A 72,089-nucleotide genomic window follows, 5' to 3' on the forward strand; every position below is an offset into this window, starting at 1 on the left:
TTCGAATGGCAAACACGTGCTGCATGTAACAACCGAGAGTCCGAGATGAACCAGCCCAGGGCTGAAAATCTCGTAAATAAAGATAATAATAATAATAATAATAATAATAATAATAATAAACAACCGAGAGTAAACGGGGAAAGATGTCCCTACCCTGATTTCGTTAGCTAAAACCGCAACTAAATCAAGTTTTATCATGATATGGTCTTCTACAAAAATGTTCCTTAGGGTCTCAACTACCACTCTTTCAATTCTGAGCCAAATCGAACTCGCCAAACCGGCGTGCCGTATCAGAGACTGGAGGTCATCCAATTTCCCATATATTTGAACGGAACATCCCATACAAACCTTCAACTCATTTGCGCCAGCTCAGTTTTACACCTCTTGAGCTGCATCTTTCACAGATTGTTCTTCTCCTCCAAAGGCACGATTCTGGAGGGTGCCCCGTGAATTTTGAAAACTTTTTTTTTTCCGCTCATACAAATGTGAGCCGGTCTCCTCCGCATGTACCCCTTTAAATCTCCACGTCACTCGCAATTCTTAAACATCTCTGCAATCTTCAAATCTTTTTAGGTAATGAACAGAATCCATTTAGGTAAAAATTTTATTTAGGCAGTCCTGAGTCTCTGAGGACTCCTGAATCGTTTTCTAAATAGAGGTTTTGGTGAATTATCAATGCCGTTTTTGCCTGTTACTGGTGATCACCTTTCCGAGAATGATTCCTGAATTTAATACACGCTTGTTCTAATTCTACAATAAAATCGATAAAATTGAACGAAACATTATTTACTGATTTCGCGCTTCCAGTTCTCTCTCACAATCCGCGTCGTTGTTTGTGGCGTCGATTGAGGGCCACCGGTTTTCCGCCGCCGGGAAACCAACGGCAAACAACAGCCCGGGGTCGCTGCAGGGCTGTGACATTGTAAATTGAAAACGACATTCGAAAACCTCGCTCACACCGCACCGTACCGCACCTTACCTCGCATCGCATCGTTCTGTTGTGTAATGGGTTGTGATCTTTGTGACTGTCGTTTTTCTTCCAACCAGCCAGCAGCTCCAGCGGAACGTGCTGCTGCGGCAGTGGTTTGAGATCGTTGGAAAAAGAATGCTGATTGTGGTTGTAATTTCGCAAGTTTCGATGTTAACGAGGCAATGGGTATAGGGCACGTCGTCGCTCCGCGGAACGGTTCACCAGGACGACAGATCCAGATGGCGATAAAATATTCATGGAAACAGTGTAACGCTTTTATGTTTGCATGACGAACAGATGTGAAGAATGAGCTTTATTTGAAATGTATCACATTTTAGCTCTTCGCGAATCAGACCAAGGATTAGCATATTGTGGCCTCCAAGCACCTTTGAAGGTTTACTTATTGAAACTGAAGCCATAGCTGTCTCGTCTGCATCGAGTTTCACAGCTCTGCTATGAACAGTTGCTTATTTAACTTTGTCGGATGGTAAACCGTTCTCTGATGCTCGCTGTCTGGTTCACTCAAAACGCAAAACTTCTCCTAATACCAGTTGAAACTTTATGCTTATATCCACTTTACGTGAAACATAAACTTCCTCCAGTTCATTGCTTACTTTGCGGCGTCCCAAGTCTCACCAACAATCCTGAATGTGCCAACATAGGAGTAGTATAATTCTACAAATGCATCCGTTTCAGCAGAGTAACTCCAGCATTGCTATGCAGAGCAACCTACTGCTCCTCATCGTGCCACGCCGGGAAGCTGCTCTCTTCCGGAACGAATCACTAAGGGTATGGATTTTCATCGCCCATAAATCAAACTAGTGCCTGACGCACACTTCTTTTCACATAGCCACAAAGTGTGGAGGAACAACCCCCATGAACAAAAACCTCACGGGCTGAGATGTGGAAGGAAAGGAATACCAGTGCACAGTGCATAAAAATGCTACACAATACCTTACGAAAACATAACAGGAATCGAGTTTCTCGCAAAAGCTGTAGATAGTTTCTAAGGTTATTGTTTATAGTTCTTGATGAATTAAATATCGTGTGAGCGATGCTGCTCGAGGTGGAACGGTTTTGAATTCAAATTCATCTACATACTTGCAGAAGCCAAACAATATGTTCAGGCTCAAACAAGTGGTGAGGAATTTGCGATGCTCTGGCATGGCGCACTCATTGCTGGTATAGGTGATTTAGTTTTTTTAATATACATTTTACTTCGTTAAATTTGTGAAGTACATATAATGCATAGGGTCTGGGATTATTTGGGCAGGGACACCTATTTTGGGTACTTCCTGCTATTACTCAACCACTTTTTAACTCATTGACTTGTTTTTTTTTTGACACAATGATGAGTACCGTCATCAGGGGTAACATTGATCAGCATTTTCGATCTTACTTGAATAATACTCTTGTTACAGCAAACGTTACATGTTTTATTTTTATAAAACAAGTACTGATAATCTTAGTATGTGTTAAGCTACTCGAAAAAGTGTTGTAAACTTTAAAACATGTTCAAATAGGTTTTCTAATCTAATTTTTGAAATTGTTGATTTGGGGTAACATTGATCATGTCAGTGATCAATGTTCGTTTGTGTTTAAAATACCCTTACTTACTGAATTCTGGGTCGCTGATGTCGAATATGTTGTCCAAATTCTTACAAGTTAAGTATTTTTTGAAATATTTTAAGATTAAAATCCTCCAAATCGCGAATAACGCCTAAAGGTAGGCAATTTCTCAAGGAATTGATAGTCTACTTTTAATAATTCAAATATTTCATTGAAAAAAAAAGCATTTACATATAAGATTTGTTCATGAAATCCAACTCTAGCATATCATATTGAAGTAATACAATGATTTCGAAACTCATATTGTATCTACACGGCGTGCATATGGTGAAGGTTTATCACAAAAAAATAGGCATCGCCAAATCCGCCGTTTTTCGAAAATATGGACTTCTAGCTTTCATTTAACGTGTTCCCCAGAAAAATCCACCGAGGGATCCCGAACAACTTTTTCAGAATACTGTTTTTCCCCATACAAAATGCACGGTTCCAAATTAATCCCTATTTCTACTTAACAAACATACCCAATTTTTTTATGAAAAAGTTCCCCCGATGGAATATTTCGATGTTGGGCTTGAATGAAAGCTGGTAGCGTCAACTTTCACGTAGCGTAAAAATTAGCGATGCCCATTTTTTTGTAATAAATTTGTTCTACCAGACACACCGTGATCTAGTATTCACGCCAAGCATGAATGTTCGACAATGTATACGCAATGTATACGAACCACAATTATGGGAAAATCGGTTCCGGGTCATTTGGCCGAACGCCATTTGGCCGAATGCCGTTTGGCCGAACGCCATTTGGCCGAAAGGGTCATTTGGCTGAATGCCATTTGGCCGAATGCCGTTTGGCCGAAAATTAATGATGAACTTAAGTGACCATGTCTTTTTTCCTTGCATCAGTATAACTCCAAAGAACAGCCTATAATTCAAAGAAGGAAAAATCTTTGCTAAAATATTGACAGGTTCAACGCCTGAATGTCAAAACTAGAAAGAATAGTCTATGATTAAAAGAAGGAAATATTTCTGATGATCATATTGGTAGTTGGAATGTCAAAAACTTCCTCTGAATTCTTTTTAACATAATTCGGCCAAACGGCATTCGGCCAAACGTCCATTCGGCCAGATGGCATTCGGCCAAATGGCGTTCGGCCAAACGGCATTCGGCCAAACGGCGTTCGGCCAAATGGCCGGACACCGGGAAAATCAATTTAATTCAATGTTTATGAAACTCAATTTTTATGAATTTCATGCCATTTAATAGCTAACTGATAGCAGATTACGATACACCATTCGAAAGCAGAAATTGATTCAATGTAAAATGCTTGTTTGAACATTTTATGAGGTCAGTCTAGCCCTGATCAATGATACCCCGTTTTACGGTACAGTATTTAGCCATGATGAGAATAACAAATCAATTGATTTAAAATTGACTGAGTAATTGCAAAAGGTGCCCAAAATTGGTCCCCCTGCCCAAATGGTGCCAGACTCTACACAGAACTAGTCTACAATTACAAATTCTGCACTACCTATTCAATTCACAACCTAGTTCCTGCCTCTCCTGCCAATGTTTGAATTCACTTGGTTGAAAATTTAGTCTGCAAAATTCCATTAAAGTTTATGCGAATTCTCACGGAGATCTTTGTGGAGTAAAATGTTTCTCATGAAATCGACGTCCTTACTATTCAAAAGTGTTAGTTAATCCCTGAACTTCAAAATAAAATGGCTTCAGCTTTATCGCGGACTGTTTTCTAATCGTAAAAACAAGTAATTAGGCAAGGTACACAAATTACGTAACGCTAAAATGGGTCATTTCAGACCACCTTCCCCTTTATGTAAAGCTTTTTGTATGAAAACCCAATTTTTGTTGCATGAATCGTAACACTACGCTGGACTAATCCCCTCATTGGCTAGTTGTGCCAGTTTACCCTGCTGGGCTAGGGTTAATACATTACAAGTTTCAGTTCTTGTCCTTTGTTTGGCGCAAAAAGTTGTTGCTTTTGAATCAGTTCGTAATCTTTCATTTTCGGTTTCTGTAACGGTTTTTGGGTTTCAAGAACAGTAGGTTGTTGGCCTATGGTCCCCTCTCCACCGTTGCGGGGCTGCCACTATAGGTATAGCTTCCGGTGGAGGAGTATTTCATACTCAGCAACTGGATGCCAGTACAGACGCTGTTTGAGCTGTACCTTCTTGGTGAATAGACGCTCGAGACGTACCTTCTCAATTTAGCTGAAGTCAGAAGGTCAACAGTGCCCAGGCTGCTCTACCAGCAAAGCACACAGCTCTTAGCTGGCGGTCTTTGTCATCGCTTGACCCGTGGAAGCATGAGGTAGGAACTTGTGAGGACCAGAGCTACATATGTTGGACGCTCTCCGTTACGACTCACCATTTTGCAGTCCATGCTCGCCCTCAGCCATGGTATAAAAAGAGGTTCCAGTCCACAAAGAATTAAAGGATGGCCGAATAGCTAGGATATTTAAAAGGCGTCATGCGGGGTTTCAGAAGGCTTTCTACAGAGTTTCAGGCAAGGATGTTTTCGATCACCTGACAATCGTTTGACTCATTTGTCCATAACTCAGTTCAGAAGCCTAATATTGATGTGTTGTGTTTGGTTAAGTTGTAGATTAGTGTTTTTCCTATAGTTATCACTAAGGACGCCATATTCTAACTCTAATATTTACGGCGTAAAAGTGTTAGTACCACCTACTCTTACTAAACGATCGGATTTTTCGATCGTTCAGTATGAGTAGGTAGTACTAGCGCTCTAGCGCCGTATATATGAGAGTTAGAATACAGGTACTCTTCGATATAACGTACAAAAAACTTTTCTCTTTGTACGTTATATCGAAGTGTACGCTCTATCGAAGCAGACAAAAATTTTATATTTTTTATGCTAGTTTTGATGTATTCGACGTGAAATTAAACTCAAATAATGATTTCGGTGAAATTTACAAAAACAATAATGAAAAACATGGGTTTTCACGAAAAACTCATTTCGTTTATTGTGCTTCGATATAACGTACATTTTGCTTCGATACAACGTACACAAAAAAAATCCCCTAATTGTGCTAATTTTTAGTAACAAGGCTAATGCTGCAACACAGCATTGATTTGAGTAATTTCGTAGATTATCTGGTGGTTATTACTGGAAAAAATGCAATTTTTCAATGGTGTACGTTATCGAAGCAAAATGTACGTTATATCGAATTCGCTTTATCGAGGGTACGTTATATCGAAGAATACCTGTATTAAGGAAACCATATTCTAACTCTCATGATAATTATAGGGAAAATACTAATCTATAACTTTGCCGAACACAACATTTCCATGCTAGGCTTCTGAACTGAATTATGGACAAATGAGTCAAATGATCGCCAGGTGATCGAAAACATCCCTGGTTTCAGGAAGAGGATGGTGGGGTTCAGAGGCGTTTCAAGGGATTTAATGTCGTTTCAGGGGGTTTTATGGGGCTTCAAAGCTGTCAGATGAGTTTCACGGGGTTTCTGTGGAGAATCAGAGGCGTTTCAATGCGTATCAGGGCGTTTGATGAGGTTTTGGAGGTGTACCATGGAGCTTCAGGTTTGTACATGGATATCAAAGCATTTACACATTAATAAACTAATGTTCATGGGTTCGATCCCAGCCCCGGTACTTTCGTCAGTTGCTCTTTGCCCTGAGAGCAGCTGACACTGACCCTCTTCTGAGCCCATGGCTCAAACGAATCCGGATATTTGGACATTGGCGAATCGGCAACTCATAATCCCCCATTCGGACTGGAAATAGGAACAACCAACAGCCACACATCCTCGTGCTCAACATTCTACCATGATAGGCTAGACAGTGAAAGTAGCGCAACGGCAACCAGTTCGGTATACTACAATTAGAATAGAATAAACCTCTACAGAGCGCATCCTTCAGTTTTATTTTTAAATCTACCCAACAAATCTCAACGATGTTCACACTTAATCAACAAATATTTTCTTCTCGTATCGACTTTTCGAACCCTCTAAACAGAATACCCTTTTCAATTGAGTGTAATCTTGTAAAGAACTAGAATAGGTTAAAATTTACGAAAATAAAAAGATTTAAAAAATAATGTGATCAGTTGTGTATTTTTCAGTTAGAAAGCAAAATGCTTCAAACATTCTGAAATTTAAGACTTACAATGGTACAGAGCAAGAAATGAGCATTTAGTATGTAGCTGATGCAATAATACTGTATCCGCACTACGGGGTGTTATAGCTATTTCCCAGTGCGACGTGATTATCTTCGGATGACTTTAATTATATGTACATATTGAAGCATGGAGGGCTCTCCATGCATTAGACATTTTCCCATTCATTTGACTACCGAAGCCGACCGAACTACATTGAAATACCATTTTCGTCCAAATTAATTCCTCTTTCTAATTATGGTTACCTCTATGTTTGTTCTATTCCATTTCCCCTCGCTTCTGGACCCTACACTGATGAAAACACCGATGCCGGCGGTGGTGATGGCGATCATCATGATGGCGATGATGGTGACATATTCCCAACTCGAAACCCGGCCGCCGCACCCGTGGACTGGACAAGCAGCAAAGCCAACCGAAGTTCGGAAGCCGTCCGGATGCTGGAGCGATGCATCAAGCTGGAACCACTATTCACCGCGGCTTATCTGGAATTGGTGAAATTATACAGCGGTTTGAAGGCTGGCCAGCTGTTGCGGCGAGTGGTCCAGCTGAACCCGTACGACGTGGACCTGCGCCGGCAGTACGGCGACTGGCTGATGGAGCAGAGTAAGTTATTCAAATTGTCTAAACGGTGGCTTCCTGCAATATATCCGATGCGGGGACGCTAAAACATACATACCAACCTAAAACACTGATGGCACTGAATGATTGAGCGATGGATGGGTCTGGGTGCTCGCATGTTTCCGGGAAGCAGTTTGTTGACGGGTAGTCCTAGGTTCCTATGTTTCGTACACTTATCAAGTTTCAATCAGTTTTAGCAACATTGATGCTGCCAATTTCCGCACTGTAATTTCGCTCCGCTAGAAAAATCTCTATTTTCCGGCCGCAGTATTATCTGAAACATACATCTGCTACCATGGGTAAGCTCTCTACGTATACTATCATTTTCCAATCTGTAGATATTGATTTGTTTGCTAAAGCTGTAGCCGAGATTGGATGTATCGTCAAAACATTCGCCCTCTTTCCGCTCTACACTGTGACCGTGTTCACACTAGCGTGCGCAGTGTAGGGGTAGGCGGGGCAATATGGACACCCTAAGGTTTTTGCTAACTTTACATGGCAAGATGTCAAAAAAGTTTAGTTTTTGATACATGTATCCTTTTAAAGTCTATTTAGCATCTATTGCATAAGAATGCTCACGAAGAAAAATGATTTATTCACTTCAAAAAATGTTTTGAAAAATGTTAGTTTTTCATGACCGTCTTCAAGCATACGGGGCAGAATGGACACCCCCATGGGGCAATATGGACACCATGAGACTTTTACGAATTTCGTACATTATTTACACCTATAAAGTCATTTCATTACAAAACAACTATTATGGATGAATAATACGCCGAAGAAGTTCATTTTTGTTCAGTTAATTTAAATTCAGGCTGTTTTGGATTAAGCTTTGTTTTTGTCGGCATGTACAGCTGTGCCTAGAACAACTATTTTCCACTTCTGTCGTTTTTTGACCAATTTGTTTCACCCTATGTCTACTATAGTGAACATTTAACCGAAAATATACTGAAATCGAAGAATTTGGTTGGCTTGTGATTTAGGTTTTATTTTTCCCTTGCCGCTTCTTTCAAAAAGGTGAGTGTCCATTTTGCCCCAGCAGCAGAAGATTTTTCCAAACTTGATTTTTGATATAATAAAGAAGAAAATATAAACATGTTAATCATGTAAATACAGCAAAACTACTTGCATGTGTTCTAGAAATATCAGGTTTTAATCGACCTGCAATAAATTAATCACTAAATCTTATTTTAGATGGTGTGAAAATTATAATTTCCATGCACAAAAAACGGAGGACGCAACTTTTTCGTGTAAAATCAAGTATAATTTTAATTTCGAATGTTTATTTCCTGAAACTACGTTTTAGACAAATGGACTATATTCTCCATTCATTAAAAGTTCAAAAAAGTTCGCATATTTCAAAATACTGAGGGTGTCCATTCTGCCCCGGGTGTCCATAATGCCCCGCCTACCCCTAATACTTATAGCGGTTCACTGAACCATCTAACACGTTGAATATTTTTTTGAGTTTTATAACAAACTCAAAATGATCTTGATAACATGAATGGCACTGTACACAAAGGCTGCTAAAACTGTTGCAAATTTTCATCATAAATCGGTACAATCTTCTATTACTATGATAAGGTCTTTGTGGAAGACTAGATTTGGTTAATTTGAAACGCTAAATGGAAAAATGCGTTCTATAATGCATGTATGTTTACCATCTCTGCTACGCTCCTGGTTGACCGGAGCGAGCGACGAAAGTGGACGTCCAATCGACATCATCCACTTTGTCCGAAGTGTACACACGTTTCGTATTGGTACTACTTGCATCCTTTCTGGATCCATTTAAGCCATCTCGAGTGCTCCTCAACGTCCAGCTGCTTCCTGTGTGGATGGGCGTCGTGCGAATGTGCATGAATGTATGTATATCGAACATATGTATCCTCTTGTCTAGGCAAAGGGAGCACAGATTGAGAGCTCTCCCACCATGTGCAAATATTTAGTTCCGGAAATTTCCCAAACTAATGGTGGTTTTCTCTGTCCTTTCCACGCCTCGTCCTGATCACCATCCCTTTCCACCCGATCGATCAAATGTACTTTCAGATTTGCTGCTGGAGGCCATTGTCCAGTACCAGGAAGGTCTTAAAATAATGGAAACACATCAATTATCGGTAATCGGAGCCTGTCGGGCGCTTCGCCGGCTCGGCCAACACTCACGACTCCATCAGCTGATACTGAGGTAAGATAATTGACTTGGAGGCACACTTTGACAACAGCACGATGCATTTCCGCATGCACTGCCCATAGATAGGTGGAAGGCAATCCTTCATGTGTGGCACGTTCGACGCCCAGTCTGGGTCAGCCTTGGGTGTACTATTTGGCTTTCGAATGGATCAACTGGGCAGACTGGGCCTTATCAGGATATAATTACCTGTCATTATTGGTGCCTTCACAACTCATTTCCTATCGCTTCGAACGATCGTCGAGTGCTGAAGCTAGAGGTTTTCTATGGAGCTGCATTCAAAGCTGCCTAGTAATAGGAACACGCCTCAGTTAGCCGTATTGTGCCTAACGAAAACAATATCGGTTACTGAAATGGGATCCAATAATCACGTTCCTATCAATTCTGTTCGGCTCCATGAGGCATACAATTTACCACTAAAAGTGGTTGATTGATGCAGTGTTATCGGTTTCTGATACAACGATTCAGCCAGAACCTCGTTAGATTTCACACAATTGAACTCATTCATATTGTTAGCATTTCGAAACTGTATAGATTATTTACCAATTAGCTTCATTTTTGCACAATAGTAGGTACTTACTTTGTTAAAACTGAGCGCCTATTATCCAGAAGGAGCAGCTCAGTCTGTTGCTTATGTTAGGGGCGGCTGATCGAATCTAAGCTCAAATGTGCATGATGGTCCTCCGAAATGTGGTTGGTAACTCACAAGCCGTAAAACATTTGGCATCGGACAATAAGTAACAGCCCAAGTAACCAATGCTATTGAAGCTGTACGTATTGCATATTTAAAGCGCATATATTGGCATACATTGCCGTACAGTAACCGTTAAAGTTAAATTAAAGCGGCAAGTGGCGCCATTATTGCTGACTTACAATTATACTGGTATAATCGTAATTCAACATGTGCGTTGGTATATGCGATAGGTACAGCTTCAACAGCGTGTTTTTTTACTGCGACCAGTTTTTTGATCTATTGTGGACAGCGTGGTTACTTGGGAGAACAATACCAACGAAGACCAATGGCAACAACCCCAACGACGAAATAGGGCTTCATTGGGAGCACCCGCATACTCGCCTATCTACTGAAGGACCGCGGTTTTGGCCTCGTAGCATTGCAGGAAGTGTGTTGGACAGGATTTATGGCGCGAACTTTTAGAGATATAATTATATCATCTAACAGAGCTGCAGTAACACACATGAGCTACTCAGTTGACTGCTAGAGCTTGTACGATACGGACGTAATTTTCTCGTTTGCTATATACATTTCGCGAAAACATAGGTGCTAAAAGAGAGAACACGTTGGTGATTGATTTTAATGTTCTACCCAAGCACATACACAAATGCCATACACAAATTTATGTGCGAAGAACTGAAACTGGACATTGATCATGTAACAAACATTCAGTTTCACAATGTGAAAAACTGTGTCTATGTTGAGATGATCGACATGGACACAGCCAGACGGTATCAAAATGCTCACAATTTGCAGCATATTGTGAAATGTGAGGAAAGTGTTTACGAAGTGCCGGTGTATGTGGATGATGGCGCAATCAATGTCCGACTGCATGATTTGCCGCCAAAAACACCATCATCGGTGATAGATGAGCACCTGCGACAATTTGGCACAATCATTTCCATTAGTAGATAAAGATGGAAGCACAACTTCCCTGGGCTCTACAACGGAGTTCGGGTGGTGAGAATGCAAATCACTCAGCCAATCCCTTCGTATGTTACCATTGACGGTGACATTACACTGATCACGTTTCCAAATCAGCCTAAGACAAAAAAAGGCTCATCCACAAAGCTGCAACAACGTAGCACCACGAACCTCAGCGAACACAGCAGCATTATTTGCCGCGGCGGACTTCCCCCGCTGCATACTCCGCAGAAAACTAATCCAATCCCAGCCTCGAACAACGTGGATCATCTGAAACAATCGGAGCGAAATAAGAAGAAAAGCAACCTACAGACAGAACGCGACGACGATGACGATAGGAGCTCGAACAATAGCGAAACCGAAATAACGGACGGTGAGTCTGCCGAAACTCAAGTACATAGCTAACAAGCGACGGCTGTCAGCGGACAGAAAGGAAAACTGGAGCAACATTTGAAAAGGGCATACAAGCATTGGTAAACAATGACTTCAGACGCCGCTCCTGAGCCCCCATCAGCTTATTCACACAAACTCGGACCGTTATCCGATAGAGCAAACATCGATCTTTCGGATAACGGTGTTTATTCGCGTGGGAGGGCTGCTGTTTGGCCCTACAGAGCGTTTTAGAAAAAAGACACAAGACCTCTTGGGCCCTTTTCAAATGTTGCTCCAGAAAACACCCCAAAACGAAAAATGAATAACCAGTGTAGCCAGAGTGACGGATCTGAAGAAAGCTTGGATGAGATCGAAGAAATATTGAAGAAAATTCCGATTATCAATTCCCCGGTATTGACTAGAAGTAAGACGAACAAAAAGAAGTGAAAAATGTTTGCATTGTATATATTAAGTTAAAAAGCAGAGACGAACTAGCCAAGGGCTGAAAGTCTCTTTAATAAAGATATATATACACATGAGCTACGAACGAAATCTTCACGCATAGCACTCTCCCCGCCGCAAGCACTGATGATGGAAAGGATGCATTCTATGCGCAGTTCCATCCAGCTCCAGTACAACCGCAGTCCAAATCACGACGTCAAGCTCATCATTAGAGACCTCAACGCTTAGGCAGGCCTGGAGGAGAAATTTGACCGGTGGATGATTGGAAATTTAAGTGCACACCAGCTGATGAACGATAACGGTCTACGACTAAGGGAGCATCCATAAATGACGTAGCATTTTAGGGGCAGGGGGAGTATGGGATTGTGTGACTAGCCATATATTAGGTATGGGAAACAATGTTACAAGAGAAGAGGGGAGAGTAAAAACTCGGCCAGATTAAGCTACGTCATCTCTACGGACGATCTCTAATTGACTTCGCTGCCTCTAAGAACTTGACCAGACGTAGCAGCACCATTTTCCAACACAGCCCACCATATAAACCAGAAGATCACCACAGCAAATGGAATCGCAAATCGATCACGTTCCGATTGATGTCCGGTTCCGATTGATCAACAATGTGTGGTGACCGCCACATCACATCCTACGGGGCTTTTTTATAAACGACGTAGATCAACTTCCGACCATCTCAGACGTTCCCCTCCACCTCCCCTGACTTTGTCCAATCAGAACAATCTGAAAATTTGTAAAACGTCGCTAAGAAAAAGTGGAGTGATAGGAATTGGATCTGCTGTGCAGTAGTATGGGACAAATATCAAATTATCGCTCCAGTCGACTTTTTCGATTCCATTTAGGCCCCATATGAACTGTGCAAAATTTCTGCGCAATCGGTGAAACTATAATTTAGCGCAAACGGTTCCAAGTTTTCATAGGATTTGCTATGGGAAAAGTTACACTTCTAGATAAAAAATCCCAGAGGTCGCCCCTTGTTTCCTTAATTCAAGTCGATCAACGCTTCTAGTAGAAAAATCATTTATGAAACTTTCCCTCAAAGACCGCAAAATGATTGGATGCTTGTGGAAAAAGTTATTGATTTATTACCGATTAGTGATCCAACGAACGGCTTTTTGTTTTGTTTTATTAGCAGCACTGTAGCTGCTGCCATGGCTGCTGCTGTTTCTGGGGGTGGTGGTGATGCCACCCGCCACCCCATGCAACAACGGCAGCAGCAGTGCTGCTGATAAAGCAAAACAAAAAGCCGTTCGTTGGATCACTAATCGGTAATAAATCAATAACTTTTTCCACAAGCATCCAATCGTTTTCCAGTCTTCGAAGGGAAGTTTCATGAATGATTTTTCTACGAGAGGCGTTGGTCGATTTAAATTAAGGAGACAAAGGGTTACCTCTGGGATTTTTTGTTTGAAAGTGTTACTTTTCCCATAGTAAATCCTATGAAAACTTTGAACCGCTTGCGCTAAATTATAGTTTCACCGATTGCGCTGAAATGTTGTATAATTCATATGGGACCTAAATGGGATCTAAAACGTCGACTGGAGCGAGGATTTATTTTTTTTTTTCATACAAGCGTGTCCCATACTACTGTGCAGTTCTTAAGAAACATGGAAGTTCTACCAGAAGCTCAACACAACCCGCAATGACTTCTTTGTAACCGGTAGGTTGTCTAGGGGCTACCGCTTCTCATTCGCATACAGAAGGTCCTGGGTTCAATTCCCGGACCATTCCTCCTGGCTTTGGGACAGAAGGTCAAAGGAAAAAGGTCGAATGGACAAAAGGTCGATTGGACAAAAGATCGAATGAGACAAACGGTCGAATGAGACAAAAGGTCGAATGAACAACATTTTTGGTAGACTAAGGTACCAGCTGATGTGTCTCACTTATAAGAAAAAAGATTTGACTTTATTGTTGTTTATTAAGAGAAACATCATAGTGCAGTTATAAAAATCATATGCATTTCAGCCATTAACATTTCCATAGGAAATTTTTCCTTCTTTTTTATAGGCTGTTCTTTCAAGCTGTGCTAAGGTAGTATTTAAAGGAAATTTAGTTTGATTTTTTGTTCAGGAATAATTCCTTCTTAAATTTATAGGCTGTTCTTTAAGTTTTGTTACTAGTAATTCAATCAGGAATTTTGCCTTCTTTTATTTAATAGCTGTTCTTCCTAACTATACTGCAGAATTATACATTAATTGTGCTTAGTGTCCATCCCCTTGTGGATTGATATGTGATTCCTATGTATTACTCCTATAAATAAACAATTTCGTTTTGTTTGCTCATATAGATTTGTTATTCTCTAATTCATTCAGTTTGGCTTAATGAAATCCATTGCAGCGATTGTAGTTTCAAATGACAATATTTCAATCTATGATTTATCCTTCTTTTACCTTTCAAGTAATTGTTTTCGACTTCCATCAATAGCATTATGTTCTATCATACATACATGGGCATTTATTTCAAATTGCAATGCGGTAATAAATTGCAGCATATAAGTTTATACAAGTTTTCGTAGACACTTTCCTATGTTTCGAAAATGTTTTTTTAAGTTGCTGAATAATTTTGGAATCTCTGGTTGTATTATTTTCATCGGATTTTTTATTGTAGTTTTCTGATCGCTTTTTCATGTCTTCAATTTATCTTTTGTCCGTTTAACCCTTTGTCCTTTTCGACCTTTTGTCATAGATTCGCAGCAGTAGTGAGTACAGAGCCTAGACCTACCACCAAACCAGTTTAGCTTACACGCCACATGAGATTGTCATACCCACACGCAGGGCCGGATCTAAGGAGGGAAGGGCCCCGGGCCCCCACATTTTAGGGGCTCCCACAAAAACCATTTTTGCTTGCTTAACATTAAGTTTATTTTTCATTTTGCTCAAGTAATGTTTTTTTTTTATTCTTTATTAAAGTGATTTTCCTCCGTAGGAGGGTTCATCATCTGCTCAAGTAATGTTCAAAAACAAAGAAAACTTTTTTGACACATTCCACGCACTTTTACACCGCGGTTTCCGAACTTCATTGAACAATATTTCCAGGCTTTTGCTGTCGATTCTGATACTTTTTGCATCAAAATGAAGGTAATTACTTATATTCTTCGAATAGTATTAGAAACTTTAAATACTGCTTCTAGAAAGTAGGAAATTTCTTGTCGTTCGGTCAAAATTCGTCATTTTTTTGCGATGGAGTGCCGTTACGCTGTATTTCTTGATTTCTTTCGAAGTACTTAGGTCCAATTCGCAATTAAAAAGTATAAAGAGAATCTGCTATTCAAATCTGATCGTTTGATATGCTGGTTAGCATGTATTGAACAACAAAACAATTTGAGGAAGCAAAAGTTTGATTCTCACGCAAAACGTAACGCGTGGAATGTGTCTTTTGCTCATTGCATTCGAACTTCCGAGGGGCTTCCACATCAGCTCCGGCCCCGGGCCCCCAGAATCGTTAATCCGGGCCTGCCCACACGCCACACTATATTTATAATAAATTATTTGAAAAGTAAACTTTCTTAGTTTTTCATACGTTTTCCGCGAAGCTCCTCCGGTTAAGTAGTGTGCCGGCCCTGATACCCAGCTCAAGGAATCATGCTACTGAGCTTATCCGGTAGTTATTTTAAGAGCTACTGTGGCTACGGACCAGCCCTGTGTTACGTCGTGTCGAGAGCCGAAATATGCTAGACGAAAGCTGTTTGACACACGAACATGAGGTAAATCCCGAGCAGAAGGGCAAAGCTTACAAATACCATACGAAGAGCAACATGTGCTCTAATACCTAAAATTGTTATTGCTGCGTTATTCTACGAAATGTTATGAGAACATCATAATAACAGTTGGAGGTATTTGAGCAGAGTTTGGTATTGATGTAGTATTTGTTGGTATAACAGTGAAAATAACCGAATAACAAGATTTGCTATTAGATCATGAAGTCATCGAACAAATGAAACATTTAATTACAAGATATGTTATTAGCTTGTTATTCAATAACTTTGGAATAACAAAAACAGCGCTTGAAATTTTAGGTATGCATTCATTATTGAAATAACAATACTTGTTATTTTCTAGGTGTTATTTATACAAAATTTAGGTATTCGTTTTTGTTATTTTGCCTCTTATTACCACCTAATGAAGGGCATATCAAGGTATGGTAGTATTTAAGATAAATACTTTGATATGTTATTCACTTGTTATTTTCGTTTGCTCGGGATGAAAGGTGGAAGTAGAACGTGGAACACGAGAAATCAAGGCAATAATGGAGGATACGATCACAGCAGCAGTAGAGAACAGAGCTGGTCCAACTCTCAAGCTAAGGGAAATTACGATTGCTATTCACCGGCTGAAGCCCAACAAAGCAGCTGATAAGGATGGTGTCATAGGAAACCAAACAGCTACCGAAGAGTGGAAGTAAAGCGACTATTTGGAATGTTCAGAGCAATCATCGTTCTGAGTTTCACCTACCAAGTGCTATCTTAGATACCAGACAGCCGCTTGATAACGGACAAGATCTTCACTGTATGGCAAATCCTCTAGAAAGCTATCAGGTCCTAACGCATCATCTTCAAATTCAAGACGGCATACGATAGTACTGACGACAAAAAATCTTGGACGAAAACGGCTTTCTCGGGAAATTGACCAGCCTGTTCTCGTTGCTTTGAACGATGCACAAAACTGCATAAAAGTTTTGGCTAACCTAGATTAGTCGAATCTCGACAGGGACTGTGGCAAGTAGACGAACACTCATGCCTTATCTTTAACATTGCTCTGGAATATATAATGCCACGAGCACAACAGCCGGGATACGATTTGCGACAAAATCGGTCAATTTGTGTCCTCCCTATATTTGAAATGGTGACAGAGCTGACCCAGTTAACATTTTGTGCTGTATAATTTTCTTTATGTATCACCATATAAGAGCCAATTCACTCGTATAAGATGCACTAATCTGCTCTATACGTACCAAAGTGGAGGCCATATATATACTTCTACCGACTGTTCGCGATTCCTTTTGATCAGTATTAAGATGCATCAAATCATCGAAAAATACGATGAAGAACAAGTTTATATCATATCTAATGCGATGTCCCTAATTATCGACAAAAAATAAAATACCGACACCTGGTCTCAAACTCACAACCTTAAGATCCAGCGTCAGATACTATACCACTGTACCAACTAACCTGTCTTGAATTACCAATGAGTTTTAACCAATATACAGTGTCGGACAAAATAATAAGACCACCGGCCATTTTTCATACAAAATGGCTAAGTTTGACGATGTGATGCTCGGTTTCTAGTGATCCGATTTGGCTGAAATTTTGACAGTCGCCATGGAGTAACGTGAATTTGGATACGTATTAAATTGATTGAGTTCTGTTCACTACATCAAAAGTTACAGATATACGAAACGACAAAATAATAGGACCAATTTCAGATTGCCATGACCAAAGAATATATAAGAGTATCTGATGCTTGATTATTAATATACTTGTACTAAAATTGAGGATGCCATTTAAACTTGGTGACATTTTTATTGAATTGACCACAAATAACCATCATGAAAATCTGTTGTTTTTGTTTTGTCGCACCGTATATCTGTAACTTTGGAAGTGGTGAACAGAATTCATTCAATTCAATACAAATTAAAATTCCCGTAAATCCATGTCAGCTGTCAAAATTTCAACCAAATCGGTTTACTAGAAAGCGAGCGCCATATCGTCAAACTTGACCATTTTGTATGAAATAGGACCGCTGGTCTTATTGTTTTGTCCGACACTGTAAAACCAAGCCTCCACGTACCAGTGACATGCTATGTGATATTTCCATGAATGCGAGTTAAAACTGAATAGCAATTTCCCTAAGTCAAAACGATTCCGTTCAACATTTTTATGATCTGATAGTAGCATATTATGATCTGTCAGTTGTAACGAACTCGAATCACGGTATTTACGACTAGAAGTGTTGTTTACAATTTGGCAGTGCGTGTACGTCGCCGTCGTCGTCGCGGAAAAAAAATCGCTGATTTATGGTCTCGCGAATTTACCAGTTGCGGCCGGGTAAAACCCTGAGGGACAAAGATTAGTGCTTCGTTTGGTATAACCATCAGCTACGGAAGACCCACAGGACATGTGCGGATTACGAGTGAAAGCAAAGGCTGCTGCTAGCCAAGAAGAGTTTTATTCTGATCGGGAGAAAACATCAACGCCCAGTGGGCGTCGCCCACCCGCTTCTGTTACCAGCTGATTTGCAGCGTAAAAGTTCGGAGCTAGAGTTGAAATTCCGAAATAAGACGGTTAGTACGAATGCGGAGCCGTGGCCAAACGGCTTGTCGTGCTTGAGTGTATCGTGGATTGTTTACGTATTTCTCCGAGTCGACGGTGGGAAACTGGCCAGTTTAGCGAGTGAACGGGTCGATCGGGGCTACGAATCACATGAATTTAGAGGACCCTTGGTGTTTTTTTCCGGATTTCAGCGGGTACAACCAATTACTTGTAAGTACTGCCATGGATTTCTAATCATCAATGCAATAATTCGGTGCGGTGGCGGGCAACACACTTCGCAATTTGGGTGTCGGTGAAAAATTTTCACTAAGTCGCTGCGACATCGTTCGACAGTTTTTGATCTTACATATGATCTGTAAGCTCAAACCACTTCCAGCGATTTTGAATCATGTTATTTGCGGCATGTTGTGATTCCAATTCGAAATGTTTTAAATGAATCGCAATGGTGATTTATATACAAATTGGTTCAACGTTTTTGCAGCAAGATTTAGCTCATTTTGCGATTCTGATTTTTGATGCAAGTAAATCCGATATCACATGCACATCCTTATGCGATACGTGGTTAACTGGGGAACACCCGCTTGAAACGCGATCCAGCAAAGGTCTGAATATGTTATTAAGCAGAACCGAACACCACAGGATTCGTCTAGCATAGATTTACCTTCAAGAAGGTAGAGGAATTCGGTCCTCCTCGGTTCCGTGCTAACGGCTGACAAAAACGAAGACACAGTATCAGCCAGGGCATGTGGTCAGAAGTTTGTAAGAAATCCGGAAAGTACGATAAAACGTGGAGCATAGCGGACAAGTTATGCCAATCAGGTTTAGAGTGGTTGGGCGAGTATAGGACGTTCCCGCGGTTGAGGAGAAGCAGCAGTGAACCGAAATGTGTTGCATCTAAGATGAATTTTCGTGTTAGGATCACTTCGATTTTTAAAGTAACCAAATTGAACTCGACAGAAATAAAACTTCAATGTGACTGAGAAACTAATAGTTATTTATGTAACGAGTTGCAAAAAGTTGATTTTTTCAGTACGAGTCGTACATTTATCAAACGAGGCTTGCCGAGTCAGATAAATACGAAGAGTGCTGAAAAAATCGAGTTTTGCAACGAGTTCCATACTAGTAGTTTACGCAACAAGGTGCAGAATGACGATTTTTACAGCACGTGTCGTACATTTATCCAACGAGGCTTGCCGGCTTGACTTTTTCATTATACAACTCATTTGAGTTGCATAATGTTCATAATGCAACTCAAATGAATTGCATAATGAACTTTATGCAACTATTTTTAATTATGCAACTCATTTCAGTTGCATAATAAGCCAGTGCGGAAAAGTTGGCAATTATGATACTCAAATGAGTTGTATGAAATTGAAATTATGATACTGAATTGCATAAAACATTTTAATCCATTCCTTAGCTTGAATGCAGAGCTACTGTGCTCAAACATCCATGTGCCACTATGGCTGCAGCCCGGAAGCAAATTCTTCCGAGAAATGCATTTCCATTGCCAGGATTGTGAACCATGAAGTTATTCCACTACGTGCTACCGGAACCTTGATCGAAACGTTACACATTCTATGTACTTCACCGTTCTGGAGTTTTTCTCTACATACACTATATCATCGACTGCTATGGAGAAAACTGAAAACATCATGCATAGACGAATGGTCAGACAGGCACACATTCTTTACTACAGTGACTAGCTGAAATAGCTTAACCAGCTTTCTTCGAGTAACTACAATCAGGGATGGAAAATGTCGTAAAAACGCCATTTTGTTATTTGCTGCCGTGATAAAAAACTTTACCGTGATCAGAAAAAAAGTGGAAACTTTTATTTTGATCAGCTTGTTTTCAGCCGCCAGTTTCTTTCAGGCGTCATCGATCCAACATGTCTACTTTTATTTCATAGGAAATTTGGTCAAAATCCCTGAACTCTTCCAGAAATTTCTCCAGGGATTCCTTCAGGAATTCCTCCAGGGATTCTTCCAAGTATAAATCTCAGAAGGAGCAGAAACCTCTGAAGGAAATTCGGTCAAAATTCCCGAACCCTTCCAGAAATTGCTCTAGGTATTCCTCCAGTTATTCTTCCTGAGATTCCTATAGTAATTCCTCCAGGAATTTCTGTAGTAATTACTCTAGGGATACCTCCAGTAATTCCTCCAAAAATTTCGTCAGGGATTCCTCCAGGGATTCATCCAGAAATTCTTCCAGGGATTCCTCCAGGAATTCCTCCAGGGATTCATCCAGGAATTCCTCCAGGGATTCCTCCAGGAATTCCTCCAAGGAGACCCCCAGGTATTCCTCCAGGGTTTCTTCCAGAAATTCCTCCAGGGATTCTTCCAGGAATTCCTCCAGGGATTCCTCCAGGAATTCCTACAAGAATTCCTCCAGGGATTCCTCCAGGAATTCCTCCAGGGATTCCTTCAGAAATTCCTCCAGGGATTCCTCCAGGAATTCCTCCAGGCATTCCTCCAGGCATTCCTCCAGGAATTCTTCCAGGGATTTCTCCAGGAATTCCTCCAGGGATTTCTCCAGGAATTCCTCCAGGGATTCCTCCAGGAATTTCTCCAGGGATTCCTCCAGGAATTCCTCCAGGGATTCCTCCAGGAATTCCTCCAGGGATTCCTCCAGGAATTCCTCCAGGGATTCCTCCAGGAATTCCTCCAGGGATTCCTCCAGGAATTCCTCCAGGGATTCCTCCAGGAATTCCTCCAGGGATTCCTCCAGGAATTCCTCCAGGGATTCCTCCAGGAATTCCTCCAGGGATTCCTCCAGGAATTCCTCCAGGGATTCCTCCAGGAATTCCTCCAGGGATTCCTCCAGGAATTCCTCCAGGGATTCCTCCAGGAATTCCTCCAGGGATTCCTCCAGGAATTCCTCCAGGGATTCCTCCAGGAATTCCTCCAGGGATTCCTCCAGGAATTCTTCCAGGGATTCCTCCAGGAATTCTTCCAGGGATTCCTCCAGGAATTCCTCCAGGGATTCCTCCAGGAATTCCTCCAGGGATTCCTCCAGGAATTCCTCCAGGAATTCCTCCAGGAATTCCTCCAGGAATTCCTCCAGGAATTCCTCCAGGAATTCCTCCAGGAATTCCTCCAGGAATTCCTCCAGGGATTCCTCCAGGAATTCCTCCAGGGATTCCTCCAGGAATTCCTCCAGGGATTCCTCCAGGAATTCCTCCAGGGATTCCTCCAGGAATTCCTCCAGGGATTCCTCCAGGAATTCCTCCAGGGATTCCTCCAGGAATTCCTCCAGGGATTCCTCCAGGAATTCCTCCAGGGATTCCTCCAGGAATTCCTCCAGGGATTCCTCCAGGAATTCCTCCAGGGATTCCTCCAGGAATTCCTCCAGGGATTCCTCCAGGAATTAATCCAGGGATTCCTCCAGGAATTCCTCCAGGGATTCCTTCAGGAATTCCTCCAGGGATTCCTTCAGGAATTCCTCCAGGGATTCCTCCAGGAATTCCTCCAGGGATTCCTCCAGGAATTCCTCCAGGGATTCCTCCAGGAATTCCTCCAGGGATTCCTCCAGGAATTCCTCCAGGGATTCCTCCAGGAATTCCTCCAGGGATTCCTCCAGGAATTCCTCCAGGGATTCCTCCAGGAATTCCTCCAGGGATTCCTCCAGGAATTCCTCCAGGGATTCCTCCAGGAATTCCTCCAGGGATTCCTCCAGGAATTCCTCCAGGGATTCCTCCAGGAATTCCTCCAGGGATTCCTCCACGAATTCCTCCAGGGATTCCTCCAGGAATTCCTCCAGGGATTCCTCCTGGAATTCCTCTAGGGATTCCTCCAGGAATTCCTCCAGGGATTCCTCCAGGAATTCCTCCATGGATTCCTCCAGGAGTTCCTCCAGGAACTCCTCCAGGAATTCCTCCAGGGATTCCTCCAGGAATTCCTCCAGGGATTCCTCCAGGAATTCCTCCACGGATTCCTCCAGGAATTCCTCCAGGGATTCCTCCAGGAATTCCTCCAGGGATTCCTCCAGGAATTCCTCCAGGGATTCCTCCAGGAATTCCTCCAGGAATTCCTCCAGGGATTCCTCCAGGAATTCCTCCAGGGATTCCTCCAGGAATTTCTCCAGGGATTCCTCCAGGAATTCCTCCAGGGATTCCTCCAGGAATTCCTCCAGGGATTCCTCCAGGAATTCCTCCAGGGATTCCTCCAGGAATTCCTCCAGGGATTCCTCCAGGAATTCCTCCAAGGATTTCTCCAGGAATTCCTCCAAGGATTCCTCCAGGAATTCCTCCAGGGATTCCTCCAGGAATTCCTCCAGGAATTCCTCCAGGGATTCCTCCGGGGATTCCTCCAGGAATTCCTCCGGGGATTCCTCCAGAAATTCCTCCGGGGATTCCTCCAGGAATTCCTCCAGGGATTCCTCCAGGAATTCCTCCAGGGATTCCTCCAGGAATTCCTCCAGGGATTCCTCCAGGAATTCCTCCAGGGATTCCTCCAGGAATTCCTCCAGGGATTCCTCCAGGAATTCCTCCAGGGATTCCTCCAGGAATTCCTCCAGGGATTCCTCCAGGAATTCCTCCAGGGATTCCTCCAGGAATTCCTCCAGGGATTCCTCCAGGAATTCCTCCAGGGATTCCTCCAGGAATTCCTCCAGGGATTCCTCCAGGAATTCCTCCAGGGATTCCTCCAGGAATTCCTCCAGGGATTCCTCCAGGAATTCCTCCAGGGATTCCTCCAGGAATTCCTCCAGGGATTCCTCCAGGAATTCCTCCAGGGATTCCTCCAGGAATTCCTCCAGGGATTCCTCCAGGAATTCCTCCAGGGATTCCTCCAGGGATTCCTCCAGGGATTCCTCCAGGAATTCCTCCAGGGATTCCTCCAGGAATTCCTCCAGGGATTCCTCCAGGAATTCCTCCAGGGATTCCTCCAGGAATTCCTCCAGGGATTCCTCCAGGAATTCCTCCAGGGATTCCTCCAGGAATTCCTCCAGGGATTCCTCCAGGAATTCCTCCAGGGATTCCTCCAGGAATTCCTCCAGGGATTCCTCCAGGAATTCCTCCAGGGATTCCTCCAGGAATTCCTCCAGGGATTCCTCCAGGAATTCCTCCAGGGATTCCTCCAGGGATTCCTCCAGGAATTCCTCCAGGGATTCCTCCAGGGATTCCTCCAGGGATTCCTCCAGGAATTCCTCCAGGGATTCCTCCAGGGATTCCTCCAGGGATTCCTCCAGGAATTCCTCCAGGGATTCCTCCAGGGATTCCTCCAGGGATTCCTCCAGGGATTCCTCCAGGGATTCCTCCAGGGATTCCTCCAGGGATTCCTCCAGGGATTCCTCCAGGGATTCCTCCAGGGATTCCTCCAGGAATTCCTCCAGGGATTCCTCCAGGAATTCCTCCAGGGATTCCTCCAGGAATTCCTCCAGGGATTCCTCCAGGAATTCCTCCAGGGATTCCTCCAGGAATTCCTCCAGGGATTCCTCCAGGGATTCCTCCAGGAATTCCTCCAGGGATTCCTCCAGGAATTCCTCCAGGGATTCCTCCAGGAATTCCTCCAGGGATTCCTCCAGGAATTCCTCCAGGGATTCCTCCAGGAATTCCTCCAGGGATTCCTCCAGGAATTCCTCCAGGGATTCCTCCAGGAATTCCTCCAGGGATTCCTCCAGGAATTCCTCCAGGGATTCCTCCAGGAATTCCTCCAGGGATTCCTCCAGGAATTCCTCCAGGGATTCCTCCAGGAATTCCTCCAGGGATTCCTCCAGGAATTCCTCCAGGGATTCCTCCAGGAATTCCTCCAGGGATTCCTCCAGGAATTCCTCCAGGGATTCCTCCAGGAATTCCTCCAGGGATTCCTCCAGGAATTCCTCCAGGGATTCCTCCAGGAATTCCTCCAGGGCTTCCTCCAGGAATTCCTCCAGGGATTCCTCCAGGAATTCCTCCAGGGATTCCTCCAGGAATTCCTCCAGGGATTCCTCCAGGAATTCCTCCAGGGATTCCTCCAGGAATTCCTCCAGGGATTCCTCCAGGAATTCCTCCAGGGATTCCTCCAGGAATTCCTCCAGGGATTCCTCCAGGAATTCCTCCAGGGATTCCTCCAGGAATTCCTCCAGGGATTCCTCCAGGGATTCCTCCAGGAATTCCTCCAGGGATTCCTCCAGGAATTCCTCCAGGGATTTCTCCAGGGATTCTTCCAGGGATTCCTCCAGAAATTCCTCCAATTATTCCACCAGGGATTCCTCCAGGAATTCCTCCTGGGATTCCTTAAGGAAATCCTCCAGGGGTTCCTTCGAGAATTTCATCAGATATTCTTCCAGAAATTTCTCCAGGAATCAGGGATTGCTCCAAAAACTTCTCCAGGGATTCCTACAACAATAATGTCTCCGGGGATTCCTCATACAAATTCTCCAATGATTCCTCTAAAGATTTCTTCAGGAATTCATCTAGGAATTGCTTCAGGATTTTTCTAGGAATCCCTCGAGGGGTTTCTCTACTGGATTTCTGGACTACAGTTTAGGAGAGTCTGAATCTATCTGGCCAGGATGCTTGAAATTTGTATAATAATAAACACGTTGGAATTGATACGAACATGTTCTATAAGTTCTATTTATCACCAAAAATGTTGTAAATTTGATTTTTTCTACTTATAATTCATACGACAATCCAAACATTTCTCGAACAAATAAGCTTTTTTCTTTTGGAACTCACTGTATCCATTCCGAAGCACCTTCGAAAAAATCCACATTTTCTAACCAATAAATCTGTGTTTCTATCTTTTTTCTCATCTTTCTTTCCCGCAATCGCAATCTCAATCGCCTTGCACCACTGCAGATGGCAATTTATAGTGCGCTTATCGAACGGTGGCATTCCGATACAGACCGAGATCTATCTTCGTGATTGGAGCCTGAAGCACGAGCTCCGGAACCGGGCCATGATCTACGATGTTGGCGGAAGCGGGGCTGCGACAGGTGGTGGTAGTGGCGGAGCAAGCAGTACTGGGCCCAATAGCGCAAGCACCCGAAGTATTTCGCATGGAAGCAGTCACAGCAGTGGGAGAGGGTCGGATGTTGTCCGGGCGGAAGGCAGTGTGGATTGTGTAAGTTTGAAGATTGAATGTCAATTTGTTTTAGTTTTGTATATTTGAGGACAAGAAGGGATGAGTAAATCATAAAGATTTGTGCCGCGGGTTGCTGACTGGGAGAAATCTTACTGAAATTCAGAAGGAATTTCAAGTTGAATACTGAAGGGATTTCTGTAAGTAATGTGGGCGATTGTTTTATTTTTTAGCATACTTCATTGAGATATTTGTTCTTGGTAAACGACTGGAACTATGTTGATCGGATGAATTTGGCACTCTCAGTCTTGAAAATCAAACGATTTATTTAATTCTGCCCGACGTTTCGGCCATGGGATGTGGCCTTTTTCAAGGGAAAAACTATATTTAGAAAAGGGGGGGTTTGGTTGGTCACAATAAAACTTCTAAAGTTCTTAAACTAGTCTTACTTGGTCTATCGTTTTTGTCCTAAATTGTCTGGTTTTGTGGTTGTCGGTTGGTCATGATCTGGGCTTCTGAGGGTTAAATTAAATTAGTGGTCAACATACATAAACTTTTACTATTTTATCCTACTTTTGTGGTGATTTTGTGAGAACTTTTATCATTAACTTTGCACAGTACTACTACTTGATCCACCAACGACTGTTTCAAAATGGTGAAATTGATTGAGCTTTTTAGTCTAGTTCTTAACCCTATGTGTTGCTATTTTCATCGTTTTGTCTAGATCGTCTACTTTTAACATTTCTGATGGTGTGTAGTATTCCAGCGTAAGTGGTATTGAGGTTGTCTACGTCAGTTTTATAGTTTACTGTGTTAGTCTGATTTGAAATGTGACACATCTCCAATATCGGGAGATCTGAAGCTCTCCGTGTTTGATCTAGGATGGTTGTTTTGGTTAGGTCGAATTCATGATCGTGGTCAATGGTGTGTTTCATTAGTGCAGTCATTTCCTTAAGCCTACCTATCTCTTCGTTTGCATGTGTTGTGTTTACTTCTACAAGTCGTTTGTGTTTGTTGATGAGTGTTTAGTGTCCACTGAGTCTTGTTTTTAGTTGATTTTTTGTCATTCCTATGTATGTCGTTTCACAGTCTTTGCATGTTGTAAATAACATTGGATTGTTGTGTTTTAGGAATTGGATCTTTCACCTGTTTAAGGATATTTTTTGTTGTTTTTATGGTTGTGTATGCTAATCTAACCTGCGGATAATCTTTTTTCAGGCTGTGTGCGATGTTGCTAGTGAGTTAAAATATAGTTTTTTCCCTTGAAAAAGGCCACATCCCATGGCCGAAACGTCGAGCAGAATTAAATAAATCGTTTGATTTTCAAGACTGAGAGTGCCAAATTCATTCATTGAGATATTAATCATTTAACTTTAGATATATTGCAACGGAGATAATTGTAGGGGCGTGATATAGATAGTATTACTGTGGTTAATATTTCCTCAAATTTTCATCCACAGGGTGCATCTTTCGATGTTTGCTCAAGTCCCACCGATCCAGCCGTTCGCAGTCACTCGTCAGTGGAATCCGAAATCAGCATACGAATCCTCCGAACGCCTCACTGCAACCTTTCGGAACATCTCTCGGGATCGCTTAAAAATTGCAAAATACCTCCTGGGTCACCATCGTCGCCGTCACAGACGGCGTCCCGTGTGAAGTCGTCGTCATCCCGAGGAGGAGATGGTAAAACTACGGGGAAGCATAAAAAGTGGCCTAAATCGCGCCATAAGAGCAAAGGACCCACGCCTACAGTGACAGACTCATCGGCTTCGTCGGAGCTGGAACCTAGCTCGGGTGATTTGAGTCCCCTGTTGGTGTCCAACATACTGGATAAGCTATAACCTTAGGTAACAGCCAGTTGATGCAGAAAACGAAAAACGTGACTTTCAACAAAGGGTTTTACAAAGCCAAACAAGCCTAACCAGCTCATGATTAGCAACAATACCGAGCCTGGTCTAATCGCTTAATTTTCAAACGAAGAAACCATGTAAGTATTATTGATCAAATATTGTAAATTTGTTTCGATTACGAATCGGCCAAAAAAATGGTGCAATGTACAGTAACAGAAGTAAACTCAATCGATAATAAGTGATACATTTGGATAAGACTAACTTAGCGATAGTTATTTAAGTTGCTAGCCATAGGAATTCAGCCATGCAATGTACGATAGCTAACTGCTACGAAACTACCACAAAGAATAATGTTTGAGAGTGAGACATGCGACATAAGGTGTAAGAATACTATTAGAATAGTGTTTATTTTTTTAAAACCATACTGTAAAGATTTTCATGTGTATGATATGGGAGCGAAAGCAAACAACCTGGAACTAGACTAGAAAGTTAGGCTAAGCTCATGCGCCGATTCTACGGATTGTGGAAGCGGTAATTGCCAAGTGATAAATCATGACAAAAACATAAACTAAGCTAAAGTCCGCGGGAATGGAAACGATTGTAGAGCTAAATCTAAGACTGGTGAATAGACATTCAAATACATTTAATGGCGATGGGTTTTTCAAAAAGATGTGTGGGCAGGGCATTGGGGTGTGTCATTAATTATATGGAGCAATTTAAATTTTGTTAAATCTAGGCGGACCACTTTTTTAATTCTTCAATCACTTAACCTAATTTACAGCTCTATTGTCCACTAAGGCACTGCATGAGCTATTCCAATTGGAAGCTGTACTTACACACTAAGAAAAAGTCGCAGAATTCTGTGGAATACTTCACCGAATCTATACTGTAAACCGAGTTTCCACAGATCCTTCTGCGAAATACAAAGCTTTTAGATCCAACTGTCAAAACTTCAAAGAACATTCGGTGAAAGCAAACAAACACACTAAGAATAAATCACAGAATTCTGTGAAATTTCACCGAAATCTCAACAGCAGAATTTTCGGTGATCTGTTCGGTGAATTTTAATACACCGAACATACTGTAAAGAATAAAACTGCTCATCTGTTAAATTCACCGAATATTTCGGTGAAATATTTTACAGATTTTCTGTGGATTAGTGGTTTATTTGTGTGGGATTCGCCGAACTTTCGGTGATTTTTTCACAAATTTTCGATGTTTTTCTTTCAGTTTAATTTCTTCACGGTTCACCAAACTATTTTGTATATTTTACATTTTTTTCAATCAAAACTAAAATATTTTTTTTATTTGTTTAAAAATGTTTTATTTAATGTTCATGTTAATTGTTCAATGTTGATGTTCAAACGTACACAATTGTCAGCACTTAACTAGTTGTTTTTGCATGACCATTCGCGGTGTTGCAACGCGATTTCATATGCGGGTCCTTCTTGCGGCTTGCCCGAAAGAATCAACAGACTGCAAAAACAAACATTTGTTATTAATGTGTAATTAGTACTTACGGAAAATACCAACCAGTATCTCGTGTTGCTGTTGGAAATCGTCCAGTTTTTTAAGTTTTTGTTGTTTTTCTGCTGGTTTTTCACTAGATTCACCATCACGAGATAACAATAAAAACATATCACTTTTTGATAACCCGCATTTTGGACGACTACTGTTTTACAGAAATTCGGTAAAACTCACAGTATACGGTGAAAATGTTGATGTTCACCGAAACATATTGTGAAAATTTCACAGAACTTGGTAGTTTGATTGACTTCGCCGAATTTTCGGTGAAATTTTGACAGCTGGACTGGGAAACCATGAATTTCACAGAAAGATCTGTGAAAGCATATTTTACCGTTTAGATTCGGTGAAATCTTTCACAGAATTCTGCGATATATCCTTAGTGTGAAGTATACTTTGTACAGCGCCTAAATGTATTCTATTCTAATTGTACTATATCGAACTGGTTGCCGTTGCGCTGCTTTCACTGTCTACCTTATCATGGTAGAATGATGAGCACAAGGATGTTGATGTGTGACTGTTGGTTGTTCCTATGTCCAGTTCGATTGAGGGTTTATTATGGGTTGCAGTTCGCCGACGTCCAAGTATCCGGGCCCATTTGAGCCATGGCGGGCTCAGCAGAGGGTCAGTGTCAGCTGCTCTCAGGGGGAAAGGGCAACTGACGAAAGTGCCGGGGTTGGGATAGAACCCATGCTTATGAAGCAAACGTGTGACCAATTGCGCTACGGGCCACGGTACTGACAGACCACTTTTTCGAATCCATTTAAAATACAAAACAATGTTTAGGCCGACCGAGTTGACTACGGATTGTGTTTTACTATAGGGGTGGTGGGGGTAAAGTGGACAGGTGGGATGAAATGGACAGGGTACAGTTTCATGGCTTTTATTGTTTTTCAAAATGTTTCAACGATTGAAGCTTATGCCTAAGCATGAATCATTATATTTTTGCTGATCTTCCCGAGCAAAATGGAATAACAACAGCATAAGGAGCTGTGTTATTTGTGTAAAATAACTGAATAATAGAATCGATGATTTTTATGTTATTAACATAACACATTATGTTATAAACTTGTCTGTCATAAGCGGCAAAATAACAAATATAATAACAAAAAAATGTTCTTGGAAAACCATTTTAATAACTTGTTGTGTTAGTTTCAATAACAACTTAATAACAGTGAATTTGGAAAATATTTCAATAACAAATTTAGATATTAATATGTTATTGATAATAATCGGGAAGCAAAATTTGTTATGGTATCAAAATCGTAACTAAATAAATTTTGATACTTATTATTTAAAGTTATTCACTATGTCTCACAAACCCACCAATAACATGAGTATCAAATGATCGAAAAATACTATATTCATATTCAGAATCAGAATAAATTAATCATTTTTAAAGAATGTAAACAAAACTTCCAGAAATTTCTTTGAGAGTTCTTCCACGAAATCATTTACAGTTTTTCAAAGACTCCTCTAGAAATTCCTCCAGAATTATGAGCAGAATCCCTTCAAGGGTTTCTTCAGAATTTCCCGTCATTATTTGTCCCGAATTTCATCTTTAGATGTCTCTGAAAATTTCTTTGATAATTTATCCAGGAGTTTTTTCTGAAGAATTCTGTAGGAGTTTTTCAAAAGATTTTGCCAACAATAGATTGATTGTTGTGTACATTTTTATTGATTGCTATCAGTTGGCGCCAGCAGTGAAAATTGCATGCAAGAACTTTTATAGCATCTAGTTTCCAGCGCTGACAGCCCGGCGGCGACACCATCGCTTGTATTCAATGCATCGTCTGTGCTACTCTCGGTTGTCAACTTTCTAAAATTTTCACCTCAAGCTCACGGAAGCATGGTAGTTAAGAACTGTCAAATCGTATGGAAAAATCGCGAAAAACGTTAATTGTTAGAAAACGGGATAGTTTTGTTGAAAGTTAGTGAATAGAAATCAAGAATGGTTTGAAAAGGCAACGTTTTGTGTTTACCTCATGTTCCGGAACAGTTTCTTCACCGAGAAAATTTGATTTTACTACCACACAAAAAAGAGCCATCTGTGATATTTTTAGCTTGGAATGTCGATCTATTCTAATAATAGCTCAGAACAATTACTTTTGGAATTTCTAAGAAGATTGCGCCAGGAGTTCTTTTGAAGACTTGTCCAGGGTATCGAAGGCTTTCTCCAGAACTTCGAAGTGTTTTTTCGAATATTATTTAAGGAATTTTCAGAGGATTCGTTCAGAAATTTCCGTCTTAACTGTATACAAAAATGAAACAAAACAAAAGGACAGGTAATTATTATCGAATTGTTGCTTTGATTTCAAAACTTGTTACTGCTGTGCTATTGTTAATAAGTTCATCAATAGTACAACAATAACCAAACTTGTAGTTCAACAAAATATGTTATTGAAATGTACCTGATTGAATGTATATCAATTGCTAAATTATAACAAAATTAGATTGTTCAACAAAATTTGTTATTGAAAAGCTATGTCTTGATAATTAAATAATAACAAAACAAGATATAAAAACAGCTTATGTGATTTCGTAGTTATTGATTTGATATTTTCCTCTGCTCGGGTTGAACATTAAAATCAAATAAACCTCTTCAAGATGACAAAAATGTTAAAAATCACGTGAAAAATCGGAAAAATCTGCTCATAATTGCTAAGGTTTTCTCGTAAGTTATTTTCAAATTATTACAAGTTTTACACCCTCAACCAATAAAGTGCACGTAGAAGAATATATTCGACCGAAAAAAAAAAGTTTTGTAAAAAAAAAGTTTTGGAAATAATTTTAACAAAATCAGACCGTGAGGGTAAAATGGACAATCGGTTCAAATTTCACCAAAATTTCATATATTTTTTTTGCAAACTTCAGAATCATCAGCCGTCATACCCATCGTGAGATAATTGAAGTAAAAAGTTATAAAAAAATATTTTATATCAACAAAATATAATTTTCATCCAAAACAGTGCTTGCTTTTTACTCTATTTTTACAATAATTATTTAAGTGTGTTTCAAAGTTTGTATTAAAAGTTTGAAAACGACAAAATAAAGGTATCGTATGAAATTTGATAGTTTGTTTTCAAAAACATAGAAACAATATGCTGTTATATAACTTTTAACGACTTGTTCATTTTACCCCATCGATTGCCCATTTTACCCCCACAAATTTTTTTCACGCTATTTTGATGCACGATTTGGTGAAGAAAATAATAAAAGAAAACAATATTGTTTAAATGCAACCCCTTACAAGATTTCTAGAGTATATCATTACCTTCCATGTTACTCGGAAAAGCAGATGGATTTTGCCGCATTTCCGCGGGAAACGACCAAAATTCTTAGGTTGTCCACTTTACCCCCACCACCCCTACTATAATGCATGCAAACTAGAATGGTAAAACATACTGTGATCGTGGCTGAAGGCATAACTCTTACAGGGACTTCTTTTTTGTGTTCATGTGCTTAGACCTTCTGTTGATGCTTTCCGCTCTTAAAAAAGCAGTACAACCTTGATTGTCTTCACGAATTACAGCCACCTTGTACTACTTATTTGATCTTAATGGGCTACAACTCATAGCAGTGAATCTACACCAAATGAGGCAGTCTGGCATACACCGCAGGGCTATTGGGCATCTTCCGGAACAATGCCACTAAAGTTGTGGAGGCTCGTTTCAGGCATAATCAACGTGGTTACCGAATGTAAACTTTGTAACGTTTTGACGTTTTTATTCTATTTAAGTTAAATAAAGTTTGAATTCAGTTAGATAAAGTTGTTGCATTATTTGGATATTTTAGAATTTTATATTTTAATTTGTTTTTTTTTTTATTATTATTGTTATTTTTCATGATTATTTTAGTTTAATTTGTAGCTTTTGACGTTTTTATCTTTTTAAGCAAAATTACTAACGAATTCGATTATTTTTTGAATTCGTTGTTTAGTTTTGTGTGTTTGAGACGTGTTTGGAAGACTGCTCTTAGCTAGTCAACCAAAATATTTGCCGCTTAAGGAATTTTTGGTTAGCGTAAAGGCTTACGTAACTAATTTAGTATGTTTGCTTATCCTATGTTAGTATTAAATCTAGAATTAGTAAAAAAAATCAAAAAGGACTCACCCGTTGATCCGATTCTTGACACGGGAAACTCCAGATCCATCATCGCCGTTTTAGGATTCGTGGGAGGAAATTCTCCATCGTCAAATTATGTCGCGTACGTTTCTTCTGTCGTCTTCGTATTTTTACGAGCGGTTGATTACATTCCCTCGCGTTGCAGCGGTTTGATTCCCTCGTCGGCCAGTGGATCATCTGAAATCCGTTAGGACCAGGTACAGCACTGGCGTTCCATTTCACCATCCGAGTGTTATCAATTCTTTCGCGTTCCACTTCAAATTGAGTCCACATTACCGTCAAGTAGCTGCCGAAATCGTCGTGAAACCTGTAAACAGTAAACTTGAATTAGTTTCGTAAATAATTGTTTTTGTTTTCGGGTTAGTTTAGTTGTATTTTGGATTGGTTCAGAGTACCAATATTCGCAAGTATTGGTGCTCAGTGGGAAAACCGTATTTTCCACAAGTTAGTCATGGGGGTTTTCCCCAGACGACAACCCCTAATTAAAAGTCAATTATCGGTTCAGGAGTAAGAACTAAGTACGTTAGCGATGTTCACTATCGCTCCGTCGCGAAGAAATACGACTCGCCATCTTAAATCAATATCAAATTTTATTTTTACTTTACCTTTTTACCGTTTCTTTCTCGACGAAGTCCCGCGACGAACACCTGAAATACATGAAAAAGCAATTAATTCCATATTTAACATTAAAAAGTATGATATACTCCCCCGGTTTATCGAAGAAAATCCATTTTTTTTTTCGATTTTCGACCGCGATCGCGACGAGCACCACCGAATCACCGGTTTGGACCGTTGTTTTTGTTTTCATTTCCTTTTTTCGTTCTTTTTCGTCTCGCGGCGGTGACAGCGCAAATGTCAATCGCGTTGACAGTACGTTCGTTACAGTTGGTAGTAAAACTTGCATGCAAGATTTTATGCTGTCAGTTTACATTGGATGTTTACATAGAGCTGTTCGATATTTTTTGCAGATTCTGAGTTTTGTCAAATTAAGTTTGATGTTTGGAATTTTTTTCTGCTTACGTTTATGCAGCGTTCGATTGCAAATGAGTCAAACAGAGTTTTGATGTGCAATCAGCTGTGGTTTAGTTCCGTTACGTTAAGGAGAGTCAGGGAGGAGGTCAGACGCAATGGGCTGATGGACTCTGACGATCCGAGTTTAGACAGTTTGGTTTGCGAATGTGCCAACAAGAGTGTTGATGATGCAATCAGCTGTAGTTCCGTTACGTTAAGGAGAATCAGGGAGGAGGTCAGACGCAATGGGCTGATGGACTCTGATGATCCGAGTTTAAACAGTTAGATTTGCGAATGCGTCAACGAGGGTGTTGATGACGCAATCAGCTGTAGTTAAGATCACGGCTATGTAAGTTTTTTGACATTGTGTAGTTCCCATTGTGGTAATCGTTCAACGAGTAACGATTATGTAAGTTGTTAGACAGTGGAGAATTCCCTTTGTGGTAGTCGTGATCTAGTCTTCCGTGTTGTAAATTGCTCTATGACCATCAATGTAAACTGGACATAAGTTTTGTGTTTTACGTTACGTTTTGATTCAACTGAGTAGTTTCTTTCGAGTATTTTGTGAGTTATGAAAATTAGATCAGTTTCTCTGATCAAATTTTCATAAAACTGGGTGGTGTGATGTAACGTTTTGACGTTTTTATTCTATTTAAGTAAAATAAAGTTTGAATTCAGTTAGATAAAGTTGTTGCATTATTTGGATATTTTAGAATTTTATATTTTAATTTGTTTTTTTTTTTATTATTATTGTTATTTTTCATGATTATTTTAGTTTAATTTGTAGCTTTTGACGTTTTTATCTTTTTAAGTAAAATCCAATTGGAATTTCTTTAACTTTGAATTTGAACATTTGAGGATATCGTTCGTGTATGGTTTGTGTCCTGACTAAGTTATGTAACGCGTATATGAGTAAGTAACTAATAAGATATTTTGATGGCGCGGAATATTCTTCGCAGCCATCTGAAATTTGTTGGCGCAATTTTAGATAATAGGGAATCGCGCTACTTGGGCGGTGGCTTCTATATTCGTCTGTTTTCCACTATAACTCAGTCAATCTTGAACCAATTGACACAATTCTTGGAATGCGGTGAGATAGGTATAGTATCTACCCGTGTACAAAATTTCAAGTCAATCGGTTCAAAATTGACCGAGTTACAGTGGAAAACAGAAGAAAATAACAGACGAAGAAAACCACCGCCCAAGTAGCGCGATACCCTAGTCGAAGAATTGAATTGGATTTGTTTTAAGAGAAGAGGCATAGTTTCTTGTACGAAGCGCAACTTCGACTCTGCCATTTCGCTGCTAAATCGGCTGTAGAGCAGAAGTGCGCGGATTAAGACTTTGAAGTAAAGTTCAGTTTTTTAGTTTATTTCTTGAGTCGGTTTGTTTGAATAACTTTGAGTTACAAGGTAATTGATTAGTGAGTGTTTTTATTAGAAGTGAATTTAAACGTTTTTTTGTGTATTTTCCGTTCTTTTATTAGTTATAGTGGACTGAGGTCCGTTGAGATCCGCGTATTCCGTTCAATTTTGTTGTTTGTACCAATACGAAAAAAGGTAACTATGGTTAATTTATCGTGTGAATTTATATAATTAATGTGATTTCGCGTTGGATTTGCAGCGCGCTGCGCTTTTTTCGTACGGCTGGTTTTTGTGAATTTCGTTCGGCAACCGTCATCGCCGAATCGGGGCACTTTTGGTGGAGTGTACCGCCATTTCCGTCTGGATCTTCGCGACCCGTGTGCCCAGCAAAGGCCCGCCTCCAGTAGGCAGTCAAACGGAGGCGCGAGTGAAGTCGCTCTTTCATCTAGTAGCGAGGTTCTCCCGTCGGTCGCCAAAAGCCGAAGGTAAGGTCCCGTCCGTCAATCCCCGAGGACCGGAGTACGAGAGGCGATTCGCTGAAGCGTGTCGTCAATAGCACGCCGCGAATCCGATCCAAATCTGGAAAATAGAGAACGTACCATTCCCCGCTCGGTCATAGCAGGAATCGAAGTACGCGAAGCCGGGTCGCTGGGCTTTTGGTGCCTTTCTATCGACCGGAGGAGGATCCTCCCGGGTACAAGCGGCATCCGCCGTTTCCCTCTCGAGTAGAACAATCGGAAGCTTCCAACCAGCCGCCACTCCCTCCGCACCGGTAATTCGGCCATACTGCACACGGGTCCTTCGTCGTCGCTGCGCGCCAAATCGCAACACGGTCACGCCGGCAAACACCATTGCTGACCGCCATCTCCGAACGTCGAAGTCGTCGCCATCGTCGAGCTACGTCCCCCGTCACCGAGCATCGTATCGTCGAAAAACCTGCGCAGGTACGTGAGAGCTTTTGTACATGGCCATGTTTTGCTCTTTTCCATTCCGTATGAAAACCTTCCGTCCAACACGAATGAATTCCTAGAATAAATAGTAGAATGTTTGAAATTTCGTTTAGTTCCGTTACGTTTCACATCGCTTAATTGAATAAGCATACTCACTACCTTACGTTACGTTTTAGTCCCGTTACTTCGCTCGGATGAGTAAGAATTCCTTCGGTTTTCCCTAAGTATCTTTTAGCCTGTGAAAGAGTTGGAGTTAAATTTGCGTTCGAAGAAATTCTGCCGTTTACCAAGAACCGTTCAAAACCGTCCCTGAGTGAAATAGTCTCTTGCAAAGTCGGGCAAATCTCAACACGACCGGTGGTCTCTCTTTGAGAGTGGCGCTTAAGCCACCGTGCTTTAACCAAATCCTCAAGAATAGTTTACGAACGGTTACAACTTATCGCCGATCATCACCCCAAGCGCCTTCGAAGTGATAGTGCAATCGTCTACACTGATCATCGCTTACTGCTCAGACTTTCGGTTGTTCACACGACCATTCCAGTTTCTTGAAACTCATCTACTCCTTCACAACTGCAATCGAATGCGCAGCAGTCAATTCCACTTCTTCCATTGATTCACCGTAGATCTCCCGCGTAATGCCGTCAACGAAGCCGACGATTTCCACCTCGTCAAACATGACATTCTATAACACCAGACCCAGGGTGGAACCTTGCGGGACTCCTGAGGTTATGGGAAAGCACTTGCGATTCACCTCTGTGTCGTAAATAAGTACTTGATTCTGGTAGAAAATTCAGAAAATCTTGTAAAAGTACCCGGGTATCCCCAGACACATGAGCGCATCGTCAAAAACCGCCTCTTACACTGGAGCGCTATCTTGGCTGTCTTTGTAACCGACAAGGTAGCGTCTACGGTCGACCCCCCCTTCCGGAAGCTGAACTGGTTGCTAGAGAGACTATTAATACCCTCGGTGTGCCTCATAATTCTGTTGAGGATTTTTTTTCAAGAACCTTGCCTGTCGTGTTGATCTATAGCCGACTAATCTCCGGGTGGTTTCACCGCCTTTGGCAATAGAACCAAGCTCTGCCGTTTCCAAACCTCTGGGAAAACTCCCTCATTTAGGTATTTCTGCATGGTAGACCTGAACATCCCGGGAGCCTTCGAAATAGCTACTTTCAAGGCAAAGTTCAACACTCCGTCCGGACCTGGAGACTTACCTGCAATTTGGGACTTTTCTATCCCCGCAAGTTCCTCACCGGAGACCCTCTCCTCATCGCCAGCCCCAGTCCCCGGCTGTCCTACGAAAGGAGGCCAAGGACTAAGATCATGACGCGGAAAAAGCCCCTTGATGATCCCCTCCAAAATTTCTGGATAATGCACTGTAGGAGCCATTACACCTCTCGTCTTGGCCATCACGATCCTGAAGGCATCACCCCACGGATTCACATTGGCATTCTGACAGAGACAGGCCGTTTTGAATATCCTCCCAAGCAACACATACAACCAAAACTTACGCTGCCGTAACTCTTATATGACATGCGTGTTACTTGGGCTTATCTCCGTCTTCAACGCGGCTTTTGCAGCGGCGAACACCACCCGCCGTTCGTTTCGCTCTTCCTCAGATCGTGCTCGCTGCATCCTGCGCTTAGCCCGTAGGCAGGGATGCCATATATACAGATTTATCTGTATTATACAGATTTTTGAGCATCCATACAGATTGCGTTTGTATGGAATACAGATTTTTCATTTGTATAGGATACAGATTTTTGAACGAGTGATACAGAAATTCATCTGGCATCGCTGCCCGTAGGCAGGCGCGGCGCGGGTCCGCAATCGCTTGACTCCACCAGTATGCCGGTGGTCTCCCATTTCTAGGGTGAACTCGCCTAGTCATGGCCGCATCGCACGCACGCGAGAGCACCGCAACCAGCTCGTCGCCATCTAAACCATGTATGTTTCGCTCACGGCAGAGCGCCTCTCAAATACGCCTTTGTCGAAGTATGATGTCTTCTACCTGCGAAGGCTTGGCCTTGGCCTAGCCGCTTCTTCCTCTATCCGCTACCTGCTGTTGTTGTAGACGATACTGTAGCGAACCACAAGGTGGACGCTGAAAGTGTAGCTGTCGTCTACTTTCCTGTTCGAACTACTGGTTAGGCCAGGACCACAAAAAGTAACGTCAATAATCGACTCCTCACAGGTCCGACTATAGGTACTCTTGGTACCTGTGCATTACAGAAACTTTGTTATTGTCTTAAAACTTCTTGCTAAATAAATAAAACTGAACAAAGTTCATTCGTGCACAAATTTGGACTATCATCTCACTGAATTCTGACTTCACAGCGCATGGACTATTTTATTTTTTATTTATTTTTTGTCATGAGACAATTACAAAGGTGCGGTCATCCGGACGCGCTGTGGGCTGTTTTTTTTTATTGTCGCCATGAGACAATTACAAAGGTGCGGTCATCCGGACACGCTGTGGACTATTTTTTTTGTCGTTATGATACAATTACAAAGGTGCTGTCATCCGGACGCACTATGGACTATTTTTTGTCACCATGAGACAATTACAAAGGTGCGGTCATCCAGACGTGCTGTGGACTACTTTTTTATTGTCGTTATGAGATAATTACAATGGTGCGGTCATCCGGACGTGCTGTGGACTATTTTTTATGTCGCCGTAAGACAATTACAAAAGTGCAGTCATCAGGACGTGCTGTGAACTTTTTTTTTGTCGTCATGAGACAATAACAAACGTTCGATCGTCTGGACGCGCTGTGGACTGTTTTTATTATTGTCGCCATGAGACAAAATTGTCAAAAAAACAAATTTTACAAGGGTACGGTCATCCGGACGCGCTGTGGACTATTTTTTACTGTCATTATGAGACAGTTACAAAGGTGCGGTCTTCCGGATGCGCTGTGGACTATTTTTTTTTTGTCGTTATGAGACAATTACAAAGGTGCGGTCATCAGGACGCGCTGTGATTTTTTTTGTCGTCATGAGACAATTACAAAGGTGCGGCCATCCGGACGCGCTGTGGGCTGTTTTTTGTCGCTATGAGGCAATAACAAACGTGCGGTCATCCGGACGCGCCGTGGACTATTTTTTTTATTATTGTCGCTATGAGACAAAATTGTAAAATAATAAATTTTACAAAGGTACGGTCATCCGGACGCGCTGTGGACTATTTTTTATTGTCATTTTGAGAGAATTACAAAGGTGCGGTCATCCGGACGCGCTGTGGACTATTTTATTATTGTCGTTATGAGACAATAACAAAGGTGCGGTCATCCGGACGCGCTGTGGAATATTTTTTATTGTCGTTATGAGACAATAACAAAGGTGTGGTCATCAGGACGCGCTGTGGATTGTTTTATTTGTCGCCATGAGATAATTACAAAGAATGCACTGACTTTTCACTTCGACGTTCTTCGAATGATGACGACGACGCTGATGTGAATGATTGGCCATGCCTACTAGATCACTTGATGTGGCGTGCGTCGTTGCTGACTTCTTAATGTGTTATCATGAATCCACTATTTCATTCCTTACCGATCGCTTTCAGCAGCCGGTTGTGTTTACCGTGTCTCATCGCAGGCAAACCATTTCGTAGCCGGTGGAGTTTTTTCTCCACAAAGTGGTTTTTATATCGTGCGCTATTCCCACCGAGGACGAAAGTGATTTGCCTAAGGCGATTAACGCGATCGTCGTGAAGGAAGTCGACACTATACGTGTACGATTCCACCGGTAATTAAAAACCCACGCCACCGTTTGTGGGCAACAGATTTCATCGAGGGCGGCGCGGCGGCGAGTGCGACGAGAGGGACAAACATCAGCAACGCCAGCTTGTGTGCATCCGAGTCGTCATCACCGTGCTACCTACAGTACTGTATCAATAGATAAGTATTTTCGATATACGCTCTCGCCTCATTGTTCCCATTCCACAGTCTATCACGTGAACACGAGATAGCTGTCTGACTGCTATTCTATAGCAGTGGTTCCCAACCCACGTTCTGTGGAACAGTATAAAAACTTGTAAAAAGTTTTCAAAGTTATTTTTTTTTTTTGGTTTATTTCTTTTTCATTTTGTTCTCCCGTTTTTTAATTACTTTTGACACTGCATAGCGTGTGCGTCAAAGTAAACATAAATTGAATTTTATTTGAACTATCACATGGACGATCCGAATGGAGGCGGATCGCCTCCTAAAGATATTATTGCTCGGACGCGGTTTTACCAGCCATCTTCGCCTGGGCCTTGGGTTGTCTATTTCCGGCGCAAATGCAAACCTTTGAATGTGCTCTCAATCTCTCGAGAGCTGACGCGTAAGTATCCCGGGACTGTTATTCACCAAGTGAAACAGTCCAAGCTGCGTGTAACCGCACCTAGTTACAAAGCAGCAAACGAAATTGTCCAGCACGAGTTGTTCTCATGTGAATATGCCCTATACATAAATGCACGAGAAGTGGAGGTGGAGGGGAAGATCCTCGACGAAACGCTGACCTGCGATGACATCAAGACCGGTGTAGGCCGGTTCAATAATAGGTCGATCGCTGATGTGAGTATTCTTGATTGCAAACCTCTGCAAAAGGCATCCATGGAAGGTGACAAGAAAGTTTACTCACCGTCAGGGTTATTTCGAGTGACATTCCCAGGCTCCGTCCTCCCGGAATTTGTGGTAATTGATAATGCTTTTTACACAGTACGTCTTTTTAGACCGAAGGTATTTAATTGTACCAAATGCAAGCAGTTTGGTCACAGTGCTAGCTTTTGCGACAACAAGCCCCGTTGTGGCAAATGCAACCAAGCTCATCTCGACGAGTCTTGCACACAGGAAGCTGAAAAATGTAGCTACTGTGGTAAAGAACTTCACGACTTGCAAAAATGCCCGGCCTATAAAAAGCGTATTCAAAATGAGAGTCGCTCCATAATTAAGCGCTCCAAGAAGACATACGCGGAAATGGTGAAATCATCGAATCCGCCCGCTATAATGTCTGAGTCAGCTGTCCCAGTTGAAAATCCCTATCAGGAGTTGTCTTCCGATGATCAGGACGATGGCGAAACTGATGAGGGTGGATCCATTTCGGAGGTACACGCATCCGGAAAAAGGAAGTCACCATCTTCCCCGGGATTGCGCCGAAAGGTTTTCTTAAAGTCTTCCCTCAAAAGTTTGACAACTACCAAAGAAGGCGGAGGGAATTTAAAAACTCCGAAGAAGCAGGTCTCTGATGGTGCAGTTCCTTGCTGCAGCAAGGACCTAGAACCTCCGCCTCCAACTGTTAAGTATACTTCAAAAAGAAATACTCGACAAGGTGGCAAGAAAAAAGCCACAAAAGCTCCTCGAATTTCAGCAAAATCTATCAAGCCCAAACGAGGACTGTTCACTTTTAGGGCCCTTGTGGATCGCTTATATGATGCCCTCGGAATTTCCGACTCCTTCAGAGGCATACTAGACATTTTTCTCCAAGCAGTAGAAGAGTATCTTCGGAATTTGACACAATCATGGCCCCTCCTTGCTGCGATCATATCTTTTGATGGATAATTCATCAACCGAGGTTCAAGATATGATCACTGTACTACAGTGGAACTGTCATAGTTTAAAACCTAAATTAGACCTGTTTAAATTTTTGGTTCACAACTCTGATTGTGATATATTTGCACTTTGTGAAACATGGCTTTCTTCTGAAGACGAACTCAACTTCCACGACTTCAACATTATTCGCCAGGACCGAGATGACCATTACGGAGGAGTACTTTTGGGGATCAAAAAAAGTAACTCATTTTATAAAATTCCAATCCCAACTCATCCTGGCGTAGAAATCGTCGCTTGCCAAATAAACGTAAAGGGTAAAGATCTTTGCGTAGCTTCTGTTTACATTCCTCCAAGAATTTCAATTAATCGCCGTCATCTTTGGAATGCGATTTCTGCACTATCACATCCAGTTTTAATTCTGGGTGATATGAACGCACATGGTACAGCGTGGGGCGAACCATATGACGATAATAGAGCGGCCATTTTCTATGATTTGTGCGACGATTTCAATTTGAACATTTTAAATACAGGTGAAGTGACACGTATTGCATCTGACGGCAAAGAAAGTCGTCTTGACCTAACACTGGGATCAAGTTCACTATCACTCGATTGCTTGTGGAAGGTAATCGAGGATCCTCATGGTAGTGATCACTTGCCCATAATAACCACCATAAAGCATAATAGTGAAAGGTCAGACCAACCAATTCAGGTTCCTTTTGACCTCACAAGGAATATCGATTGGCAAAAATATGCAGAAGCGGTATCTTTTGGCATCGAATCAGTTAATCCCCTCCCACCTTTGGATGAATATCGATTCCTGTCAGAACTGATATACAAGAGTGCATTAGAATCACAAAAACGACGTGTTCCAAGTGCAACCTTCAAAAGAAGACCAGCCACACTAGGCTGGGATGATGATTGCACCCAGTTGTATCTTAAAAAATCTGATGCTTTCAAAGCTTTTCGTAGGCATGGTACTTCAGATCTTTATCAAGAGTATGCTAAGCTCGAAAAACAGCTGAAGAACCTGCTGAAAGCGAAAAAGCGTAGTTATTGGCGACACTTCATTGAGGGCCTCTCTAGAGAAACTTCAATGGCAACGCTTTGGAGAGTGGCTCGCAACATGCGAAACCGCTCTTCTTCTAATGAGAGTGACGAATACTCCAACCGTTGGATATTTAGCTTCGCGAAAAAGGTCTGCCCAGACTCAGTCCCAGCACAACCGATTTCTTGGGAAACATCCTCAAGAGACGGTTCTCTGGACAGACCCTTCACTATGCTGGAATTTTCTATGGCTCTTCTTTCATCAAACAATTCCGCTCCGGGACGCGATATGATCAAGTTCAATCTTCTTAAAAATCTCCCAGATATCGCGAAAAGACGATTACTGGACCTGTTCAACTCATTCATGGAGAACAACATCGTTCCGCCAGAATGGAGACAGGTCAAAGTAATAGCTATTCAAAAGCCTGGTAAACCAGCGTCTGATCATAATTCATACCGCCCAATTGCTATGTTATCATGTTTAAGGAAATTGTTAGAAAAAATGATCCTATCGCGACTCGACCATTGGGTTGAATCGAATAATTTGCTTTCAAATACACAGTTCGGGTTTCGAAAGGGCAAAGGAACAAACGATTGTTTAGCGTTGCTTTCAACAGATATTCAACTGGCCTTTGCGGAAAAGGAGCAACTGGCTTCAGTTTTCTTGGATATTAAGGGCGCCTTTGATTCAGTTTCCATAGGAATATTGTCAGAAAAACTGCACAATAGTGGACTTCCAGGAATTTTAAATAATTTCTTGTATAATTTGTTGTCAGAAAAACATATGAGCTTCAATCTCGGACAACTGACAACTTCCAGAATTAGCTACATGGGCCTACCCCAAGGCTCATGTTTAAGTCCCTTGCTTTATAATTTTTATGTGAAAGACATTGATAGCTGTCTGGAAGGACAATGCACGCTAAGACAACTTGCAGATGATGCTGTGGTTTCTCTAAAAGGCCCACATGCAGAAATGTTGCAAAGACCATTGCAAAGTTCCTTAAACAATCTGTCCATTTGGGCAAGAGATTTGGGGATCGAGTTTGCTCCGCAAAAAACTCAATTGGTTGTGTTTTCCAGAAAGCGGAACCCAGCCCAACTGAAACTCAATCTTTTGGGAATAGAAATCGACCAATCTTTGACTTCGAAATACCTTGGGGTCTGGTTTGATTCAAAAGGCACTTGGGGTACCCAAACTAAGTATTTGGTGCAAAAATGTCAACAAAGGATCAATTTTCTACGCACAATTACCGGAACATGGTGGGGTGCTCACCCGGAAGACCTCATAAAACTTTACAAAACGACGATTCTTTCTGTTATTGAGTATGGCTCTTTCTGCTTCCACTCAGCAGCAAACTGTCACCTAATAAAACTGGAACGAATTCAATACCGTTGTTTGCGTATTGCCCTCGGCTGTATGCACTCAACGCATAATGCGAGCCTAGAGGTCCTGGCAGGGGTGAAACCTCTCCAGAACCGCTTCTGGGAGCTCTCGCTAAGGTTACTTATCAAGTGTGGAGTGAGCAACACACTTGTTATTGGAAACTTCGAAGAAATGCTCAGTCTGAACACTCAGTCAAAATTCATGAGAATCTATCTTTTCTACATGTCATCTGATATAAGCCTCCCAGGTTATAATCCTCCTCGTGTACACTTCACCAATGACAGTTCCTCTGTTAAATACGATCTGTCCATGAAACAAGCTGTTCAGGGAATACCAGATCAACTTCGATGTATATCTATTCCTCGCATTTTTAACGAAAAGTACCAAAATGTCAATTCCTGGAAGAGATTTTTCACTGATGGGTCTCGCATAAATGGATCCACTGGTTTCGGTGTCTTCAATGAAAACTCCACCGCCTTCCGCAAACTTCAGGAACCTTGTTCGGTTTATGTTGCTGAGCTGGCAGCAATCAATTTCGCTTTGGGGATGATTTCAAACATGCCCGTAGACCATTTCTTCATCTTCTCGGATAGTCTTAGTTCTATTGAGGCACTCCGGTCGATGAAACCTGTAAAGCATTCATCTTACTTTCTTACAAAAATAAGGGAGCAGATGGGTGCACTGGTCGAAAGATCATACAAGATTACCTTTGTATGGGTCCCCTCACATTGCTCAATTTATGGCAATGAGAAGGCGGATTCTCTCGCAAAGGTGGGCGCACAGGAAGGTGAGATCTATGAAAGAAGAATTTCACACGATGAATTTTTCCATTTAGTTCGTCAGAGTTCTCTTCAAAGTTGGCAACGTGATTGGCGAGATGGCCAACTGGGACGGTGGTTACATTCTATTATTCCTAATGTTTCTTTGCGAGCGTGGCATTACGGTTTGGACGTAGGTCGAGACTTCATACGCGTGATGTCAAGACTCATGTCCAACCATTACTCGCTAGGCGCGCATTTGCATAGAATAAACCTCGCGCTCGACAAGCTTTGTACTAAATGCGGTTCCGGTTATGATGACATCGACCACGTAGTTTGGCAATGCCCGGATAATGACGCCTCCAGAGCGCTACTATTGGATACCCTTGAGGCCCGAGGTAGACAACCCTTTGTTCCAGTAAGAGATGTGTTGGGAACCCGCGATCTAATCTATATGCGGTCCATTTATGAGTTTCTTCGCATGTGTTGTATAAAGGTATAATCTTCTGTTTTTTTTTTTTCGCTTCAGTTTTTTTTCTTTGTGTGTGTCTTTTTTGTGTTATATGTTCCTGGCCATCCGGCAGACGAAAACCCGTGAGAAGCCCATGCCAACACCAGAGGCGACGCCAAAAGCCAAGATAACTCCCGGATGTGCTACAGAGAGCCCTGAAACCTTATCCTCACCATGCCTTTCCTTGAAATTTTGTGACCCGCTAACCTCGAGCAGCCACGAGTACCCTGGCCTCCTCCCAGTACTAACCTTGAGTACCTAAGAAAGACAGAAAATTGTATGTAACTGAATACAAAGAATGAATTTCGGCTCCGTAAAGCGTTACACGCGATTGAGCCATAAATAAATGAACTAGACAAAAAAAAAAAGAATCCACTATTACACAGCACCGCCATTTGCCAAGTCGATATCTAATATGGCCAGTGTCTTTAGTAGCATCTGATCCCGATGGTTCGTGAAACGGCTTGCCCATTCCACGGCTCAAGCATTGAAGTCACTCGCTATTACCACCGGCTCTCGCCCTGTCAGCTCGGTCGTCATACAGTCCAGAATCTGCGAGAACTGCTCGATTGACCACCATGGAGGTAAATAACAGCTACAGAAGAGATCCCCTTTACTTTGGCGACCACGAAGCCCTCATAGGTAGTAGACACAAACTTCTGCACGGGGTATTTACCCGTCGTCCATATCGCTGCCATTTTCCTGGTCCCATCCGAGACCCAGTAGCCGTTGTCGGTGGGTACTCAGTATGGGTCGGTTATGATGGCAATATCCGTCCCCCAATCAGAAACCGCCTGAAAAAGCAGTTGATGGGCTGCGTCCCAGTAGTTCAGGTTCAGCTGCGTTACCTGTACTGTGATATGTTCACTGCGGCTTTCATGAAGGCCGGGCATCTTGGACCACCCGTTGGATGCTTGTATTTCACGGATTTCCCGGTACCTCGTTTAGCCTTTTCACACGAGTCGCTTCTCGTGTGAGAGCCTTCACATCTCCCCTTTCGCCAAGGACCTCTTCCGCCAAACTTTTGTAGGCAGCGCTCTCGCGGTCCTTATCGCGCTTCAGCTCCAGGATCGATTCGCATCGCCTTCAAGACGTCCGAGTACTGTTCGGTCTTGATGATGAGCACGTCGCCTGGCTGGCGCCTGGCTGTGGTCCGACTTGTTGGCATTACTGCCGATCTTCGGGGTTAGTATCTTCGTAGGTTTGCGCGCACCGCCAGACGGCTCACCTGACTCACCTGACGGCTGCCTCACTTGCTTCTGAGAATGCTTATTACGAGCAGTCGCACCCACCACACCTTTTGGACTACCTGCGAAAGCGAAGGCCTCCGTCTGGGTAGACTTAGAAATCTTTACTTTCACCGGTTCCGCCGCTGCTACATGCTGCACGAGTCGCACGTGATCCTGCTTGGAATCGACCATCTTACTTACGAAGTCGCAACAGCGTCATGTTCAGGTCCTTTCTTATTTTGGACTCGGGCCCCGCTAAAATCAAAAGAGCAACAGTGCCCATGATGTACTACCAGCTAAGCATACAACTCTTGGCTGGCTTTCTTTGTTATCGACTGATCCGTAGAATTACGAGACTGAAACTTGTGAGGACCAGAGCTATGTTGATGTTGGACGTTCCAGGTTGTCGACTTTATACGTACGTGGTGGTCACAAGGTTTCCTACATATTCGATCACTCTTAAATTCTACTCAACTGTCTGTGACCCCTATTAAAAAACAGTTAATCGGAGAAATCCATTGCAATGACCCACCCCAATGTACATGCCATCCAACCAAAAAGACCGCGATCCGTTTGATTTTTACGTTGCAACCTTCATCACCGGTTTGTCGCGGTTTAATAACGTGAGAAGAAACATCATTACCTCGCATCTTGGGTAAACGTCACGTAGCGAACGAAAATGGAAGAAAATGCGGGAAAACTCTTCATCCATTTTGACACAAGCGTACCGAAACGAGTGGGACGTACCCGTCGTAATAACATCGGAAAACTTTTTTTTCCCTTCCTAGAAGAAGAAGTCCTGCTCCGGAGTGTATGAGAGGACGGCGCGCGCGCTGCTGAATGGTTTATTATGACCGGTCATAAAACCGGAGCAAAATGGCAAACATAAGGCAACGATTTACGATGTAATTAAGTTAATTTAGCCTAAACGCTGGAGATTTTACGCGTCTGTCAGCAGCGACGACGGGTGCTAGCTAGCCAGTTAGCACGAGAAACAGTTTGAGTCGGTGGAGTATTGACTGAGTCCCCGGATTGTGGCTAACCTCCATCGTCGTCGTCGTCGTCGTCGGGCGGTGGTGGGGCAAATGAGATAATGAGAGCAAACAGCTGACCAGCAGCAAAAATGGCTGATAAAAGGTTCCGCATGGATTGGATTTACTGGTTATGGCTACCACCACACCACACCGCTGGCTGCCCACGTCATCTGCCGGGTAACTAGATCATCAGAATTGGAGGGCGAAGGAAATTACCCGTTTCGTGTTCTAGTGTATAATTTACGATCGTGCGTGTTCGATACGGCCAATTTTTCGGTCGTGAAAGGAAAGTTTGGATCTTGATAAGGGTGAGTTGGAGACGTTGTATGAGGATTTGTTCTGAAGGTGCCGTAATCATTGTTTTGATGGAGTAACAAATTTGAAGACGACCGTGTTTGCTCTCACAGGAAATAAGTGATTGGAAGCTCAGGTCAATAAAAAGGCTTTTAGCGGGATCGGCATTAACTAAGGCTTGTTGTTCATTGCTCGTCTAAATCCTTGCGAAGCAGCTTAGTTATTATGCAAATTTATTTTTAAACTTATAACAATATTTTATTTAATTACCTTCTTCTTCTTTATGGCAGTATGGCTCGATGTTCTCACTGGAGCTTGGCCTGCCTATCTTCAACTCAGTGTTCTTAGAGCATTTCCACAGTTATTATTTGAAGGGATTTCTTTGCTTGCAATTGAATGAATTTGTATCTTGAGAGGCAAGGACAATGATACACTATGCCCAGGGAGTCGAGAAAATTTTCCCGACTAGGACGGGAATCGAACCCATCGTCTCCGAATTGGCGATCCATAGCCTTAATCACCAGGCTAACTGGAGACCCCATTCAATTAATTATATTCAAATCTATTCACATTCAAATTTCCTTAAGAATACTTTTTTGATGAGGAATGAACCTGGTGTAATGGTGGTGTGAGCGAATGCTTTCACGTCAAGGACCTGGGATTGAATTCTACTCCCGACAAACTAGCAAAATGCGAGTTCTCCCTTCAAAAGGAAAGTAAAGCGCGGGTCCCGAGATGAACTAGTCTAAGTTTAAACATCTCGACAAATAAAACATGACATGAAACCAAGAATGTCGAAAATTCAATCGACTCATAAAACTATATAGGCGATCGAATAAACAAAAAGAAAATAATTGGTCACCTTCTTAGATTATTTTAAAAATCATCCTTTTCAAACCATGCCACCGGTGTTGATGGAAAGTGCATTAATGATGCCATGAGCTTTAAAAAATCATCATCCTCATGCGTTTCAATATTGTCGCTCTAGTGACCACTTTGCTGAAGATCCCCTCCTAGACAAATAGCACACAACTTATCCATGCGGAGGCAGCTTACATGGCCATGGGTAGGTGTAGGTATGCATCAATTTTGTGACAACGATATTGCCACCCATCCATCCATTCATCTCACTCGAGACAAGGACATGCACTCAACGCTGAAGGGTTTCTTGAAGAGAACGCATTCACCCCCATCACCCGGTTCACATTTACTTATAGTAGGCAGTATGAAAGCCAAGTGATCCCTCCATAATCTTCGCGGTGTGTTTTACCAACACACCATTCATCAACGTGCGTTCAAGGACGTTCCGTTCCCTGTTTTAAAGATTCCTTTGATAGGTTGTGTTCTTATGAGGGTTTCTATGCCAAGCAATTCTAGCACAGATCTAGTAAGCATTGGCAGAGAATAAGGATTCTCTCGAAGGGGTGACTGGGGAGTGCCATCCAAAACGAATGACTAAGGGTCTGTTCCAATTGGCGAACTAAAATTATTATTTACTTAAATTTGACAATTTGACAATTAAATTTAACAGTTACATACATACATTTATTTGTTCAACATCACATTTAAAGGGGCTGTCCATAAACCACGTGGTCATTTTTTGGGAGATTCCGAAACACCCCACAGGGAGGGGGGCCTGCGTGGCTTTCTGTTCATAAAAAAAATTGTATGGACCGTGGTCTTTGCCCTAACCCCCACAATCATGACCACCTGGTTTATGGATGGCCCCTAAGACAAGATAATCAACAATAGTACGCCACAATACTCGGTTTGTGGCTGCCGCTCTCCATCCTCGGTCGCGCCCAATGCTCGCCAAGTCACGCTCCATCTGGTCCGCCCATCGTGCTTTCTGCGATCCAAGCCTTCTTGTGCCAACCGGATCAGTTGCAAACACCAGCTTTGCAGGGTTGTTGTCCGGCATTCTTGCAACATTCTCTGCCCATCGTATCCTTCCGGCTTTGGCCACCTTCTGGATGCTGGGCTCGCCGTAAAGTGCAGCGAGCTCGTGGTTCATCCTTCTCCGCCACACACCGTTCTCCTGTACACCGCCGAAGATCGTCCTTAGCACGCGTCACTCGAAAACAAAAGTAGACATGAGAGTCCATCACCTTGTCGCAGTCCCCGGGGAGATTCGAATAAACTGGATAGTTCACCCTTAAGCCCTTAAGGGCTTACGTAGTTTTGCACACCGTACATCGTTGCTTCAATTAGTCTAGTCAGCTTCCCAGGAAACTCGTTTTCGTCTATGATTCTCCATAGCTCAGCGGGGTCGATACTGTCGTATGTCGGTTTGGAAGTCGATGAATAGATGATGCGTTGGGACCTGGTATTCACGGCATTTCTGAAGGATTTACCGTACGGTGAAGATCTGGTCCGTTTTGGACCGGCTGTCGATGAAGCCGGCTTGATAACTTCCCACGAATTCATTCGTTTTAGGTGATAGACGACGGAAGATGATCTGGGATAGCACTTTGTAGGCAGCATTCAATATAGGGATCGCTCTGAAGTTCTCACATTCCAAATGGTCGCCTTTCTTGTGAATGGGGCAGATCATCACTTCCTTCCACTCCTCCGGTAGCTTTTCGGTTTCCCAGATCCTGACTATCAGCCAGTGCGACAGGCGGCCAACTTTTCTGGGCCCATCTTGATGAGTTCAGCTGCGATACCATCCTTACCAGCTGCTTTGTTGCTTTTGAGCTGATGAATGACATCGTTAACTTCCCTCAGCGTAAGAGTTGGTTCATTTCCGTCCTCCGCTGCACTGGCGTCGTTTCCTCCGTTGCCGTAGGCTACCGTGCCTACGTTCTCCACGCCGTTCAGGTGCTGATCGAAGTGCTGCTTCCACTTTTTGATCACCTTATGTCCGTCCGTCAAGAGGCCTCCATCCTTATCCCTGCACATTTCGGCTCGCGGCAAGAAGCCGTTGCGGGATGCGTTGAGCTTCTGGTAGAACTTCAGTGTTTCTTAGGAACGACACAGCAGTTCCATGTCTTCGCGCTCCGCTTCTTCCAGGCGGCGCTTTTTCTCCCGAAATAGGCGGGTCTGCTTTTCCGCTTCTGTTTGTAACGTTCCACGTTCTGTCGGGTCCCTTGCTGCAGCATTACCGACCGTTTTGCACTCTTCGTCGAACCATTCGTGCCATCGATTCCGGTCCACGTATCCGATTGTGCCCTCGGCAGCGTCGTTGGTGACTGTTTTCACTGTACTCCAGTAGTCTTCTAGAGCTTGCCCTCGTCTGGCAAGCCAGCCTCCAGATTCTGCGCGTATGCTGAAGCGACATTCGGTTGTTTCAGTCGTTCTAGGTTGTACCGTGGCGGTCGCCGGTACCGTACATTGTTGATGACGGAGAGTTTTGGGCGCAGTTTGACCATCACCAGATAGTGGTCGAAGTCGATGTTGGCGCCATGATAGATCCTGACGTCGATAATGTCGGAGAAGTGCCGTCCGTCAATCAGAACGTGGTCGATTTGAGATTCCGTCTGCTGTGGTGATTAGGGATGTAGTACCGGTAGTACCGGCACGGTGTGTCTGGTAGAACAAATTTATTACAAAAAAATGGGCATCGCTAATTTTTACGCTACGTGAAAGTTGACGCTACCAGCTTTCATTCAAGCCCAACATCGAAATATTCCATCGGGGGAACTTTTTCATAAAAAAATTGGGTATGTTTGTTAAGTAGAAATAGGGATTAATTTGGAACCGTGCATTTTGTATGGGGAAAAACAGTATTCTGAAAAAGTTGTTCGGGATCCCTCGGTGGATTTTTCTGGGGAACACGTTAAATGAAAGCTAGAAGTCCATATTTTCGAAAAACGGCGGATTTGGCGATGCCTATTTTTTTGTGATAAACCTTCACCATATGCACGCCGTGCCGGTACTGAAAATACCGGTATTACCGACCAATTTTTGGTACCGAAATACCGGTACTGACTGAGCCTTAGTACCGGTACTTTCGGTACCGTGAAATCTCTTCCGAAATGTTGGAACCCGGTATTTTTTTTTCTTTTTTAATCCGATCATTAGTATAGCCGATATGCAATGGAAACTCGACTAGAAGTTTATAACAAAAATGTAACATCTTTCTAACAATATGTTACACACTTGACATAATTTTCTAGTCGGGAATAAACGAAAACATTTATTTAAAACCAAGTGTAACAAACAAACATTTCATATATGCAAAACGTTTCTGCAAATAGATTTATTAGCTTAAACTAAAACTTGTTAGATTAGGGTTTTTTGTTATTTCTTCAGTCTTTAAAATCCATTGAAAGCATCATCAAGGAAAAATTAGTTAAATCTTCTTCTGTCTTCACCTTGTAACTGTCTATCTGAATTTAGTATATCAAAGGGTGTTCTTGTTTCATTTTAGACTCATCAAGATACTGCCTATGGAACTGCGTAGAAGCTAAACAAAAGCTACAAAAACAGTTTCATACAACTCATTTCTTTTCATCACTTTTATTTGATATTTTTGTTAAATTAGGTATTTACTGGTTAGCTTCAATGTCATCCCTGAAAACCGGGATTAACATTTTCCTGGTAAATTGAAGATTTTCTGTGCAAAATAGATGATTCTTCATTTTAGTGGAAAATTTCTCAGTACCGGTATTTTACCGGTACTACCGGTACTGTCAACCCCAGTACCGAAATACCGGTACTCACCAAAAGTGGTCGGTACTGCGACCCTTAGTGGTGATCTCCAGGTGTAACGATAAGGGAGGCTGTGTTAGAAAAAGGTGCTACGTATGGCCATATTTTTGGAGGCGGCGAAATCAATGAGTCGTAGGCCGTTTTCGTTCGTCTGCTGGTTGACGCTGAACTTACCAATCGTCGGTCTGAATTCGTCCTCCTGGCCTGCCTAAGCGTTCAAATCTCCTATGATGATCTTGACGTCGTGGCTTGGGCTGCGCGTAAAATGCGTCCTTGTCATCATCAGTGCTTCCGGAGTGTGAGCTGTGCACGTTTATTATGCTGAAGTTGAAGAATCGGCCTTTGATCCTCGATCTGCCCATTCTTTCGTGGATCGGTCACCAACCAATCACGCGCTTCTGCATATCACCCATCACGATGAAAGCTCATTATGTAAGTCATAAATGGTCAAAATTTCATTGCATTCAGTTCATTGAATCCGGAGATATTGCACTCAAAGTTGGTTATCGGATAAATATACCTTTTTCTAGAATCTTTATAACTTCGTGCAGAATAGCCCGATCTTTTCCAAATGTTGTCCACTGACACACAACTAGTTGATCCACTTACAGTAAATGATTGAGAATATTTGATGCACTTTTCGAAAAGTTACAGCTATTTGAATATTTTTTGAGAAGGGAAAATTTTGCCTGTCCCGATCATTTTGTCTATCCCCTGTATGAGATGCATTCGTAAATAAGAGAGAGAATTAGATAGAAAGCTATACAAAGTAGGAAGGACGAGCCAAGCCATCCCCGGAATCCTGGACCCTTTGCATATAAATCTGAAGCGGTAGCCACTAGATCACCATTTTTTTATTTACTATGAGAACAAATATTCCATATCCTCCAATCTCCAAATGCATTTGATCTTTTGAAAGCATGGCAGATGTTCGATACATCTCAAGTTACGCCATAAATGACAAGCAGGGCCAGGCAAATGATGGAGCATCAGTGCAATCAGTTACGATTGTTCTTAAAGATTCACATTTCATTTCAACAGTCATCTGAAATTCATAACATTGTTCCGAAAGCTTGTTGAAATGACGAAACAAAGCGTGTCTGTTCCATCATCATCAGCTCTCATTCATCACATTTGCCCCGCTCGAATGACCACTCAAGCCGAACAAAGGACACTCCAACCTTCGGACGGTGGACAATGAAGTACGTGTTAAAAATTTATTTGATTGGCAGCCGCAAATTTTAATAAAAGTGACAAGTGAAACGAGAAAAAAAAAATCTCATCTGCCAAATATGGTCATCGAGAGTAAAAATAAACGAACTGTAAATATATTCTGTCAAAAAACGAACAAAACATCGCCCGCGCGAATATGTTCGCCGTCAACGCACGGGGAGAACAATGAAAAACAGTACCGAATTTATTGATGCAACAAAAAAAGAACAGCGAGAGTCCTAATTGTAAATTTGAAGCGTTGAAAACCAAACCACATGTAGATATAGGGGATAAAATGAAAAAAAAAAAAAACAAAAACGCGAAAGAGCCCATGAGTGAGTGAGTGCGAGTGAGCACGGCGCAGTAAGATTAAAGTTAAATAAATTATTTTTATTACGAAACAGCAACATTTAACTGAACCGACAAAGGAAAAATAACCAACACAATACAATACAGCAATCGGCGGTCAAGGGTTGAGGGCCTACAAAGGGCGACGACGGTACGCAAAACATAACCCCATTGCGATTGCTCGAGCCCATTGAATGGTGGGTGACTGGCAGTAGGACGAGAGAAAATGTGTATTGATTTTGATAAGAAACACAACCAAACAAATACACAGACACACACGAACACGAAACGAGCCAAGTGTATGGAAGCAAAAAATGAAACAATAACAGTATAGGAACTTTTTTAAAAATAAAGTGCGAAAAACTCGATGCAGAAAAAAGTAACCAGGAAATGTGTTTTCATGTTGATGTGGTTGATGATGACTGCACCACACACTGTGTGTGAGCCCTTATTCCCCATCCATCAAGCTGTCAGCAACAACAATAACAGCCTCAACGATACGCGGCGCATGGCCTTTGAATAATATGTGAATGATTCATCTGTTTTTTTCCCTGGTTTTTATTTCTGATCCATGCGTTACATTGTGGTTAAGTGCTTATGACCGTCCTTTTGATGTTTTCAGTATGGAAAGCTACTGCCGAAATGTGCCTGAGTACTTCGTGGGGATTGTATTTATCCTGTGGGCTTTCAAGCTATCAAAAAGCGATAAAATTCTCGTTACTCAATAAATAAAAAAGTTTCGTCAACACATTTTAATGTTGTACAACAAGGACAATGTCAAAGGTCACAAAGATATTTGAAAAACATCCGATATTATTTTACAAGTGTAATCACTATTCGAATCATTCCCATGAGTTTATTGAATGAAATAGATTCATTTAAAGTTTCGTTTCTAGATGACACATCTCAATGAAAAGAAACTCAAATCAAATTGGTATGATCGATATAAGAAGAAACATATTTAGACTCGTCTTTTTTTTTGAGCGCATTTTAGTAGGTCGGCTCCAAAAGTACGTTCTGCTCCTTTTGGGAACTTTATGCCATTTTCTAGAGTGTAGCTGGAAAGGCAACTGCTGTGAGGTCTCAAACCAGCTCCAAATGTATGGCCTTTTTGCTGAAGTGTACAAAAACGGCGATATAAGCCGTATGCGCTGTTGAAAGACGGTAGGGGAAAGTGGGGTAAGATGACATTTTTCAAACTTTCTACGTTTTCAATGATAAACAGAAACAGAACAGGAATTCATCCAGGGTTTCTTCCAAGGATTCTTTCAAAGACCCATCCAACAATTATTTCAGGAGTTCCTCCTGGAATACTTCCAGAATTCCTCGAAGAACTCTTCTAGGGAATTCTCCTGGAATTCCTCCAGGGTTTCCTCTTCAAATTTTTCAAACGATTCCTCCAGGAATTTGTCCAAACATTCATCCAGGATTTCCTCCAGAGATTCCTCCAGGAATTGCTTCAGGAATTCCTCCAGGGATTTTTAAAGAACTTCTTCAGGGATCCCTCAGGTATCGGTCCAGAAATTTCTCTAGGATTTCATCGAATGTTTTTTTCAGAAATTTCTTTAGGGATTCCTCCCGGAATTACTCTATGGAATCTTCCAGAACTTTCTCCGGGAATTCATCCTGAGATTCCACCGGGTATTCATCTAGGAGTGTCTTAAGGGATTTTCATGAATTCCTCCTTGCTTCAGGAGCTTTTCAAAGAATTCCTTCAGGGATCCCTCCAGAAACTTCTCCTACAATTCCTTTAAGGATTCCTCTAGAAATTCCCCCGAGAATTCCTCCTGAGATTCCTTCAAGGATTCATCTAGATTCTCGAAATTTTTCCGAGGATTCCCCGAGGAATCCTTTCAAAATTGTCTCCAAGGATTTCTCCAGGAATTCATCAAGAAATTCCTCTAGGAATTGTTCCAACAATTTCTTTAGGTATTCCTCCCAGATTTCCTCTAGAGATTACTCCAGGAATTCTTCCAGGATTTTCTCCAGGGATACCTTCAGGAAATTCTACAGTTAGTCTTTCAAAATATCCTGCAGCAGAGGTTCCCAAACTTTTTGCTATCGCGGCGCCCTTTGACATTTTCGAAAATGTCGCGGCGCACCAAAGTTTGCAACAAAGTTTTATTTTAATTTTGGGCAACTTTCACTTTACAGTGTGCAGGACAAAATCGTGAAACACTTCTCTAATATCCTGTTTTCAGAAATCAATATTTGGAAAACGAACTATTTTTTAAATTAATTTCTCAAAGATAGTTTAAATATTTGTAAGATTTCAAAAATCATGTTAATTTCATCATAGAAGTTTTAAACATAAGAAGAAACTCTGATGTAAAGGTAAAACAAGCTGCTGAATTTCAACAATTCAGAAAAGAATTCTAATGCGTTTGCAATAATTAAAGAACTCTTTGAATGAAAATGACTACACAGAACTTGACTTTAGCTTTAACTTTTTGCGGAAATTGCAAAGCAACACTTTTATTTATTTTGGAAAATTTCGGCAAACTGGGACACATGAAGAGATTGTTAAGACCTGCCAGGTAGGCTTTGATTGAATTTATTTTCATAAATTTCAACTTAACCCTTTGGGCCTGGATTGGCCATATAACCCCATTGATGAAACCGAGCATAACAAACTTATTCGAGTTCAGCGAGGCAGCGGCAGTACTGATGAAACAGTCCGGTTCAAAAAGGTCAAAGCTAGCTCTTCACACTACCAGATCGGCAAACCTGCATCCCGCTAAGCTATTCCGAAGACCTTGTAATTATTCTGGAAAGAACGTAAATAATGTTCTTGAAATTAAAATCTTTGGACAAGTTATAGTGAAATGAAAAGCTGGGCTGAAGCTTAAGAGTTCCAAAAACAATTTCAAAAACATGAAATTTTAAAATGTGGTTTTAATTGATATGTTTAAAAAAGTATACCAGAAATCCTATGGAACAATCGAAGAGTCAGGAAAGATGTAAAACAATGCGAGCGACACTAGTTTTACTAATAAGATAAAAAAAATAAAGGTGTTCCGCAAAACAAATAAAGAGTTTGTTTTTTTTTTGTTTTGTCACAAAAGCCAAAATTCTGCGGCACACTTGGGAAAGGTTCGCGGCGCACCAGGGCGCCGCGGCGCACAGTTTGGGAAGCACTGTCCTGCAGGAATTCCTCCAAGTATTCCTAGAGTACGTAGATGCTATCGACTGCTTCGAATTCACAGGGGATTTTTCGGCTTTCAGTCTGTAAGCGATTGAAACGAAAATATCTTTCTTACGCCCATTGAAACGTCGGGCGTAAGAAAGATATTTTCGTTTCAATCGCTTACAGACTGAAAGCCGAAAAATCCCCTGTGAGTATTCCTAGAGGGACTTCTCCAAGAATTCCTCCAGGGATTCCTCTACGCACAAGTAACATTTTAAGTGTTGTTCAGCTCCTAGTTCAGCTCTATAAGAGATCTTCATGACCAATTTTTAAAAAAAACTTGCAATAAAACTGATTTATACATCAAAACCTCTTGACAACCTCTTTAAGAGCATCTTCCGGCTAAATGAACCACTCTCGGAGAGGTTTTGCAAACCGTATTAAGAGTAGAAATAAAACTGTTTTAAAACCTAGTTGAAAAAAATTCCGTACTCGAAAAAAGGTTATGATGAATGATGATGTTTTTTTTTCAACAAAAAATATGACAGCTCAAGATGCAGAGAAGCTTCTTCGATGGCACCTAAAGTTTAGGAGCATATCATTCGGAAGCGATCATTTCAAAGTAATATTTCAGTAGTTTTTGTGTTGGTAGGCTTATGCGCATTCAATTTTAAATAATTCTCTTCGAAAATGGTGAATATTATCATCTTGGAATGAAATAAATCAATTTGCTAATTTAGTTAAACTATCTCGAATCACAAGAAAACTCAGCTGAGAGAGTTAATTTATGTGAGCATGTTATGGAAATGGCGGCAAACTATCAATTAATTGCTTATTTGAGCTAAATTAACTATTTTCCATTCACGTCAGATAATTTTTCAATATGGCGACGACCACAATTAGACGAAAGCAAGTTTACTTTTATGATGACCGCAATAAACCTAGCAGTGTCGTAGTTTCTACTTCTCCACCAACAGATGTCGTTACAAACCAAAGGATCGCCATCTGTTGAGAGTTTGCACAGTTTTATTGCGGTAATAATGAATGCCAGATGGTTTACTCTTAAAATCTGGCTTTATGGATGTCTTCAAGTGTACTATAAAACATTTAATCTAAGGTTTTCATAAAAGAAGTCATAAAACTGTGGGTTTTAATTATTGCTGTAACAAACCCATAATAAAAATCAAACAAAACCAATCGGCAATGGAATTGTTACTTGGGCGGTCTCCTCCTTAAAATCCTCCCTCAGGAATTCCTCCTGAAATTTCTCCAAGATTTTTTCCAGAAATTGTTCCGGGAACTCTCCCATGGATTCTCTGGCTATTCCTTCAGGAATTCTCGGGAACTCTTTAAAAAATTATTCTGGCGTTCCTACAGAAATTTCAGGATTTTTTTCATCATCTTTTCCAGGGATGCCGCACTCAAGAATATCTCCTGGATTACCTGAAGATTTCGAGGAACTCTTCCAGCGATTAGTATTGGAATTCTTCAAGATAGTTTTAGATGAAAGTGTACAGGAACCAGGAATTATCTCCAAAAAATCTTCTAGGATTTGTGGATCACAGATTTGTTCAGGAATCCATCCTTGTTTTTTTTTTTCAAGAATATCCCCTGCAGCTCCTGCAAAGGAATTCCTTCAGAAATTCGTCCTGCGATTCTTTCAGAAATATATCCTGATATTCTTTTTTTACTTCAAGAGACCCGTCAAGAAGTTATTCATAGATTTTTTTAGGAACTCTTTTAGAAATTCCGCTGAGAGTTTTTCCAGGGGTGTTTTGAAGGTGTTCCTTTTGAAAGCCGTTCAGACATTCTTCCAAAAATTTATCAAGGGAATCCTTCAGAAATTCCCTAGAAAATGATTCAAGGGTTTCCTCCAACGATTGTTTTAGGATTTCTTCAGGAATTTTATCGGAGATCGCCTTCCGAATAGTGTAAGGATTGCTTCGGAAATTTCTTTTGGAATTTCTCTAAGAAGTTTCCTAATAAGGGATTCCTTTAGGAATCCCTCCAGCATTTTCTTCAGGAGTTTATTCAGGGATTCCATCAGGAATTCTTACAATAAGTTCTACAGCGCAGGTTTTGTTTGTGCAGAAGTAATTGTGACTTAATTTGAAAACAACAAATAAGGTCTAACATGCCAGAAGCGCTTCCAGACACTTCTTCGGAGAATTCATCTAGGGAAGACTCCTTCGGAATTCTTCCAGGGCTTCCTCCGGAAATTTCTGTAGAATACGCAACATGAATTTCTCTTAGGGGCTGTCCATAAACCACGTGGTTATGAGGGGGGGGGGGGGGGGGGGGGGTTCGGCCAATGACCCTTTTGTATGGACAAATAAAAAAATTTGTATGGACTAATGACCACGCGGTGGGGGGGGGGGTTGAAAAGTCCCAAAAAACTGACCACGTGGTTTATGGACAGCCCCTTAGAGTTCTTTCTTCAATTCCTCCAGACATTTCTTTCTGAATACTTTCCAGCAGTTTTTTTTTTCAGGAATTCCTCCAGGTGAATTCCAGATTTTTTCCAACAACTGAATTATTTGAGAGTTCTCAAGAAATACCTCCCGAAAATTATTCAAGAATTTCAAGGGATTCTTACAGGGATACCTTGTGGGTTTCCTCCAGTGATGGCTTTCACGAGAGTAACTTCAAGAACTCTTCCAAGGATCCTTCCGGGTATACATCAAATGACATTTCTACAGAACTATACTCTGAAATGTTCTACTAAAGAAACTGTTGAAGTACACTATGAACAAAATTCTGGGTTAGTTAAAAAAAGAGTACGTAATTTCCAAAAGAGTTCAGATATGATTTCTTACGAAATTTTTGTGGATTTTACCAAAGTAAGATGAGCCCAGAAGAAATAATGCACGAGTAAGGAAAAATCCTTAATCTTCCAGAAATTGGTCACTCCTACCAGCACCACGCTGATTTATGTAAAACAAGCGAACTTTTTTCAACGTATTGTACAAAATAAAACAACGTGACTGCCGAAGCATTAAATAATGCTTTTAGAATGTAAAGTAATTATATTCAATTTAACCATGTTGCGTTTAGTTATGAAAGTGCTAGTAGGTATAAATATATTAAGGGTGCTCGCCTTACACCCTACCCCCAACCAACCCGATTGAAAAGCTAGCTACGCCCTTGGCCATAATGGCTGACTTGGACCCCTACTCACGTTTTCAAGAGCACGTGCTCAATTTGGAAAATCTTGCAAGTGAGCAAAGCCAGGATACACAAGTATGGCTTTGTTCGATGTTTCGCTCGTCAGATTTGAGCCTCTAAAGTTTGTATGCAAAATTGAAATGGGATTTCTTGATGTTTCACCTTAACATTTCTATGACAACAAATGAATTTCCGTGACAACTCTTTCCAAGTGCGTGTTTCCATCCCTGCACACTCAAAAATTCTTTATTGTAGCTGTATTGGAATATTACACTTAATTTTCAGTTCCATGTGCATGCATTTTACATGAACCACAACACAAAAAACAGACAATATTTGCTTACAATAAAACGTAAGTAAATTTATTATCCATTTGTGCAGTGGTTTAAGTAAATTAACATGGAAAAGGAGCGGTATGCAGAGCACATGCGTGAAGATACGGTGTGTACGGATCCAGCAGGAAATGAAAGGAAATGCTTTGTCTAAGCGCAGGAAGATCACTTTCGGCCCGGGTGCTTGTCTGGGAGGGTGAAAAACTGCTTGTGTAATTAAACTGTTATCACCAGTGGTGATAAAATAATAGAATATATTGGAATTACATACTTGGTCTTCATTTAATTTTACACGAAAAAAAAACCTGGGAAGTCGAGGTCTGACCAAATTGAGGTTATGTTACTGACACAAAGCACATGCAGTAAAATTACAAACACGTGTGGTTAGTCTCTTGTAAAAATAAGATCAAACTTAGATTTGTGTCAGTAAAACGACTCAAAATTACTTGAGTCTTTCGAAGTGTGTGGTCTCAAGAGCAAAAGCTGCGTTCCCTCTTGAACTGGCCATATCCGTACACTTCATTGTTTATTTCTATTCCCAAACCTAAGCCAACCATGGAATCTCTGAATGTTGGTTCGATGTTGTATGATTTCAACGCAAGCTACCTTCACTATTGATTGGTTGACCTGCAAATAAAAAATGCAGTAACTGAATTGATGAGTACTTATTTTCTTGCTACTGCTTGCCTGCTTGTGGCTATGGAAAAGAAGCTACATTTGCAGGGCACAAAGAAAACAGTCGGAATTCTTGCTAACACGACAGCAATTCTATTATCATTTGGTTATATGGAAATAATGACTGCCTTCATAACCTCGGTCGGTGGAAGCAACTTCCAGGATACTGCAGGCGCGTGGGGCCGGGTAGATTTATTGCAATCTATTATTCGACTCAAACCCAACAGCGGACTTGAAGTCAGTTGTCGCCAATCCGGACAAAGGACCCTTACAGTGGGAATAATCATGGTTTATCATGGTTGGATTCAGTTGCCAAGTCAATATTGTTCTACGATAAATCTGTTTAGACTCGCTCTGAATGCGGAATAAATGTTTCCTTTGTTCAGTTCAGCTGGTGGCTACAGTGACGTTTTCAACGGATTTCCAGTGATTTATATATGTCATCATTATGATTCCAGTAAATTGCTTTCGGTATCTGATCTCAGTGTCACAGAGTGGAAAACGGGGATTTTATTTGAACTGTAAATTTCACATCGCATCGAGTTACAGCTGATTTTTTATTAAGATTTATGCACAGACAACAGATCGTAATACTGACTTACAATGAATAGTACTGTAGAAGATAATGCATATACGTACGATAATAAGACTTTAAAAAGTTTAATTTCGTTTGTCAGCTTCATGATAGCAACCAATTTCTTGGAAGGATCATCATCTGTTTTACTGTGATGTAACATGCTTTCAACGTGTGCCACTTCACAAACTCAATAAAGCCCAATCACTAAGCTCTTTGCTCGTCACAGCATGAACCACTCCAGTTACGCATTCTCCCGGCCTATACGACTATGTACAGAAGCCCAGCTTTGTTTCCTGCAAGAGGTGCCCAAGTAGCCCCAACCATTATTGCGCTAATATACGTCCTAGCTGTTCCGCTTAAATCTACGCCAGCCGTTGGAAATCTGTGAACTCTCAAGAGCCAAACTCACTGCGAAATCGTTTCCAAAATTGGCAATCAATTTGCTTCATCTCACGGATCCTTCAATTGGCGCTGGCGAAATTCCCCCGCTGCCACTCAACAACGGTCGCGCAGAGGGTGCGATCCTTCTTTACTACCTACGACTAGGCAGGGTAAGCATCAGCCAGCATCAGCCAAGCTTTCGGCTCTGCCGTATCGCCCGTCGGCGTTGGATGTCGGATGCGTGAAAGGTAATTTATTCCGTATCATCTGTATGCAAATCATGTTTTTAAAATGAGCCAAAAGCACTTCGCTGGTTTTACGATGCCGAGCATGACTGGAGAGCGCAACCGGAAGCCGTGTCGTCGTCGTCACCAGTATCATGCGTACCGTACCACCTCTCCATCCATCCTGTCTCTGTCATGGCCTTGCCGGGAAGCTTTCGACACTTATTGTCTACTTCGGTAGGTATAGATAAGAGCAGCTACGAGCCAATCAATGTACTACGGCTTGATGCAACTGGCATGGATGAACGTTCAAGTTTCTGTCCAATCTAAAACGGTGGTAGACAAGGAACCCTTCTAGGAAGTGTTTAGTGTGGAACGTATTTCAGTTAGATGAGCGAATTGACGGTTTAATTAAATTGTGAAACGTAAGTAACAACGTAACGTCTAACACTTGGGGGTCCCAAATGCTTGATTCACCGTAACATAATATTATAGATTCTAGTTGCATAGCAAAGGATCAACTAATATGCTCAGAAAATTATAGATTTTGAATATTTGTATCTGAATATCTGATGGCATAGATGGGAACACTCACTTGCTATTATATCAGTTCAGAAGCATGATATACAAAAAAACAGTAGTTTTATTTAAAAGTTTGTCGAATAAAGTAAGAAGTACATGCAAAAATCGTGATAGAGCTGTTTAAGCGATTCTACACAGGGTGAGTATAATTTACATTCACCGCGTGGAGAACCATCTTACTAGCTCTTTCACGATATTAATATGCATATGCGACCTATACTTTATTCGAAAATCATTCAGACAAAACTACAAGCATAAAGTCGTCCATACATTGTTTTTCGATAGTAGGGTAGTGGAGGTATTTTGGACCGGGCAGGTATTTTGGCCCACCTAGGGAGTTTTATGATATTTATCACATAATCTTTTCTAAAACTTGGTAATTTTTTATTGGAACACGAAAAGTATTCAATTACGTGATGACCTTTATTTTGGATGTCAGTTAGATATGCTCTTCAGTATCAAAAATAGAGAAAATGTTTTCACTTCCAATGAAACGCACGGAAAAGCACCAAAAACAAAGAAGGTGACAAATTTGTAGTCGGCTTCGAAGAGGTATTAAATTTTACAAATAAATATTTATTTCATGTGAATGTAGTTAGGGCATTGTAAGAACTCAAAATAAACTGTTCTTAACCTCGGTGGAGCGATAATATTTACTTAAATGGTGGTTGGAGGTATGGCCAAAATATGTTCAACATAATCAGATGTGGACATATTTTGGACCACCTGTCAGATCCATCTCTCCAGTTCCTTCTAAAGGGAGAAAATATTCATGCCAATGTAATGTACTCTAAAAAACAGATAAATAGAATAAGTTGGGACCTCCCGTGATCTGGGTTGTTATACGTTTATTTTACAATGAGATTGTTGTGGGTTCGATTTGTTCTAACAACTTTTCGCCAAGTTAAAAATTTAGATTCGATTTGTGTCCTAACAACTGGTCGACAAGTTGAAATTTTCAGGTGATTAGTCATCCAGTTTAGAAAAGTTGTCCTTCTCGGCAATCAGTTGATGACTGAGACAATGTGTTATCTAATGTATGTTTGGCAATTTAGGTATCATTCAAATTATTTTATTTTTGATGGCCTTTCCACTCATTACAATATGTGTGAAACGTCTTTATATTTAGCAAAATCATTAGACTTCCACACTTCCTATTAAACGTTACGTAATTTATACATGGTGACTGATGTCATGCAATAGTTTATAAATACACGTTTTGCGTTACATTTTTTTATGAAACATCATACAACAATGCGTGAAAACTGGCAATTGTTACAACATTTTATCTTTTTTAGCGTTACATAATTTTTAAACGTTCCCTGCCTCAAAAAATGAATAGAAAAGATGTAAACTTTACGTAGTTTTAACTATTTTTAATTTTTTTCTGAGGTGGCTTTCATTTCATGAATCAATTGAAGTTTATTTTGGTGGGCCAAAATATGTGCACTTGGTGGTCCAAAATAGAAGCCCGAGATCCTTCAGGAGTTTTGATATTTCTTGTATTTACTACAACAATTTTGAGTTCTGTTTGGCCTTTTTCGACAGAAAACATGTTGCTCTACGTAATGCCTACTGAAATTATCTATATTTTGAAGTGGGAACCTTCTTTTTTCGCTGAATCGTTTATCCACTTCCTAAAGGGGTCCAAAATACCTCCCTTACCCTATGCTTCTGAACAGAGAGAATAACAAGTGGGTGTGACTCTTTGCAAATTAATGTTCCCATTCCTGTATGATGAGGTATCAGTAGATCGACTCCAGAAGCACGTTCTACTGTCTCCCTTTCAGATGGTCGTATCTACTTACTACTTACTTTCAGTATTGAGAATCGACGGTGATGCAGAGGGCTGAATTGAAAGATGGGGATTTTTTTATTACCAACGGGTTTGGGCCGAAGGGTCTCAGATTTTCATGAAACTTTTTCCACAGGCAGGGCTCATGGATATATGAACAAAAAAAATTGAGAAAACTCAGGTGGATTTTTTTTTTGTTTTCCCCTGACACTACTTACTTTGAAAAATCATAACTCAAGAACGAAGCATCGTAGAAACAAAGTTTTTTTATTATGAAAATGAAAGCAAATTTTCTCAAATTATTTTTTTTATCTGTATTAACGAGATTTTTAGCCCTAGGCTAGTTCATCTCGGGACCCACGCTTTACTTCCCTTCCGAAGGAAGAACCAACATTTTGCGAGTTTGTTGGGAGTGGGATTCGATCCCAGCTACTCGGCGTGATAGTCAAGTGTTCTAACCATCACACCAGGTCCGCTCCACTCTCAAAAATTAAAAATAAATATGGACTAGTAAAAGTTTCCCACAAAATTTTCCATAGTTGAAAAAATTTGTAAAGAAAATCCGGAAAAACTATGCCCGAACTGGTGGAAAATTTTCGAAAAAATATTTTTGAGAAGGTTATTATATAAGCTTTAATCACTGAAATTTTTGGAATGCACTTTTTTTTCGTTTTTGAGTTATGGCCAATATTGTTGAAAGATATCCAAATGTGCCATAAAAGCCTTTTCTTTGAAAAATCATAACTCAAGAACGAAGCATCTTAGAAACAAAATTTTTTAATGAAAATGGAACAAAATTTTCTCAGGAATCCAAAAAAAAATATCAAGTGGAAAAAGTTTTCCACAAAATTTTCCACCGTTGAGAAAATTCATAAAGAAAAGCCGGAAAAACTATGTCCGAACCCGTGGAAAATTAAAAAAAAAATATTTTTGAGAAGGTTTCATAAGCTTTGATCGCTGAAATTTTTGGAATACACTTAATTTTCGTACCTGAGTTATGGCAAATTTTGTGAAAAATGACCATATAATTTGGGCTTACATGGTCATTTTCACATAACTGACCATAACTCAGTAACGAGAAAAAAGTACATTCCAAAAATTTCAGCGATCAAAGCTTATAAAATTACATTCCCAAAAATATTTTTTTTTGAAAATTTTCCACGAGTTCAGACATAGTTTTTCCGGCTTTTCTTTATAAAATTTATCAACGGTGGAAAATTTTGTGGAAAACATTTTCCACTTCATATTTTTTTGGATTCCTGAGAAAATTTTCTTTCATTTTCATTAAAAAACTTTGTTTCTACGATGCTTCGTTCTTGAGTTATGATTTTCCAAAGAAAAGGCTTTTATGGCACATTTGGACATCTTTCAACAAAATTGGCCATAACTCATAAACGAACAAAAAGTGCATTCCAAAAAGTTCAGCGATTGAAGCTTATGAAATAACCTTCTCAACATATTTTTTCGAAAATTTTCCACGAGTTCGGGCATAGTCTTTCCGGCTTTTCTCAACAGTGGAAAATTTTGTGGGAAACTTTTTTCAGCTCATATATTTTTGGATTTCTGAGAAAATTTGCTTTCATTTACATTGAAAAAACTTTGTTTCTACGATACTTCGTTCTTGAGTTATGATTTTTCAAAGTAAGTAGTGTCAGGGGAAAACGAAAAAAAAAATCCACCTGAGTTTTCCGGGAAAATAGGCGACCCTGGATTTTCCTCAATTTTTTTTGCTCATATATCCATGAGCCCTGCCTGTGGAAAAAGTTCCATCCTGGGCGATTGCTTGTCATCGCCGTGACCAGGTCAAATTTCTGTCGACTTGCTTGATTTCGTTGTTGAGGCTGCGCCAACATGAGCCTCTGGGTCTTCCTCTCCTGCAATGTCCTGCTGGGTTCCAATCTAACGCTTGCTTGCAGATTTCGTTTTCGCCCCTACATAGCGTGTGGCCGACCCACCCCCACTTTCGCTCGCGAATTTCTGTCGCTATCGGCTTTTGATGACATTGACGGTGGAGCTCCACGTTGGAGATCGAATTGTGAGGCCATCATGCACGAATTATATACCGCAGGCATCTATTGATGAACACCTGCGGCCGTTGAGTGTTCTCCACTGATACACACCAGCTTTCACTGGTGTATAAATAGCAGCACAGATTTCACGTTCGTGTTGAAAATTCGGATTTTGGTGCATCGACTAATCTGGTTGTTTTTCCATACATTTCTTAAACTCGCAAAGGCAGCCCTCGCCTTCTTGATCCGTGTACCTATGTCGATCTTGGTGCCGCCATCGGCCGCCATTTGGCTACCAAGATATTGGAAGCTTTCAACATTCTCCGCTGCTTGCTCAGCTACCGTAAAGCTGGAAAAGTTGACCGTGTTTACATCCAACAATTTGGTCTTGTTGACATTGATACCCAAGTAACACATCGAAACAATATGCAGCTAAAAATATGTTACAATATGTTACATAAAAGTTATTCGAAAACATCCCTATTAAAAAAAATAGTTTTCACAAGTTTTTAAACTTTGAAATTACGTGTCTCGCCACAAGGCAATGGTTTTGTTACTCAAGTTTGTTAAATATGTTGTAGGTTGGTTGTAGGTTAGTTTTATCAACCACACGTATAACATGATTCCTTCATAATATGAAATACGCACAAATATTTGTTTACATTCGCTCGTGAACACGGAACCCATCAGATCAAAATATTTCCACTGTTTGGTTCAGCGAGAGGAGATTCCGCTTGCAGCAGATGGATTTGTGGATGTTGTCCTCCAGCTTTGGGCCGCTATTGATCCCGCACATTCCGCGAACCATCGTCAATCACCAGAAATATCTCGTCAGTTATCCTCAGTCTCCCGCGCACTCGCTGGAAGGCATCACACTGCCGCAACGCTTATCTCTTCCTTCTTCTTTTACTTTTGTTATGTTGCTGGGAAACGTCGTCTTCTCCGCTTCAGCGTAGGAGCGGGGATGCATTTATGATTTTTTTTTCATCCCACTGCGGCGACACAGCGACGAAGAACAGTTCAATGATGAAATTTTGCCATTTTCCGTATGTTTACATACGTTATTGTGCAAATCAGCTGACTGATGTTTAGATGCACTCTCAGGAATGTTAAGATTTTTGTCATATGTTGTTTTCCAATACTTTTGGATGACATATTTAAAAACATAATAAAACATTTTTTGACAGTCGTTCCTTCAAATTAAGTTCTCGCAACGGTGTCACGAACACTAATGCAAATCTACTGGTTGGAAAAACGCTCGTGTTTGATTTTACCGGGAACAGCTGATTTTTGTTTACTAATTTTGACCAGTAACTCAAGTAGTGTTCGTGTGATGCAAAGTGTACGTACACGCAAGCAGAAACCACTATAGGCAACAATGCTAGATGTAAGTCACAATAACTTCTGTATAACAAAAAGTTTCGCTGCCGTGACAAGTATGCTGCTTAGGCGATGTGTTGTCAGTTACAGTGTATGTCAAAACATATTCACTATCAAAATAATTAATAGAAATTATTTGATAGCAGCATGCGGAAACTGGCCTTGATGCATGAATATTGTTTACAGCAACACCAGAGACAACCAGACGTAACATGTAAAATATTTGCCGCAAAACATTTTCTCTTACTACCATATGGGATATCAATGATCTCCAAAGCATCATGAAGCTTCTGAGAGTCCATAATAATTTGAAATTATTAAGTGAAAGAACATTATTCGAAAAATTGGTGCATTAAAAATATTCGTTAATCGATTATCTTTGTGTTGACCCTACCGAGGAGTACGAATAAAAAATACGTTTGTTGAAAATAAAGAATACTAAAAAATCACATATGAGAATGTTTTTGATTGGCACTGTATATTCTTCGTGCTAGCCTTTTGATGCTACCGCCATATTGATTGTTGAAGAAGTCGAATGGCGGTCGTTGAAAATCAACAAGAATTTTCAGAAATATTCAGTCGATCGAGTAGCGCATCAATTTTGTGGAGGTAAAATTCCATTATCCACGATAAATTTAAAAGCGCACACTTTTTTTGGCCCTGAGATCACTCAACTTTGAATTGTTTTTCAGGTTTCTCTATTCAATTTTTGAGTCTGATTCATCTCAAGATTTACATTGCCCTTTTTCAGACAGGCTGCTGTCAAGATAAAAAGAATCAGTTATACTTTCATGTATTTGTGCTCTCATAATTACTCTTGTTTGTCAGCTGATGTTGGAATTTTGTATTTTAAAAGTCATAAACACCACAAAAATACTCCCGTCTTTAGACTATAATATGTATTTCATAACAGCTTGCTAACATGTTTGTTTGTTTTCATTAAGTTTGTTTCCATTACGTCAAAACTTTTGCAAAACAAAAAACGTGCGCTTTTTCGGTCATGGAAAAGTCATGAAACATGTTGCCGCAACTTGATCCCATGACTGAAAAATGTTTTGGAGAAGTACGAGAAACTTCTCCATAACAAGGTGTGTTGCTTGGGTAGTTAGACCTGCCGCTGGCAAGATCATCGAGCTTGCTCTACATATCAGAGCGCCGTTGAGCTAGGAGAGCAACGTCATCAACCAATTCGAAGACATTTAGGTGCTCCACGGTAATGGGCTGCCACAGCAATCCACGATTTGGTTCACGGCCAATCGCACCTACCAGGATCTCGTCGATTACGATGAGGAGCAGTAGCGGTGATAGTACACATTCTTGCCTCACTCCAGCAACGACACGGATGGGACCGGACAACACACCGTTGTGCAGTACTCTGCACGATAATGCCCTGTACTGAGCTTCAATGAGACCGATGATTTCCTGAGGAAGACCCTTGCGCCTGAGGGCTCAATAAACACCAGGTAGAGAGATTCTTGGAATTCATTGATTTGCTCCAGAAAGAAACGGAGCGTGACAAAATGGTTCACACAGGATCGTCCGGCACGGAATCCTGCTTCCTGCCGTCGGAGAGTTGCGTCAGCAAATTTCCATCACCGTCGTTGTACATGACGAGAGAAGACGCTGCACACAACTGCAAACATATTTTCCGCATAGTCTTCTTTTCTACGGTGGATAAGTTTTCAGTTGTTCTACCTTTCCTGTATTGCTCCCTGCTCTGATGGGTCCCCGAGACCAGCATCCGGCTTCTGGTAACATTCTTTCCACCCGTTACTTTCGGGCACTTTTCATTCAACCGTTCCTAGGTCGTCTTTTAGCAGTGCCTATTTTCTCATGCACTGCACATCGCTCCGTGGATAGACTCCCACAGAGTGTTGAAATAATGCTATACTAGCTGTCACAGCAAACGTCGTACTGCCTGCCTACTGTGTTTTTTTTTTACATACAGCTTTATAGCGAAGTCCCCCGCAAAATCATCTATATGAGAGCCCCCGTTCCAGAGACCACAGAGGTCTCACACCAAGCTATAAGAACCTTCCCCGGCCCCACCAAGCTATAAGAACCTTCCCAAATACCCACACACAAATTTCACACCGAAATTTCAGGCTCACTCGTTTAGGTTTCAAGTTTTCAATTATAGCCCTTATACTGTTGCCGGATCGGTTTCCAAGAGTATCCTTCGCATTTTCTTCTCTTATCTTCATTTTTCGTGATGGTGTAAGGCTTCAACAGGTTACCTTACCGATGTCGCGCTGCCTACATCGCGTTGATGGGGCTGCCACCTCAGGTATAGCTGACGCGATAGCGTTTCAAACTCAGCCATTGCATGCCAAAACAGACGCTGTGTGAGCCGCCCCTCCATGGTGAATAGATGCTTGGGACATACCTCCTCAATCTAGCTGAATTCAAAAGCTAGATCGATTAACCCGTGGAAGCATGAGGTTCTGAGTTGTGAGGGTTGGAGCTGTATTTGACTCACCGTTTTGCCGCCCAATCTGTCACATCATACTGCATCAAATTTACAATGAATTTACTCTTCCATTTTTCACTGTCTATCGGCATATTCTCTGCTAATCGGAAACATGAAATTGCTCTCAGCGGGCAAAAAAAAGTGTCACAAACGCGTCACATCAGCATTATCAAATGCCATCACGTAAATTGTCGGTTAATGGTGGCAGCCCGGGCAGAAAAGAATTACAAAACAATTGCAAGTTTTATCATTCAAAAAGAATTACTGAATGGTAAAATTTGCCATTGGTTTGTTTGAAATAAGTGACAAAAGGGCAAAAATAATAACTGACATTGCTCTATGAAATAACTAAAGAATGTCAAATTTTGACATTACAATGGCAAACCAAGAACAAAAAAAATTCAAGGTTGAGAATGGCAAAATATACCATTATTGAGTTATTGAAAACAGAACAATATCAAAATTAGTTATTCGCCTGTCAACAAAAAAAAATATCAAAAGTTACCATTAGAATAACCAAAATTCAAACTTTGTCATTATGTTGTTCTTAATAAGTGCCAAAACTGCGATGGTTCATCAAACTCTTAAGAGGTCAACAATATCTCATGAAGAACTCATGAATGACAAAATAAGTTATGACAATAAAATTTGTTATTCTTTTGTTGTTGGTTTGCCATTCAGCTCTACCCGGGAGACTCCTTCGAGAATCTATTGTTGGAATTGCGTGAATGATTCACTTCTTATAGGAATATCATGTAAGTATCAATTCCGGAGTCCCCGGTTAGGCTAATGGGTTTTCGTCGCCGCCACCATTCAAGTTTATCGGTTGTTGCTAGCTGGCGCCCGTCTTATTGAAGCAAAAAAAAAAACTCGAGAAAGTCAACGTCAAGACAATTGAATGTTCTGCTGGTGACAGCGGTTCGGAGACGCTTGTGACGTGATAAATGGATCATGTGTAGAGGCAATAAATTAGCCGTGGATGTGGCATGGAATATTACATTCAATGACGCTGATGGTAAAGTTTTTTCTATCCTCTGTGCAACGGTTTGTGCTGCGAATTGGGACCAAAATGTCACGGTTGCCATCTAATGATATCCAGATAAAAGGGTGATGCGGTGAGTCGGGTTTGGGTTACCCCGCGAGGAATACGCTTCGGAATGGAACATAATGTATTATCAGAAATAGAATGCATGATTGGGAGGTTTCATATGTTATTCGTCCAAATGCACAGAGAAGCGAATGAAGAGTTTAAGTAGA

At 41.3% G+C, this 72,089-nt stretch overlaps 1 protein-coding gene and 1 long non-coding RNA gene across 2 annotated transcripts; one reads left to right on the forward strand and one right to left on the reverse strand.

Moving 5' to 3' along the window:
* The first annotated feature begins 6,878 nt into the window (after positions 1–6,878).
* LOC109401617 (uncharacterized) lies at positions 6,879–28,191 on the forward strand. Its single transcript, XM_062860960.1, has 4 exons — positions 6,879–7,313; positions 9,375–9,510; positions 25,072–25,336; positions 26,755–28,191. The coding sequence occupies exons 1-4, from the start codon at positions 7,145–7,147 to the stop codon at positions 27,133–27,135; spliced, it is 951 nt and encodes a 316-aa protein (XP_062716944.1). The 5' UTR covers positions 6,879–7,144; the 3' UTR covers positions 27,136–28,191.
* On the reverse strand, positions 25,549–26,385 carry LOC134292150 (uncharacterized). Its single transcript, XR_009999493.1, has 3 exons — positions 25,868–26,385; positions 25,744–25,809; positions 25,549–25,675 (listed from the first exon to the last, which is right to left on the reverse strand). It is a non-coding gene; the product is annotated as an uncharacterized LOC134292150 (long non-coding RNA).
* Positions 28,192–72,089: the final 43,898 nt, after the last annotated feature.

Source organism: Aedes albopictus, chromosome 3 (assembly GCF_035046485.1).
Source record: "Aedes albopictus strain Foshan chromosome 3, AalbF5, whole genome shotgun sequence".
Lineage (NCBI taxonomy): Eukaryota > Metazoa > Arthropoda > Insecta > Diptera > Culicidae > Aedes > Aedes albopictus.

Coding starts and splice junctions, on each gene's coding strand:
- LOC109401617 (XM_062860960.1), top strand. CDS start 7,145: ATGCTGGAGCGATGCATCAAGCTGGAACCACTATTCACCGCGGCTTAT. Junction 7,314..9,374: donor CGACTGGCTGATGGAGCAGA/GTAAGTTATTCA, acceptor ATGTACTTTCAG/ATTTGCTGCTGGAGGCCATT. Junction 9,511..25,071: donor CTCCATCAGCTGATACTGAG/GTAAGATAATTG, acceptor GCACCACTGCAG/ATGGCAATTTATAGTGCGCT.